The sequence below is a fragment of the Mus caroli genome, unplaced genomic scaffold (genome assembly GCF_978045245.1).
Source record: "Mus caroli unplaced genomic scaffold, Mus_caroli_1 scaffold_9, whole genome shotgun sequence".
NCBI classification, from domain to species: domain Eukaryota; kingdom Metazoa; phylum Chordata; class Mammalia; order Rodentia; family Muridae; genus Mus; species Mus caroli.
In genome coordinates this window covers 35,666,408-35,738,496 of record NW_028227264.1, presented here as the reverse complement: position 1 = coordinate 35,738,496, position 72,089 = coordinate 35,666,408, and the positions used below count along the sequence as shown (strand labels likewise).

At 38.4% G+C, this 72,089-nt stretch overlaps 1 long non-coding RNA gene and 1 other non-coding gene across 2 annotated transcripts; both read left to right on the top strand.

Moving 5' to 3' along the window:
• The first annotated feature begins 30,992 nt into the window (after nucleotides 1-30,992).
• LOC110302670 (uncharacterized) lies at nucleotides 30,993-43,324 on the top strand. Its single transcript, XR_002378833.1, has 3 exons — nucleotides 30,993-31,084; nucleotides 42,565-42,743; nucleotides 43,194-43,324. It is a non-coding gene; the product is annotated as an uncharacterized LOC110302670 (long non-coding RNA).
• Nucleotides 43,325-59,074: 15,750 nt separating this feature from the next.
• On the top strand, nucleotides 59,075-59,181 carry LOC115032274 (U6 spliceosomal RNA). The gene has a single exon (XR_003837914.1). It is a non-coding gene; the product is annotated as a U6 spliceosomal RNA (small nuclear RNA).
• The last annotated feature ends 12,908 nt before the right edge of the window (nucleotides 59,182-72,089 follow it).

Below are 72,089 nucleotides of genomic sequence, written 5' to 3'. Positions count from 1 at the left end.
TATAAAGCAAACAAAGCAAATCTAAGAAAAAAACACACATCACTGTACTGAGAATAAGAACAGGGTGAAAAATCATCAGAAACTGGAATGAGAATGCCCAGAGGAATAGAGAAAATAGAGAATACTGGAGTGCGGTAGTGTTTACCTTACTGTATAATTTGCTAAAACGTCATTACATTTTTATTTATTATGATAGGTGTGTTTGATGTTATTTAGTTAAATGTTAATAAAGCAACCCACATCAACAGCAAATGAACTTGACTTTGGCAGGTATCTGGTCAAGAACCACTGCTCATTATGAAGACAGAACAAATACCCACCCTCTCTGTAGTCCTTCATTTCATGCCAGTTCAGGAAACCAAGAGATAGCTTAGTTTCTGCTGTTTGTGAAGTAACAATCTCAAATATGGAAGGTGAAGAAAAGTGAACAATACTCTCACATGACCCAAGCTTCTAGTCCAGCTCTAAACATGAGTCACCAAGGGAACCTTTTCCTCATGAACATGTTTGAGGAAAAGCTATGTGCTTGGTTTAGCATAATTGACCACAATAATTACAGTGCACGAGGATTTATGTTGTATTTATAAGACTGCCAGGTCTGGAGGGCAAAGGGGAATTCATTGTGGAGTGGGAGCAGGGTTCATAGCTTGAAATCCACAAAAAGCCATGCACATTTTTTAAATGTTACAAACTAGCAATTATGGGCTGCAGAAGTATTTGTGCTTGTTCAGAGGTTCCATGGGGAAAATAGGAAGATGTTCATCTTCTCAATAAATTCAGCTCTAAGGAAAAGTGTTAAATTGTCAAATATACTTTTATGATTAGTCTCATCTCCAGGAATGGGGTACAGACAGGCCCACCCTTTAAGAGAACCCAAGTCATTTCTAAAGCCAGGTAGAAAGAAGGTATAATTTATATTCTTTTTTTAAAGATTTATTTATTTATTTATTATATGTAAGTACACTGCCGCTGTCTTCAGACACTCCAGAAGAGGGAGTCAGATCTCCTTACGGATGGTTGTGAGCCACCATGTGGTTGCTGGGATTTGAACTCCGGACCTTCAGAAGAGCAGTCCAGTGCTCTTACTCACTGAGCCATCTCTCCAGCCCCCATGATTTATATTCTTAAAAAGGGAATGAAATGAAGGTATGATTTAATCTGAATGCTAAATATTATTGATGGTCAGATTTATATCACACATTAGTCACTGATTTTATTTCAGACCAGTAATAATAAAACAAAAGCCTCTTTGTGTTCCTACAGAGCAAGTTTATCTCCCAGGCTACTTGTCCATACACTGTTAATTTTACCAATTATCAAAACAAGAGAATAAGAAAGTAGTTAATTCAACCCCGATTGGAGAATAGGATAGGTATAAAGACTCCCTCAGATCAGAATCATGAAGTAACTATTCTACCATCGTTGTGAGACAAAAGCTTTGTAATTTAAGCTTACTTCATAGATCATTGTAGTATTGGCAGGTAGTCCTTACAAATGAAAACTTTCTGTTTTAAAACTTTTTAGCTTCTTTCTCTCAAAGTGAATAAAAACACAAAGAAACAGGAGAGTGGGGGCATGGTGGCACATGTTTTTAATCCCCACACGTGGGAGTCAGAGGCAGGCAGTTCTTTATGCGTTTGAGGCTATTCTGGTCTACTCAACCAGCATAGGCAGGGCTGCATAGAGAGACCCTCCCCTGAGAGAGAGAGAGAGAGAGAGAGAGAGAGAGAGAGAGAGAGAGACAGAGACAGAGACAGAGACAGAGACAGAGACAGAGACACAGAGAGAGACAGAGAGAGAGAGTCATAGAGACAGAGAGATAGAGACAGAGAGAGAGACAGAGAGAGACAGAGAGAGACACAGAGAGAGACAGAGACAGAGACAGAGAGAGAGAGACAGAGAGAGAGAGACAGAGACAGAGACAGAGACACAGAGAGAGACAGAGAGAGAGAGACATAGAAAGACAGAGAGATAGAGACAGAGAGAAACAGAGAGACAGAGAGAGAGACAGAGAGACAGAGAGAGAGAGACAGAGAGAGACAGAGACAGAGACAGAGACAGAGACAGAGACAGAGACAGAGACAGAGACAGAGACAGACAGACAGACAGGCAGGGTAATTTTTTACTATGGAACTAAATCCTCTGGTAGCTGTGGGATCTTTGGGAAAGAGAGTTTCAAGAGCATTCACAAATGCTAAACATTCAGTCTCTTTCTTCCACAATTAAGCAAATAAAGAAACTAAGCTCACAGTGTGTGTGTTTGGGGGGGGGGGGTCCTATGGATGAGGTCACAGTGAGCCCTAATTGTTCATCTAAGGAGCTCTGTATGCTGTGGTTTTAGTGTCTCCATGAAACCTGAGGTACCTTGATAAGGATAGATAGGCAGGCCAGTGAGTCCTAGGAATCTGTCTCTGCCTCCTCACCAATCGGATGACAAGCACAGGAACAGCACACCATGCTTCCTTACTGAGGTACTGGGGCCTGTGCTCTGGTCTTCATGCTCATATTAAAAACACTTTGCAGACTGAGCTGTCTCTCCAATCCTCTTGCTGGTGTTTTATACTGAAAAACTTCAACAGTTATTATTTGAATCTGATTTTAACCCATCCTGTCCTTAATCAAATTATGTCAACTCTTATTAGAGCCAGGAGGATAATACCTACACATAAGCCTTAAGCAACCACTACACAAGCAATAATAAAGTAGATCAGAGGATAAGCATTGACTGAGCAAAATTTAGTTTTGTGGGATTCATATAATAACACCACCACCTACTTCCACCAGCGTCAAGATTTTATGCCTATGCTGACTTCTGGGAGATACTGAATTCTTACTCCCCAAATATTCTAAAGTGTGTAACAAAATAAAATTCACACACTTTGCTTATGTGTTTGGATCTTTGAATTGCCCAACCCTCACAGAACCCTTCCAAATAACCCAGACCTGTCATTTGTGCTGACCATACCATAGTTACTGCAACAATTAAGTTAAATTCTATTGCAACATGGCCCAACACAAAGACAACAGTAATTTAACCTGAAACTCCAAGTCTTTTAGCAAACCATTTTTTCAGTCTATCTTCTCTCTTGGGTGCTCTTTGTTCTTTTTTTTTTTTTCAATTTTTTACTTGATGTTTTCTTCATTTACATATCAAATGCTATCCTGAAAGTCCCCTATACACTCCCTCCCCTCGACCCCGTCCTGCTCCCCAACCCAAACACTCCTGCTTCCTGGCACTGGCATTTCCCTGTACTTGAGCATATAATCCTGCAAGACCAAGGGCCTATCAGTGAGTACATATCATGTGAGTTCTTTTGTGATTGAGTTACCTCACTCAGGATGATGTCCTCCAGGTCCATCCATTTGCCTAAGAATTTCACAAATTCATTGTTTTTAATAGCTGAGTAGTACTCCATTGTGTAAATGTATCACATTTTCTGTATCCATTCCTCTGTTGAAGGACATCTGGATTCTTTCCAGATTCTGGCTCTTATAAATAAGGCCGCTATGAACATAGTGGAGCATGTGTCCTTATTATTACATGTTGGAGCATCTTCTGGGTATATGCCCAGGAGAGGTATTGCCCGGTCTTCCAGTAGTACTATGACTAATTTTCCGAGGAACCACCAGACTGATTTCCAGAGTGGTTGTACAAGACTGCAATCCCACCAGCAATGAAGTGTTCCTCTTTCTCCACATCCTTGCAAGCATCTGCTGTCACCTAAATTTTTGATCTTACCCATTCTGAAGGGTGTGAGGTGGAATCTCAGGGTTGTTTTGATTTGCATTTCCCTGATGATTAAGGATGTTGAACATTTTTTCAGGTGTTTCTCATCCATTCTGTGTTCCTCAGTTGAGAATTATTTGTTTAGCTCTATACCCCATTTTTTAATGGGGTTATTTGATTTTCTGGAGTTCAGCTTCTTGAGTTCTTTGTATATATTGTATATTAGTCCCCTACCAGATTTAGGATTGTTTAAAAAAAAATCTTTCCCATTCTGTTGGTGGCCTTTTAGTCTTATTGACAGTGTCTTTTGCCTTACAGAAGCTTTGTAATTTTATGAGGTCCCATTTATCTATTCTCAATATTACAGGACAAGCCATTGCTGTCCTGTTAAGAAATTTTTCCTCTGTCCTATATCTTCAAGACTTTTCCCCTCATTCTCCTCTATAAGTTTTAGTGTCTCTGGTTTTATGTAGAGTACCACTTAGACTTGAGCTTTGTACAAGGAGATAATAATGGATCAATTCACATTCTTCTACATGTTAACTGCCAGTTGTGCCAGCACCATTTGTTGAAAATGCTGTCTTTTTTCTACTGGATGGTTTTAGCTCCCTTGTCAAAGATCAGTGATCATAGGTGCATGGGTTCATTTCTGGGTCTTCAATTCTATTCCATTGATCTACCTGTCTGTTGCTGTACCAGTACCATGCAGTTTTTATCACAATTCCTCTGTAGTACAGCTTTAGATCAGGCATGGTGATTCCCCCAGAGGTTCTTTTTTTATTGAGAATAGTTTTTGCTATCCTAGGTTTTTTGTTATTCCAGAGGAATTTGCAAATTGCCCTTTCTAACTTTGTGAAGAATTGAGTTGTAATTTTGATAGGGATTGCATTGAATCTATTGATTGCTTTTGGCAAGATAGACAGTTTTACTATATTAATCCTGCCAATCCATGAACATAGGAGATCATTCTTTGGTTTCTTTCTTCAGCGGCTTGAAGTTCTTATCATACAGATCTTTAACTTCCTTAGTTAGAGTCACGCCAAGGTATTTTATATTATTTGTGACTATTGTGAAGGGTGTTGTTTCCCTAATTTCTTTCTCAGCCTCGTATCCTTTGTGTAAAGAAAGGCCACTGATTTGTTTAATTCAATTTTATATCCAGCTACTGCACCAAAGCTATTTATCAGGTCTAGGAGTTCCTTTGTGGAATTTTTAGGGTCACTTATATACACTACAATATAATCTACAAATAGTGGTATTTTGACTTCTTCCTTTCAGATTTGTATCCCCTTGATCTCCTTCCTTTCTTTCTTTCTTTCTTTCTTTCTTTCTTTCTTTCTTTCTTTCTTTCTTTCTTTCTTTCTTTTTTTTTTTTTTTTTGTCTAATTGCTCTGGCAGGGACTTCAAGTGCTATATTGAGTAGGTACTGAGAAAATGGGCAGCCTTGTCTACTCCGATTTTAGTGGGATTGCTTCAAGTTTCTCTCCATTTACTTTGATGTTGGCTACTGGTTTGTCATATCTTGCTTTTATTATTTTTAGGTATGGTCCTTGAATTCCTGGTCTTTCCAAGACTATTATCATGAATGGGTGTTGGATTTTGTCAAATGCTTTCTTAGCATCTAATAGAATGATCTTTGAGTTTTGAGTTTGTTTATATAGTGGATTACATTGATGGATTTCTGTATATTAAACCATCCCTGCATCCCAGGAATGAAGCCTACTTGATCATGATGGACGATCGTTTTGATGTGTTCTTGGATTCAGTTAGCGAGAATTTTATTGAGTATTTTTGCATCAGGAAAATTGGTCTGAAGTTTTCTTTCTTTGTTGGATATTTGTGTGGTTTAGGTATCAGGGTAATTGTGGCTTCATAGAATGAATTGGGTAGATTACCTTCTGTTTCTATTTTGTGGACTAGTTTGAGAAGAATTGGAATTAGGTCTTCTTTGAAGGTCTGATAGAACTCTGCACTAAACCCATCTGGTCCTGGGCTTTTTTTTGGTTGGGAGACTATTGATGACTGCTTCTATTTCTTTAGGAGAAATGGGACTGCTTAGATCGCTAATCTGATCCTGATTTAACTTTGATATCTGGTATCTGTCTAGGAAGTTGTCCATTTCATCCAGGTTTTCTAGTTTTGTTGAGTATAGCCTTTTGTAGTAGGATCTGATGATGTTTTGGATTTCTTCAGGTTCTGCTGTTATGTCTCCTTTTTCATTTTTGATTTTGTTTTTGTTTTTTTTTTAACATGTTAATAGTTTATTAATCTGTATTATCTACACAAAGACATGCATTTATTTGTGAGAAAATTAAACTGTAGAACACTTTGAAAGATGCATCTTCTCTTTTTAAAGTATAAAAAATAAAATACATTTCAATAATAAGAGACCCCCTACTTGAGTTTCTTTGAGTGTCTACTTTGATCAACATATGAAAATGCTTTGTAAGTATCTTCTTAGATATCTGTGTACAATAGGGTGTTAGCCAAGTATGAGGACATGAGAAGTGATGTGCTTTCTCAAAGTTTAAACCCTTCCCTTATAATTTTCATGTACCCTACTCACTTGTTCTGCAAGTCTTTTCCATTGATATGGTAAAAGCAAACTTGTGCTTCACCACACCTTTGGAAGATCAGAAATTCTAGTCTGAGTAAGTCTGAATTAAGGAGGTTTTACTTTATTTACAACTTAATAGGCTTTGTTCCATGTATTTGCCTTGATATATGTACACAACCTCATTTATCTATATTTTTGTATGTTTACAATTATTCTATAGAACTGTTGACCTTTCAGAGGAACTAAGATTTTGTTAATTAGGGTACTGTCTCTGTGCCCTCTAGTTAGTCTGGCTAAGGGTTTATCTATCTTGTTGATTTTTTCAAAGAACCAACTTCTGGTTTGGTTGACTCTTTGAATAGTTCTTTTTGTTTCCACTTGGTTGATTTCAGCCCCAAGTTTGATTATTTCCTGCTGTGTACTCCTCTTAGGTGAATTTGCTTCCTTTAGTTCTAGAGATTCTGGGTGTGCTGTCAGGCTGCTAGTGTATGCTCTCTCTAGTTTCTTTTTGGAGGCACTCAGGGCTTTGAGTTTTCCTCTTAGGACTGCCTTCATTGTGTCCCATAAGTTTGGGTATGTTGTGGCTTCATTTTTATTAAACTCTAAAAAGACTCTCATTTCTTTCTTTATTTCATCCTTGACCAAGGAATCATTGGGTAGAATGTTGTTCAGTTTCCTCATGAATGTTTTTTTTCTATTATTTATGTTGTTATTGAAGATCAGCCTTAGTCTGTGGTGATCTGATAGGATGCATGGGATAATTTTAATATTTTTGTATCTGTTGAGGCCTGTTTTATGACCAATTATTTGGTCAGTTTTGGAAAAGGTACTATGACGTGCTGAGAGGAAGGTTCATCCTTTTGTTTTAGGATAAAATGTTCTGTAGATATCTGTTAAATCCATTTGCTTCATAATTTCTGTTAGTTTCAATATGTCTCTGTTTAGTTTCTGTTTCCATGACCTGTCCACTGATAAGAGTGGGGTGTTGAAGTCTCCCACTATTATTATGTGAGGTGCAGTGTGTGCTTTGAGCTTTACTAAAGTTTCCTTAATAAATGTGGCTGCCCTTGAATTTGGAGCATAGATATACAGAACTGAGAGTTCATCTTGGAAGATTTTACCTCTGATGACTATGAAGTGCCCTTCCTTGTCTTCTTTGATAACTTTGGGTAAGAAGTAGATTTTATTTGATATTAGAATGGCTACTCCAACTTGTTTCTTCAGACTATTTACTTGGAAAATTGTTTTCCAGCCTTTTACTCTGAGGTAATTTCTGTCTTTGTCCCTGAGGTGGATTTCCTGTCTGCAGTAAAATGTTGGGTCCTGTTTATGTAGCCATTCGATTAGTCTAGGTCTTTTTATTGGGGAATTGAATCCATTGATATTAAAAGATATTAAGGAAAATTAATTGTTGCTTCCTTTTATTTTTATTGTTAGACTTGGGATTCTTTTCTTGTGGCTGTCTCTTTTAGGTTTATTGAAGGATTACTTTCTTGCTTTTTCTGAGGCATAATTTCCCTCCCTGTGTTGGAATTTTCCCTTTATCATCCCTTGAATGGCTGGATTCATAGAAAGATATTGTGTGAATTTGATTTTGTCATGGAATACCTTGGTTTCTCCATCTATGGTAATTGAGAGTTTTGCTGGGTATAGTAGACTGAGCTGGCATTTGTGTTCTCTTAGGGTCTGCATAACATCTGCCCAGGCTCTTCTGGCTTTTATAGTCTGTGGTGAGAAATCTGGTGTAATTCTAGTAGGTCTGCCTTTATATGTTACTTAACCTTTTTCCCTTACTGCTTTTAATATTCTGTCTTTATTTAGTGCATTTGTTGTTCTGATTATTATGTGTCAGGAGGAATGTCTTTTCTGGTCCAGTCTATTTGGAGTTCTGTAGGCTTCTTGTATGTTCATGGGCATCTCTTTCTTTAAGTTAGGGAAGTTTTCTTCTATAATTTTGTTGAAGATATTTACTGCTCCTTTATGTTGGGAGTTTTTGCTCTCTTCTATACCTATTATCCTTAGGTTTGGTTTTTTCATTGTGTCCTGGATTTCCTGGATGTTTTGAGTTAGGATCTTTTTGCATTTTGCATTTTTTTTATTGTTGTGTCAATGTTTTCTATGGAATCTTCTGCACCTGAGATTCTCTCTTCCATCTCTTGTATTCTGTTGCTGATGCTCGCATCTATGGTTCCTGATTTCTTTCCTAGGGTTTCTATCTCCAGAGTTGTTTCCCTTTGGGTTTTCTTTATTGTTTCAACTTCCATTTTTAGATCTTGGATGATTTTGTTTATTTCCATCACCTGCTTGGTTGTTTTTTTCCTGTAATTCTTTAAGGGATTTTTGTGTTTCCTCTTTAAGGACTTCTTCCTGTTTAGCAGTGTTTTCCTGTAATCCTTTAAGGACTTCTACCTGTTTAGCAGTGTTCCCCTCTATTTCTTTAAGTGAGTTATCAATGCCCTTCTTAAAATCCTCTACCAGCATCATGAGATATGATTTTAAATCTGAATCTCGCTTTTTGGGTGTGTTGGTGTATCCAGGACTGGCTGTGGTGGGCGTACTTGGTTCTGATGGTGAGGAGTGGTCTTGGTTTCTGTTAGTAAGATTCTTATATTTGCCTTTTGCCATCTGGTAATCACTGGTGTTAGATGTTCTAGCAGTCTCTGGCTGGAGCTTATTCCTCCTTTGATTCTTTTCTGTTAGCACTCCTGGGAGTCCAACTCTCTCCTGAGACCCAGTGAGACCCACTCTCTGCAGGCAAGCTCTCCTCTGGCAGGGAAGGTGCACAAAAGTATGGAGCTCAGATCCACCTTCTGAGTCCCGGGGGTCAGAGGCCTTCTTGAAGGCTGACTCTCATCTGGCTGGGAAGGTACCCAGGGGTCTGTGTCTCAGCTCAGTCACTTGACAGAAAATGAAGGCCCAAAAGTACTCTGTACAAGAAGCTCTGTTGCTTCTGCCACCCATGTGCTCTCCTACGTAGACTGGTCTCTGTGATCCCAAGATCCTGTGTGTGTTAGGGCTCACCAAGTTTGTGCCCAAATAGATGTGGGGCTAGCGCCCAACAAAAGGAACCCCAGTCCCTTGTTGTTCCTGCTGGCACAAGACCCTCCAGGTTTTTGCATTCCACTCACCAGTGATCTCAAGATCCTGGGTGTGCTAGTGTGCCTGCAGCATGGACAGTTCTTTGTGGGCCTTGAGACCCTTTACTGAGTTCATTCCAAGATAGGTACTAACTGTTTAAAACTGTAGCCTGTAATGCTCCTTCATCCTATCTCAAGTTCTATTTTGTAAGTAAACACTGAGGAAGGATAACAAATGAGCCTGAACACTTTGCCCAGTAAAGCATTAACACCAAATGTTCTTTAGCTCATCACAATCAAGATGATAATCTGTTGATGTCCTTTTCCTTGGGAACCTTGGAAGAGGCATTTCTTAGTCTCCTCACAGAGGCTTGTAGAGATTAATGGTATTTTAGAGTATTTTAAAGGTTGTATAAAAGCACAACACATAGCCTAATGTCTCTTCATAGTGTTACTTCCCAAGCATCCAGAGAACACAATGAAGAAGAAGAAGAAGAAGAAGAAGAAGAAGAAGAAGAAGAAGAAGAAGAAGAAGAAGAAGAAGAAGAAGAAGAAGAAGAAGAAGAGAAGGAGGAGGAGGAAGAGGGGGAGGGGGGAGAGAGAGGGAGAGGGAGGAGAGGGAGAGGAAGAAGAAGGAATTTTGATATAGAATTTAGACTTATTGCTGATTAAAATTCACTCATGTTTAGCAAAGTAAAAAGATAAGAGTGAAATAAAGTTTCTTAACATTTATAGTTTAACCACTTATGTACAAATATTGTTTCAACTGTCTTTAAAGTCCCACATGCAGCATACACTTTATAACACATCATGGTTCAGCAAAACTACAGTGTCAGTGCTCCATGGCCACAAAAAGTGTTTAGTGACTACCACAGTGGAGGTAAGTGTTCATTTAGCAAAAGCCAATCCTATGAAACATTACTCTTATAGTAGACTGAAACTGTGTCAACCAGTTAGCTCTTGCTTTGAGTGAAGCAGGCTGCCAATCTAAAATAATGTTTCTGAATGGTTGAAGTTTACAAACTACGATAACTGATCCACCTTACCTAATGATTGCCACTGATCTCTTCTGATGTGAAAGGTTTTCCATCACAGCAAGGATGGTGGAGGAAAGGTAAGATGTCCCAGCAACTGGGTGAAGATTTTAATTCTAAACTATTCTACTTTTTTCCCACAGAGGATTCTCTTAGATCCTCAAACATGATTGTGATAAGAACTTCTATGGTATCACAAGAAAGCAAGCTGAAAACACCATTATAGTTAGGCTTCCATTACTGGCACATCTCATCCCTTGTCTGAGGTAGTGTTCTGTCCTTGCCAAAGATCATGGATGTAGACATGAAGCCTGAAGGACTGGTCTCCAATCTCCTGTTAATTAACTTTACAGACACAAAATTGCTGACCCTGGAAAGAGAAGCTTTCCACCACTGAGAAAGATTATGGAGTCCTTTCCTGTGTGAGAATGTTTTGCTTCAACATAAACAAACTGAAGAGGACAGAAATGAGGTTCAAGTAATCTCTCATCAGAGTAAACAGCCAAGCCAGTTAGGATATCATTTTCCTGGAATGTGTTGTGGATTCCAAAGGCAGGCACACACATGTCAGAGAACAGACTGTCCTCTGATGGACAGAGCCTAAGAACTCAGGTAAATACATTCATGCATTCATGTTGACATTCCTTCATAATGTTTGTTTATTTTATTTATATATTTAGATATTTTTTGGATCTTAGGAAGAATCAAAGCATACCAACTATTTGCTTCAAACAACTTAATCCTGAATGACTGTCCCAAGCAACCTTATTTGGAGGCCTCCTTGAGTATTACATCATGTTCTGGTATCACTGACACCCACTTGTTCTTGAGTTTTCCTTTTATAACAAGATTGACACAACATGATGACTAAAGAAGCAAAGCTTCCCAGGCCAATTGAGTTTGTTAGCATATTTGTAAGACTGTGTTTGTTAAACAACTGAGTATGCAATTAGGTAGGAATATATCACCTGAAATTCCAATCCGGAAGGTCTACCACTTTGGCCACCTTCTGAAGATTTTCCATGGTTTGGATTGGATGAGGTGACCACTCATCTTGGACACAAAGTATTCAATACATGTGCACTCGAGGGTGTGTGTGTGTGTGTGTGTGTGTGTGTGTGTGCACGCGCGCGTGAGAGAGAGAGAGAGAGAGAGAGAGAGAGAGAGAGAGAGAGAGTTAGTTTTTAAAATACTTGAATTTGGTTCTGTTTCATTCTGTAAATGTTACCTGGAGACAGAATTGGCCCCCTTTCACTGATCCAGCATGAATAGATGATTTGCTAAACATGCATTCTGGGACAATACCTTTCTGTATTCAAAAGCTGATCCAGAATAAATGGGGCAAATCAGAATCTGCTTCCCCTTTTTATTTTGTTAAAAACCTTCTCCTTCCCTTCTTTGCCTGAGTGTCTATTCCCTGAGATTTGCTTCTTTAAAAGACTGATCAAAGATATTGCTAGCTAGGAGTCAGGAAGTTAGTGTCACCATTCCTCAGAGGTCAGCTGGAGAGCTGTGTCCGGCACCATGGGAAGTGGCCCCTGATCAAGGAAACACGGCCATGCATTTCTCCAAGGCCATGTGACAACCAAGAATCATCCAGAGCCAGACAAGCGGAAATATTCCAGGAATGGCTTTGTGGTTAACTGTGTTTTCCCACAAACTCCTCAGGGATTTTTAAGGAACCTGTCCAATCTGCATGCTTATGTGAAGACTACTGCCTGAGTCCTTTGTTTCTCTATTTTCTACATTGATTGTTGTGAAATGAAATGTAATTGATCCATAAACAAGACTGTAAATGGAATGGACTAGAATGAAACTAGTTCATAAATAAAAAGTAATGGATAAATAGATACCTAAAATATTCTTAGGATTTTTTGGAGGGAGTGGTTGTTTATTTGATTTTATTTTAAAGGGTTTTATTGTTGTGCTATTGTTTCGGTTTTTTGTTTGTTTGTTTGGTTGGTTGGTTGTTTTTTTTTTTTTTTTTTTAGTGAGAAAGGACAATACCAGAGTTTCGAGTTAAAGCCATCTATACCTGCAGAGGTCTGGTAACAGATGACAACCTTAACCTGACCTACTTTGTTTCTAAATGGTCTTGCTCCGCATCCCATTCTCATTAGTTATTGCCTTACCTTTGGGCTGTACTGTTTTCTTTTCTTCAGTTAATGGAGCAATTTCCCTGCCTGAAATGGCACAAACAAAGGTAAATTATTTTGTGCCAGAATGTTAGCAGGAGCCCATGTAAGGGGAAAATAACTGCTGACCACATGGGTGGGAGGGCAGGGCAGGAGAAGGGTGATTTTCATGTGCCCATTTTTACACAAGCGAAAAGCCAACACAGAACAGATCTCTACTATCCATTGCCATGGCTTGATTGCTTTACCATCATTGTAAAAGCCAAGGGCTTTTGCTCCAATGGCCTAATTCCTCAACTTCTGTCCCAATCATGCCATCCTTCTTACTGTGAAAGAATTTCTTCCCAACGTGATTTCTTAGCTTTTAGGATTAGCCACGTCAACACCTCAGTCTACATGTTTTCCGTTACCCTCACCAATGGGGGTTATGTTTGAATTTAGTCTATATTATAGATTAATTACAGTACCAAGGAATGAGGTTCAATTTAAAATCAGGGCAGGTGACTTCTACCTAGCATAAAGGTTAGAGGTTAGATGTGAAATGCTGCTGTTATTATTGTTCTGAAACAGAGGCAAACGATGAAGCTTTTCCTATAGATGATTGGTATCATGTTTGTTGGTTTGTTAACCCAAGCAAAGCCATGCTTCATGAAGACACTTTACAAATAAACAACAGCAAACTCCATAGGTGAGAACAGAGAGAAAACAGCATTAAGAAGGGAATTCAAAGATAATCTGTTGCAGAATCCTTTAGTTCTGGGATTCATTATCTACTGCTGGTCACAATCCAATGGTAAATATTTTAGAGTTGGTGCAACATAAACAATCTCAGTAGCCATTTCTTTCCTTTTCGTTTGTTTGTTGTTTTTCTTAAATTTTAAAATGTAAACACCATTTCTGATTCCTTATTTGTGTACAAACCATCCACACACCAGACTGGGCTTACAAACTTTAATAGATTGTAATATCTAAAGCCAAACTTTGTCTTAGATAATCTATACAAAACTTGGCTGGGAAAAATGGCCAAGAGGCTTATCTCCCTTGATTCTCTTACAGAGCTTAACTTCCAGCAGCCATGGCATGCTGTATGCCACCATTTTTAAGACCAACTTTCAGGGCTCCAATGCTGGTTTTTGGCTTCTTCAGATACCCACACATACATGCATACACATGTTTAAAAATAAATATAAATAGATTTAGAACTTAAGACACTGAATTGTTTAAAAAGAATTTCACTGTGTTGGGACTCAAGGGTGGGAAACAAGTTTTAAAATTATAATCCAAGCTGTCAGGTCAGAGGACAGAATTGTTAGTTTTCCTTTTCTTCCTCCATTCCAGAAAAAAATAATACATTTAAGAAAATAATATTGAAAATGGGAGTTTTCTTTAAATTTTCCTAAAAAATGATAAAATAACAAAATAATTGCTGTCTAATATAGCTTTAGATGGGACAATCATGTATCCTTCATAAGTAGAATGATAATATTATCTTTTGGTTTAGTTATCTAAAGGGAGAATGGCCTTATCACATCTACGATTGGTTAAATGTATGAGAAAAAAATATCTAGTGCTAAGGAAACTAACTTAAGAGATAAACTATAAAATGTACAGTTGGGGATAACAACATTTTTTATCAGAAAAAGGAATCAATGATTTTTTGTTAAAGTTCTTTAATGTGAATGTTCTGGAATGATTAACAAACCTAAGATCATCCTTCTTGGAAGGCAAGTGCCAGCTCAACAGAGAAAGGCATGACCTAGATTCTGTCACTGCAATGACCCTACTGTCAGCAATTTTATTCTCTGGTATCTCTTCAAATACTAAGAAGAATTTAAGCCTTTATATGGCTTTTCGGATGTGGTCCAAGTAGTCAATAATCATTGATTCACAATGGAAAGGCTTAGAATTTTGTAGTTGTTCAGTCCATGGGGCTGGTTGTCTCTGCAGTTCCAACATGACACTGAAAGCCAAAAGCATGTCTAGATGACGGTAAGTCTTCAGTCCACATTGGAATCTCAAAGAAATTACTTATAATAACAGTGAAGGAGTGCTATAATAGGATAGACATATATGCCAGCAAGAGTGAGGGCAAGCAGGCAAATAGCAAGATTCTGTCCTCCATATCCAGAAGGTACAATCCATAATGAGGTGAATCTTCCTCTTCAAATAACCCTGATCAAAAAAATCCCTCCCCGAATCATCCAAATGCCTTATGTTTTAAGTGATTCCAGCTACAGTCAGATTGACAATCATGCTTAGCTCTCACACATGGATTGCAAAACTCCATCCCTGATTGCTGTCTGCTGAAACACTACAGCATCAAAAGCAAGCGAAAGCTTCAAGCTTAGAAAGTCCTCTGGACTCACATCTAAAGCAGCACTCCATTGGTTCACACTTTAAAACAAGCTATTTGGTACCTGCATATCCCCAGTTCCTTTTGTATGTTATGTATCCATGCTCACCTGCCACTCTCACTAATGTTCAGACAGGCAGTGATTTCAGATTACTTCAAAAGCTTTGTCATAACACGGCACTGTCCTTTCCCTGGGTGTAGCCATTGGAAGGCTCTTTATTTGAACTTGAAATGTCCTGTGATGACACAGATATCCCTAAATCTTGACAGTGGAAACAAAAGAGAATATTAACTTTCGACATGACAGCAAAGCCATGAGTCACTCTGAGCTCTTGTTTACTCTTCAGAGTGCCGGAGGCCTTACTGTGGCACAGGTCATGATCCCTGCCAACCCTAGGAATCATGATTTTTTTTTTACTCTGGTTGTAAAAGATGTTTGGCTATCATACTTTATACTATTCCAGAGGGATTCCCATTATATTTACCTCTTAGAGGCTGTCACCATTGCCTTCTCCTAGTCTCCTAGTTATTCTTCCTGCTTCATATGTATGATGATGTGGACATCTTGCCTTGATGGGTTGTTTTGGTATTTTCTTATCACTTGAAAGAAGTAATGTAAGACCAGAAGGGTTTATTTTGATCTCGGCATAAGAGCTTATGGGCTATCATGGTAGAGAAGGCAGGAGTGAGGTAGTAGAATCATGAAGCAGCTGGGTCAGTGGTGAAGAAGCTGAGGTCATCCTGAGGGAGGTATGCCAGGTTTTAACAACACACACCAATGGCTATTTTTTTCAAGGAGACCACATACCTCCTGAAAGCTCTGTAATCCCTCAAAGAACAAACAAACAAGAACATTTGGGAAATAAATGTTTAAATGTATCATCCTATCAGGAATCCTTCAATTAAAATTACAAAAATGATCTTCTCTAGCATTCTTAATGAAACACTCACTCTGCAATTACTAGAATGGGGTAAAAGTTCATATAAGATTTGTATTTCTACATGTTCTGCATATAGGTCTTTCATGCCAAAAGGGCAACAAAGTCAGAGATAAAGGTCCAACTCTGGCAGGCATTATTACTGACTGGATAGTAGATAATGACTTGGAAATACTAATGAGGCACATAAGGAAAGTTTAACACAAGAAGATATATGATAAATGCTTTCATTAACCCTTTTTAGAAATCTAAAACTGTCCTCTGTCATTTTTTATTGGGTTCTTCCTATGGTAATATTATTAAAATGTCTCATTTTTAAATTTCACAGCACAGTTACACACAAGTACAGAACTCAGTGTGCAGGTCAGTTACGTACGTAATACTGTAACTGACCATGCACAATTGGGATAGTTGTCCATAAAAATGAAGAAGGTTTTTTAACACCATTGCCTATATTTAACAAATGATAATGGTGTGCTATGGGTCTGCTTTTATGAATAAGTTTCTACATATACATTTAAATTACACTCATATAAACATACATTTCATATATTTATCACATAGACTGTTATGAATTGTATATTTCATAACACACACACACATTTCATAAGACTATTGAGAACTTTTTGTTGCAGACTCTTAAGCACCATCCTAACACTGCCTATTTAAACACCACCTTTACACCAACCATCCTTGGTTACCATCCCTCAGAGTGATAACATAACCTGACTTCTAAATGTCACACTAAGTGTTCCAAGGTGAATTGTGTTTCATTAAAAATTTCTATGACAAAAGCCTAATCTCTGTAATCTCAAAACTTGACCTTGAAAGAGGTGATTAAGTTACTATTGGGATATTATAGTAGGTCCTAAACCAATAGAATAGGTTATTGAACACAAATCACAAAGACACAGGGACAAACAAAGCAGATACAGTTTTGAATATGAACATCTACTCATTACAGAGCAAGATCCAAGAAGCAACCAAAGGGCCAGTTCCTTGACATTGGACTTCAATCCTTCAGAAATGTAAGGACATAACTTTCTGTATTTTCAGCCACCCAGTCAGTGACCTTTTGTTATGGAAGCCACAGCCAGCTGGCGTACTGCATAACTTACATAATTCACAAAACTTTCAACATGAAGAGGTGGCCCAGACATGTGCCCACAGACAGGGGAGCCAAAGACTAGGGTTTTCAAAATGAAGATGTTAGTGAAGTTATTTACTTCCCACTGGTAAATTGCAACCATTATGAAAGAGAGACACCAAGATCATGTTGTGAGGATTAATGAAATCACCTTGGTTAAATGCTCCTTTAGAGATTTATTCTATAATTTTGTCACCTGTGTTCATGATTTTTTTTAACTCTTCCTTAATGCATCTTGTATAAAGTGTGCAATAGCAACAGTCCTTATTAATCTTCTTTCTTTTATATCAATACTAATTGATGTTGCTAGGACAGAGAATGTTGTGAACCAAGGATAAACAAGGGTGACAGGCAAATAAGTCAGAAAGCAATGAGTTCCTTCATTTATCGCTCAACATTATACCTCTTAAACTATATTAAATCCATACTAGTCTATCAAAAAGGAAAAGAGAGACAGGGTGGGGTGGAGAGGAAGACAAGAAAAAGAGGAAGAAGATGAGGAATAGAAGAAGGAGGAGGAGGAGGAGGAGAACATGAAGAACAAGAACAAGACAAACAAGAAGAAGAACAAGAAGAAGAAGGTTGTCAGATTGAATTCATGTGTGGTTTTTTTCTGGATGGGCATGTTGTTCTGAACTTCAGATTTTGCATTTACTTCTTTCTAATAACTATAATTCAAGTAACTTACATTAAACTTCCAGTGTAAAATAAACAAAGTAAAAATAGTAGTTCTTGGTTTTAAAAAGTATCAAAGAGACAACAGGATAATGAGTAATAAATAAAGTAAAATATAGACAATATCCCAGAGAAATAAAGTCAGGGCTATAATCCTTGGAAGTCATCAGGAGCTACAAAAGAAAAGACACTTGGAAAATTGTCCTGGTGAGAATGATGGCATATTCCTTTAATCCCAGAACTCAGGGGGTAAGGCCATATACATTTCTGAGTTTGAGGTCAGCCTGGTATAGCTAGGGAGTTCCAAGCTAGCTTGGATCCTGTCGCCAAGAGAGAGGAAAAATGAAAAGAAGGAAGGAAGGAAGGAAGGAAGGAAGGAAGGAAGGAAGGAAGGAAGGAAGGAAGGAAGGAAGGAAGGAAGGAAAGAAACAAAGAAAGAAAGAAAGAAAGAAAGAAAGAAAGAAAGAAAGAAAGAAAGAAAGAAAGAAAGAAAGAAAGAAAGAAAGAGATAGATCAAGGAAGAAAGAAAGATAGATCAAGGAAGAAATGAAGAAAGAAAGAAAGAAAGAAAGAAAGAAAGAAAGAAAGAAAGAAAGAAAGAAAGAAAGAAAGAAAGAAAGAAAGAAAGAAAGAAGGGAGTAGGGAGGGAGGGAGGGAAGGAAGGAAGGAAGGAAGGAAGGAAGGAAGGAAGGAAGGAAGGAAGGAAGGAAGGAAGGAAGGAAGGAAGAAGAAACCGTTTCCAGTTTAGTCTGCACAAGCTCCCACCCCAGATACTTTAAGGTAGATGGTTTAAATCACTGAAATATACTTTCTCATAGAGCTAGAGATCAAAAATTAATGTTTCACCTTTCTCTCCCTGGAAATCTTCTTGCTTGCTGGTTGGCAGATAGACAGTTGCCTTGCTGTCTCCTCATGAAGCAGGGAGGAACAAAAGAGGAGGGGAGGAGAGAAGGAGGACATCCCAAAGCCTCATATAGACATGAATGGATTGGATCAGTGATCCACCCTTATGATCTCCTTACATCACTTACCTTCCTACTTCAAATACAGTAACAAGGGAGATTTGGAACTTCAACACATGGATCTTAAGGTGTTGGGAACTCTGTAATACTGAATCTAACTGGAGAGCTCATAGCCTTACTGTAAGGAAGCCTGGAAAATTATCTAATTCTGCCATAGGTCTATAGTGCTCATGGGAGCTGTAGAGTGTGCAGAGAACCTCAGTACAAGAACAAATTCTCTGGGGTGTCCAGGATCGCTGTGAATCTCGGTCAACAGCAGCTAAGTGAGTACTCATTCATAGTATAAACCTTGACATTTAATGAACTGTTTAAATATGTAGCAAATTTTACTTATTAAAGTTTGTTAAGTTGGAATCAGTGGGAGAAACAGGTTGATCTGGGAGGAGTTGGTGGGAAGAGTTGAGGAGATACGTGTTCAAAATTTATTGTAGAAAGTCGTCAGAGTTAACAAGAATTGTAACTGTTGTCTAAGTGAAACAAATACAGAGACCCATAGTCTGGACATAACTCAAGGAGTCGAATTAAAGAGTTGGGAAAGGACAGAGGGCTCCAAGGGAATATGAACTTTACAAGAAGATCAACAGAGTTAACTAACCTGACCGTTGGGGGCTCTCAGAGACTGAACCACCAACTAAAGAACATACAAGGGCTGGTTTGAGGCCCCTTGCACATTGCCCTATCTTCATGTAGGTCCCCCCAACAACTGGAGCAGGGGCTGTCCCTACAGTTATTACCTGTCTGTGGATCCCATTCCCATAACTGGACCGCCTTGTTTGGCCTCCATGGGAGAGGATATGCCTAATCCTGCAGAGACTTCATGTGCCAGGGTAGGAGGATACTCAGGGGGGACCTCCACACCCTCAGAGGGGAAGGCAGAGAGGAGGATCGAGTAACTGTGTGATGGGGACACTAGGAGGAGCAGAGAAGTGACACAGTGACTGGGATGTAAAGTGAATAAATAAATAAATTAATGGGAAAAACAAAGAACACTTTTAAATGTTTGTTAATGTACTACAGTATCTATATTTTGGGCTTTTTACTGGAATTTGGCACAGATCTCAAAGATTGAGCACAGGGCCTGGTATTTGCTGCAGACACCTCTCTTTTACCTCTGCATCTTTCCTTCTCCTTTTTGCCTGCTTGACCTTTGAGCACTCATCCACCATCCTTGTTTCAGCTGTTCCTCACAATGTCATGAGTCCTCAGCAGGTTTTGTCCTGCTGTGTGGGAAATGATGTAAGGAAGAGATGGAGTGTGGACAGAAACATGTCAAGGGTACTTGAGGACACGTGTTCCAGGATTTTTCTCAAAAATAGGGCACTTGAAGGCCATTTTATAATATTTAAAATTCCATCTATTTTAGTGGGTGCTGAGTGACATGTAACTAAAACGACCCAGATGTTGGAGAAAATATGAAAGAAATGCAAGGCAAATTTCTCCCCATCAAATGTTTCAATTGTAATGTCGCTAAAGACAACTAAAGAAAGCATATCAAGCAATTATGGACACAATAAGAATTTAGAGAAGACTGGAAAGAAAGTATAGGTGCAATGGGGAATTGAAAAGTAAGTTATTTGTGAGTCACTAGAAAAGTACAGAAAGGGCACTGCCCAGAGCCCGAGGGACCAAAGGCAAGGATAGGAACAGAGAGAGTGTGGGCTGAGAAATAATCATGAATACATGCAATGCATGTCTATTGTGCATAGCTTACAGATATTATTCCACTTTACAAGCAAGAGGCATTAATATCATTTGAAAAACAATAAATGGAGATTTTAAATGGCCATACACTGTGTATATATGTGTGTGTGTATGTGTGTGTGTGTGTATGTGTGTGTGTATGTGTGTGTGTATGTGTGTGTGTGTGTATATATATATATATATATATATATATATATATATATTAATTGTTGACCTAGAATTTGACATCATGTCTGTGAGGCACCAAACTCTTATGAATTATTACACTGGATCACAGTTTATTAAGATCATATTGTAAAAGATTGAGTGAGGATGACAAATTTGAGATACAGACAAGCAAGTAGGATGTGTGTGTGTGTGTGTGTGTATGTGTATGTGTTTGTGTGTGTGATATGTATATGATATATACATATATACATACATATATGGAGAGAAGGAGAGAGAGGAAATAACACGCTAAAAGCAGTTTTTAGATCAATTCGTTTAATCTTGACATCATATAATTCATGTATGGCCAAGAATACTTTAGACCAATTAAGAGATCATGGATGTCTAAGTCATGATATATTGCAGTTTGGGGCTAAGATAGTAGACACACAGAGAGCAGTGGCTGAAATCTGAAAATTAATTTTAAAAAGAAAAGAAAAAAATGAACAAAAAGTCAAGTATAATCTCAAAGATACTGAAATAAAAAGTATGTGCCACAGACCAGCAAACAATAGCGAAAGTAGGTAGCTGCTATTAGAAGAGGATGTTCTGTGATATATTCAGCTTGACGCAATGGCAGGATATCTAAGGTCAGCTTGTCTTAAGCACTCTCCATGAGGCACCACAGGAGAATTAACAGGAGGGAATGGAGCAATGTACTATCTGGGTGCTACTCACAGGAGAGAGATAGACACAAGGCACAAAATGATAAGGAATGGGAAAAGGTTGCCCTCTGCTCTTGGCCTTAACAGCTCTCCATTTCCAGCTTTCCCTCAACGTGCAGTAAGGCCTGGGCAATACAAAGCAAAGTTCATTCCTTCCCATGTCTGTTGGTTTAAATATGTTTATACTATGGAGCCTGTATTACTTCTTTGCCTTATTAATTAGTAGGAACATTAATGGCTAGAATATTCTAATTTCACCACTTGTACTGATGGTATGATATATTTGTATACCATGCTGTCTCTAGGTAAACATAAGATAAAATTCAATGACCCTAAAGATTCAATTCAGGAAATTAGCCCTTCTAATCAAGCTAACCTCATAGCTTCTTCACAAACATGAACTTTGTTAACGTTGCTTTGGGTAAAACTGAATCATCAAGGAAAATATCTTCAAAAACTGGGAGTTCAACCACATAAAATTTAAATTTTCACTCACAATAAAGCAAATAAAGCCGTTGAGGCCTGCCAGGCTGGTTCTAGTGTTTCCTCATGATTTCTGTCTTAGAGGCAAATAGAGAGGAAGAGACAGATGGGGGAAAATCAGCTTTCTTTTTATGGAAATAACAAGAATGTATGCATAACACCGCTCCTCTCATCTCATTGGTCAGGGCTTGGTGATCAAGCAAGGGTTATCAGGAAAAACATCTCCTTGTGGATTTTGCTGTAATCAGTTCAGATGGCAAGACTGAGAGACTGAAGATCCATTACAGAAAACAAAGAGAGTAGTTGCCGGAACATTTGGATTCAAATACTTCTCATTATGTGTCACTTCTCATTCAGAAAGATGTTCCTAGGGGAATTGCAGGGAGGGACTCTAAGAGGAGGGTACTGGTAAGGAGGAGGGTGCTCAGGATGTAAAATGAATACATATAAATTAATGGAAAAAAAAAGATTTTTCTCTCCAGGTGTCAAGCTGATTTTAAAGTGACAAATTTCTCCTGTACAGCCATTGTCACCCATCACATATTAGCATTTAAAGCAGAGAGAAAGTGTACCTGAGCCTCACTGTGGCACCCCACGCCTTACTTTATTTGAACCCATTGATTCTGAGAAAGAGAAAACATGATCATCTCTAAGCTGTCAGGTGCACCTAACCATCTTTTCACATGTTCATAATGAAAAGCCCTCACACCTTAATTTATCCCAATCTCTTGTTATAGAAAACTTTAACCTCAATCGAGGGTTTCTACCCTGCCTTTGACCATTTAATTCCAAGATAAAAGACACACACACAAACTTTATATTTATAATAAGCCTTTATCAGCACAAATGCTCAGCATATATCTATCCTCTATGCTATTAATATCTATTTCTTATCAATAACCCTGAGTTATTGCTTGCAATGTTTCATCTAGGCTGCTCTTAAATCCTATTGGCCAACCCTCAGGGCCATGCTTTCTTGACTTATAGCCCATGGTGTCTTTCCTCCTCCTTCTACCTTCTTCTCCCTCTTGGTGGTCTCCTGCAACCCCAAGGCCAGGAACCAAACCACACCTAACTCAATTCTCTGCAGCTATAGGATGAAGGCATTCACAAATCAGAAATAACTTGAGGGCAAGTCACATGTCACTTGGGTCTACATGTGGACTATCTGGTGCAACTAGGTCTTGGAGGCCCACAATTAGCATTAGAATATGTAGCAGCAGACCAAACTTCAACAATCCCCAGTTAAGTGAAACCCAACTAGTAAGCATGGAGCCACCCCTATCACTCACCTCCCCTCCTGTAAGAACACCCTGCCTCAAGTAAAGTCATAATCACATGGATGCACAGGTGAAGTAGAGGATATTTCTGGAACTTATTTATCAGAAATCTGATCCTGACAGGGAGAATAGTGTTCTATCTCATTAGGTAATAAGCTATCTAGATTAGAATTTCATGTAGAAGCAGAAATTAGCTCACATCATGCCAGGTTCTCCTTGACTAGTTTCTCCTACAAGAACAGAGATGAGGGGTGAAAAATCAGTCAAAAATTTAACAAAGAAGATTAGAAAGTTTTTATTCCAATGACTGATTCTGTGGTTTCATTTACTGAAAGAAAAGAAAAAGTTTCCAACACTATGTGTGGCAGTGTGGTTATTGCAAAACTTGAGGGCTGAGACCAGGCCACCAAGTTAGTCTGGGCCTTTCTGATTGTGTCATCTCACTTCTGGGGTATTACTATCTGTAGCTTTAATGTTATTCTACATGTATTACATAATGAAATTAATCACTTTAACTGCACATAGTCAAAGTCTAGGTTTCAAAATATTGAATAAATTTCTTAAGAACAATATCATGGCTCCTTATTTACTTACACATTTTCTAAGGAAGGTTTCCAGGGATCCTGTCTCCTGGAAAGCCCATGTTTTCCAGTTTAACCATTATTGCACATATCCTCAAATGGGGTAGTACACCCTGGTTAGCTACATGAGGTAGATTGTACCAGTGCCCATGTTGAATGACCTTATCATGTTCTCCCAGAGGCTAATAATTCATTAAATGGCTCATTCCAGAGAGGTATGGTACCATGCCCTGAAATTCCAGCACTCTAATAGCTGAGCCCAAAGGACTGGGATGTGAAGACCAGCCTGAGCTACATAACAAGACCCTGTCTTACAGAAACCAACAGAGAGGAGAAAAATAGTTCTCAAGAAGAAAACTAAAAGTGCTAACATAATTTCATTAGAGTTGTATAATAACTCTGCACTTCTTAAGATATCTGTCAAATAACTTCATCTCCCACTGATATTTTATTACCATCTAGTGGTTTGCCATTGAGAATTAGAGAAAACTAACATAGATAAAGCTAATTAAATGAGAAGTACCTAATGAGGCACTAAAAGTTTGTATCAGTTTCAATTAAAGCCTAGGACTTTCATACCAAAACTTATTCAAGAAAATGTTAGGGCTTCAGATATCGTATTATGTGGTTTCTATAAAGCAATATTTAAATGAGCAATATGCAGTTTTGTAAGTCATAGACTCTGAAAGCCAGGAATAACCACTTGTACTGAGAAGAGAGAATCCATGGGAAAGAATTCTGCCTGTGAAAATCCGATGTGTCATTTTATCAACAACTCATATTCTAGGCATCTGATCAAACCAGCAATTAAATCATCTAAACACTGCAGAGATAAAATCAGATTAAAATCAAATTATGATGCCTTGTCAAATATTTCCCCAAATAAAAACTACAAGGGAGCCAATAATCCCTTTTCATAGATAGCAGAGTCTTTAAGATATAAGATAGATACAACTTAACAAGTCCTAGCTTAAACAGGCGATGCTTGTTTCCTGTGTCCTATGACCTCATAGCGGTCTCACACTATGTTGTTGCTTCCCTCTACTCTTGACGTGTAGTGTGTGTGCTTTCATCCATATGCTACTCATTTAGAAGCATATCCTACATGAAATCATAACCTGTTAGTGCAGTAATGTTCTCCAACCCTGTAGGATAGGATCAATGTCTTTCCTACTTAACCTAAACTTCCCAGCATCTGTTACAAATATGTTCAGTAGTTTTAATAAATTAGTATATTAATAAGAATAATCCAAGAATTTTACTCAACACTTATAGAAATGGCTTTTGTCAAGGGCATCCATTGATAAGTCTGGCTGTCGATTTTCAATCGTTTTATTTTGTCCATCCAAACAGTGTGGATGTTGATACTGCAACTTCTTTGGTCACCAGTTTTAATCACTTTTCTGGTTTCACTTCACCAGAATCTCAAGATTCAAAGAGTATTCATCTCTGTAGCTCTAAATATCATTTTTATTAGATATTTTCTTTATTTACATTTCAAATGTTATCCTCTTTCCTGGTTTCTCCTCCCAAAATTCCCTAACCCCCAACTCCTACCCCTGCTCACCAACCCACTCACTCCTGCTTCCTGGACCTGGCATTCCCCTACACTGGGGCATAGAACTTACAGGACCAGGAGTCTCTCCCCCCTTTGATGATCAACAAGGACATCCTCTGCTACATATGCAGCTGGAGCCATGAGTTCCACCATATGTACTCTTTGGTTGGTGGTATAGTTCCTGGGAGCTCTGAGGGTACTGGTTAGTTCATGTTGTTGTTGCTTCTACGGGGCTGAAAACCCCTTCAGCTTCTTGGGTTCTTTCTCTAGCTCCTCCACTGGGGACCCTGTGCTCACTCCAATGGTTGGCTGTGAGCATCCTCATAAAATTGCAAAGTTTCTGTAAGGCAAAGGACACCGTCAATAAGATAAAACGGCAACCAACAGATTGGGAAAAGATCTTTACTAATCCTATATCCGATAGAGGGCTAATGCCCAATATATACAAAGAACTCAAGAAGTTAGACTCCAGAGAACCAAATAACCCCGTTTAAAATGGGGTACAGAACTAAACAAAGAATTTTCAACTTAGAAATACCGAATGGCTGAGAAGCACCTAAAGAAATGTTCAATATCCTTAGTCATCAGGGAAATGCAAATCAAAACAACCCTGAGATTCCACCTCACACCAGTCAGAATGGATAAGATCAAAAACTCAGGTGACAGCAGATGCTGGTAAGGATGTGGAAAAAGAGGAACACTCCTCCATTTCTGGTGGGATTGCAAGCTGGTATAACCACTCTGCAAATCAGTTTGGTGGTTCCTACCTGAAAACTGGACATGGAACTACCTGAGGACCCAGCTATACTATTTCTGGGCATATACCCAAAAGATGCTCCAACATGTAATGAGGACACATGCTCCACTATGTTCATAGCAGCCGTATTTATAAAAGCTAGGAGCTGGAAATAACCCAGATGTCCCTCAATAGAGGAATGGATAAAAAAAATGTGGTATATTTACACAATGGTATGCTACTCAGCTATTAAAAACAATGATTCATGAAATTCTTAGGTATATGTATTGAACTAGAAAATATCATCCTGAGTGATGTAATCCAATCACAAAAGAACACACATGTATGCACTCACTGATGGTTATATATTAGCCACAAAGCTCCCAATAACCAAGATACAATTCAGAGACCACATGAAGCTCAAGAAGAAGGAAGACCAAAGTGTGGGTGCTTCGGACCTTCTAAGAAGGAGAACAAAATACTCATAGGAGCAAATATGGAGATAAAGTATTGACCAGAGATTGAAGGAAAGGCCACCCAGCGACTGTCCCTCCTGAGGATTCATCCCATATACAGTTATATCCCAGACACTGTTGTGGATGCCAAGAAGTGCATGCTAAAAGAAGCCTGATATGGCTATCTTCTGAGAGACCCTGCCAGAGCCTTACAAATATAGGGATGAATATTTGAAGACAATCAGTGAACTGAGCACAGGGTCCCCAGTAGAGGAGTTAGAGAATGGACTGAAAGAGTTGAAAGGCTTTTCAACCCCACAGGAGGAACAACATTATCAACCAACCAGAACTCCCCAAAACTAAACCATAAATAAAGGAGTATACATGACTCCAGCTGCATATGTAATAGAGGATGGCTTTGTCATACATCCATGGGAGGAGAAGTCCTTGGTCCTATGAATGCTCTATAGATTCCCCAGTGTAGGGGAATCAAGAGCAGGGAGGTAGATGTGGGTGGTTGGGTAGAGGAACACCTCATAGAAGCAGGGGGAGGGAGGATGTGATAGGGTGTTTCTAGGAGGGAGGGAAACTGGGAAAGGGGATAACATTTGAAATGTAAATAAAGAAAATATCCAATAAAAATGACAAGATCATGATGTTTGCAACAGGATGAGTGAATCTGGAGAACACCATCTTAAATAAGCTAGGAACAGAGAGATTAATACTGTATAGTTCCCTTTATATGCAAATCTGAAAAACCCAAATTCATAGACACAGAGCATAGAATGATTATTATTGCTAGGACCTGAGGAGTACTATGGAGCTGGAAAATTGTTGGTCAAAGGTTTTTGGCTGAATGAATGAATATATTCTGGAATTCTACAGCATGATTAGTGTACTTTATTTTAATATGGGAAATGATTTTGTAACAAATTGATGAAGATGTATTGCTTCTTTATTCCTCATCCTAATACCAGGATCATCTTTTATACAGAAATCTGCAGATCTCAAGTCTCACATAAAATGGCACAGTATTTTCATATGACCAACTCCTCCTTCTCTAAGCTCTAAATCACCCATTGGTTACAATAAAACTTAGAAAGATACAAAAATATGTAAATAACTATCATACTATATTTTAAAGGAATAATGTCAGGAATAATCTGTATATTTTTAGCATAGGTATACATTTTTTTCAAATAGTTTTGATCAGTGCTTGGTCAAGTTCATGAATGTAGGACTTCTGCATATGAACAGTGATGAGATGTAAATTATTGAAACTGAACATAACTTTAACATTTATTCAATAGTATTAACAAAATCACAAAGAAGCCAACAGTCCACACTATCCAAATATGATATGTTTTAAGATACTCAGTAGGTACCTTTCATGCAGATATTATTGAACTTCATATATACTGTTATTTTCCTATAGAAATACATGTATGTAAAAGTTTCACTTACAAATTAGGCACAAAAAGATTAACAATAATGTAGAAGAACAAATAATTCTAACAATAGACTTACTAGTAAAAGTTATACAAATGTAGTCACTTTTAAAATACCTAACACCATATATCTTAGACATTATATCATGTGACTTCTCTCTTTTCTTATTAAGATCTTTTAACTTCATGGGGCTGGAGAGGTGGTTCAGTGGCTAAGAGCATGCACTGCTCTCTTAGAGGACCCTAGTTCAGTACCTAGCACCCATGTGAGATAGCTCACACCTCCTGTAATTTGAGCTCCAGGGAATCTAGTGCCTTCTTCTGTGTCCCCATGGGTACTTGCATTCAGATTCATATATCCCCACTCCTCCTCCCTCCACGAAACATATACATTCTCGAAAATAACAGAAATATAAAAAGAAGAAAAAACAGGAACTTTATGACTTTTTTTTTTGTGGATCACTAATCTTACATTTTGGAGCCATTATTAAGTGAAACCAAGCTTACTTGAAAACCTACACTGCAGTAGTCCTAAAGTTATGCTAATAACTATGTTTGAACTGAGCAACAGGTGGCTAGCACAGAAAGAATCAATTCACTGGAAAAACTCATGAGGCTGGGCAGAGCATCATGGCATGTGATTTTATCACACTTCCCAGAATAGTATACTTTCACTTGCTTGGTTAGAGCCACACAAAGGTATGTAATATTACTTGTGACTATTGTGAAGGTCGTTATTTCTCTAATTATTTTCTCAGCCTGTTTATGCTTTGAGTAGAGGAAGGCTACTGATGTGTTTGAGTTAATTTTATATCCAGCCACTTTTCTGGTGTTGTTTATTAGGTTGAGGAGTTCTCTGGTGGAAATTTTGGGGTCACTTAAGTGTGTGATCATATCATCTTCAAATAGTGATATTTTGACTTCATCCTTTCTAATTTGTATCCCTTTGACCTCCTTTTGTTGTCTAATTTCTAGCCTGAGCTAGAAATTCAAGTACTACGTTAAATAGATATAAAGAGAATTGGCAGCCTTATTTTAGTGGAATTGCTTCAAGTTTCTCTCCACTCAGTTTGATATTGACAAATGGTTTGCTGTATATTGCTTTTACTGTGTTTAGGTATGGGCCATGAATTCCTGATCTTTCCAAGACTTTTAACATGAAGGGATGGTGAATTTTTGGCAAATGGTTTTTCAGCTTCTAATGAAATGATCATGTGGTTTCTGTCTTTGAGTTTGTTTATGCAGTGGATTATGCTGATGGATTTCCATATATTGAACCATCCCTGCATCCCAGGGATAAAGCCTACTTGATCATGGTGAGTGATCATTTTGATGTGTTCTTTGATTAGGTTGGCAAGAGTTTTATTGAGTATTTTTGCATCAATAATCATAAGGGAGGTTGATCTGAAGTTCTCTTTCTTTGTTTGGTCTTTGTGTGGTTTAGGTATAAGTGTAACTGTGGCTTCATAGAATGAATTGGGTAGTGTTCCTTCTGTTTAAATTATGTGGAATAGTTTGAAGAGTATTGGTATTAGGTCTTCATTAAAGGTCTGATAGAACTCTGCAACAAACCCACCTGATCCTGGGTTTATTGGGAGATTTTTAATGACTGCTTCTATTTCTTTCGGGGTTATGGGACTGTTTAGATGGTTTATCTAACCCTGTTTTAACTTTGGTACCTTGTATGTGTCAAGAAAACTGTCCATTTCATCCAGATTTTCCAATTTAGTTCAGTATAAACTTTTGTAGTATGATCTGGTAATTTTTGAATTTCCGTGGTTTCCATTGTTACATCTCCCTATTCATTTCTGATTTTATTAATTTGGATACTGTCTCTATGCCCTCTGGTTTGTCTGGCTAAGGGTTTATCTATCTTATTGATTTCCTCAAAGAACCAGCTCCTCCTTTTGTTGATTCTTTGTATAGTTCTTTTTGTTTCTACTTGGTTAATTTCAACCCTGAGTTTGATTATTTCCTGCCATCTTCTCCTTTAGGATGTATTTGCTTCTTTTAGTTCTAGAGCTTTCAGGTGTGCTGTCAAGCTGCTAGTGTAAACTCTCTCCAGTTTCTTTCCGGAGGCACTCAGAGCTATGAGTGTTCCTCTTACCAATGCTTTTATTGTGTCCCATAAGTTTTGGTATGATTTGTCTTTATTTTCATTAAATTCTAAAAAGTCTTTAATTTCTTTCTTTATTTCTTCCTTGAGTAGAGTGTTGTTCAGTTTCCATGTGTATGTGTGTTTCCCATTGTTTTTGTTGTAATTTAAAACCAATTTTGGTCCGTGTTGATCTGATAGGGTGCATAGAATTATTTCAATCTTCTTGTATCTGTTGAGGCTTGTTTTATGACCAATTATATGGTCAGTTTTGGAGAAGGGACCATGAGGTGCTTAGAAGAAGGTATATTCATTTGCTTTAGGATGAAATGTTCTGTAAATATCTGTTAGATCCATTTGATTCATAACTTCTGTGAGTTTCACTGTGTCTCTGTTTAGTTTCTGTTTCCATGATCTGTCCATGGATGAGAGTGGGGTGTTGAAGTCTCCCAGTATTATTGTGGGGGGTACGATGTATGTTTTGAGCTTTAGCAAAATTTCTTTTATGAATGTGGGTGCCCTTGCATTTGGAACATAGATGTTCAGAATTGAAAGTTCATCTTGGTAGATTTTTCCTTTGACCAGTATGAAGTGTCCTTCCTTATCCTTTTTGATAACTTTTGGTTGAATGTCAATTTTATTTGATATTAGAGTGGCTACTCCAGCTTGTTTCTTGGGACCATTTGCTTGGAAAATTGTATCCCAACCTTTTACTCTCAGGTAGTGTCTGCCTTTGTCACTGAGGTGAGTTTCCTGTATACTGCAAAATTCTGGGTCCTGTTTATGTATCCAGTTTGTTAGTCTATGTCTTTTTTATTGAGGAATTGAGTCCATTGATGTTAAGAGATACTGCCATGTAACCTTGGTTTCTGTTGCTATGTTCTTATGCTTGCCTCCTGCCATCTGATTATCTCTAGTGCTCCCTGCCCTCCTTATATCTGTCTAGAGTCTTTCCTTCCTGTAATCCTGGTTGAGCCAGAAGTCTTCAGAGTCCAGCTATTTCTGTGATCCTGTGATTCTGGAATCCTGTGATCCTGAGATTCTGGGTGTGTCAGAGTTCCTGGAAGTCAATCTTCCTCTGAGACCCCAAGATTCTGGTGTGACCAAGTTCCTGTGATCCTATGATCCTGTGATCCTGGGTGTGCCAGAGAGCCTGGGAATGGAGTCTCCTCTGGGGATTGTGGGACTGGCTGCCATGTTTGGGCTCAAGGTAAACCTGGGCAGACCATAAGGAACCCAAGCCACTGGTCAGAAGGCATCCCTGGATCCTGCTGGTTTCAGTTACCCCTGGTGGTGTTGGTACAAGTGTGGTGTCCTGCTCACCCATGATCCTATGATCCTGGGTATGCTAGAGCACCTGGGAGTGAAGCCTCCTGTGGTGGCTGTGAGACTTGCTGCTGAGTTCTCACCCAAGGTAAATTGGCTGGATCTCTTCTTTTGAAGCATAGGATACCACTTTGTGAGGTATGTGTCTATGAAGCACATTTTCCCATCCATTCATCCTTCAAGGTACCTTAGGTTGATCCCATAACTTTCTATTATGAATACTGTCACAATGGATATGGAACTTAGATATTGCTTTGACATTTGGATTTCACTTATTTGGGGTCATACCCAGAAGTGTAATATGTGGTACTTTCATTCTTAGTTCTTTGAAAGAGCTTCCATACACTTTTCTGTGATGGTGTGACTAATCTACATTCCAGTCTAGAGCATACAAGGGTTCCTGTTTTCTGTATCATTGCTGGAACTTTTTATCTTTTATCTTTTCACTAATAAGCATGTATCATTGCAATGTACAGTGTTACAATGTATTACATGTAATAATACAATTATAAGCATGTACATGGTAGAATCTCACTGTGGTTTTAATTGGACCATCTGATCATTAGTGATGATATGTCTTCCTCCATAGATCTACATGTCACTCATTCCTTCTCTTAAAAATGTCATTTCAGAGCCACTGTCCATTTCTAATGATTATTTGCATTTATCTTCTTGCTAAGCCAGTTCTTCCTATTTTGTACCAAAGTCCTGCAGCCCCACATAATCATGCTTTTAATTTTTGCTTTTATTGCCTGTGTTTGATGAGGAGGGCTATTTTAAAAAACAGTACCCAAATCACTATCAATCTTACATTTAAATTTTTCATCAATTTTGAGTTTTTGTACAAAGTGTCACCTAAGAATCCATTGAATCCTTTGATGTCAGATAGACAGCCTCCCAACACAGTTTATTAAAACCCACACTTCTTCACTAGTCCTGGCACTTTTGTTAAAAATCACTTAACTGCAAGTATATTTATTTCTGAGTTTTCTACTCTGATTCATAGGAATAAACTCCTGTTTCTCATTTTGAGCACTGTTCTACATGGTTACTGCAACTCTGCTATATATTTTGAAGGTAGAGATAAAGGGGGCTCTGAATTTGTTTTTATTTAGGTCTCAGTAGTCTGGAGTCCTGTGTGGCATGAATTTTAACTTGATAAGATTTGAAAGGCATAGGGCAGTGTTTCTCAATTTGTAGGCTGTGACTCCTTTGGGGGCCGAATGACCCTTTCTCAGCAATCACCTAAGATAATCAGAAAATACAGATATTTGCATTACAATTCATAACAGTAGCAGAATTGCACTTATGAAGTAGCACCAAAAATATTATTTTGGAGATCACAACGTTAGTAAGTTGAGAACCACTGGCCTAAAGTAACAGTAGTAACAAAGTATTTTCCCTCATAATATAATAGGCAGCTTGTATTGATATCTATGTTTTTGTAAATGATGAACTCGAATAGCATATGTTTCTTATAATAAATACTATTGTGACAAGGTAGTCACTAGAGAAAAATAGCCCCAAAATGACACAGGATATGACATAGTTGATGACTTAGTTCTGCCAAGAAAGGGTAATCTAGTCATTCATAATTCTTACTTTACTTAAGGTCTATCAGAAGGTTCTGGGCCAGACAGATACCCCAATGTTATAAAAATATATCAAAGACTATCTATGCAGCCAACTGCTTCTATAAATTGTTTAAGTTTTGGAAGATATGGTTTTGTGCTTCCTATATGTATTTTATCATGGTATAGTTGAAAAAATATCCACACACATTTAAAGTTACTTGGAAAGACTATACATAATAGACAGTTCTGGAGAGGTCTGTAAGTAGAAAACCCAAGTTTCATAAAACAAATTCCAGTGATTTTTTTCCAATAAAAAATGTAGATCCACAAATCATAGTACAGGTTTTTAACACTAAGATATTGGAAGAAAAGGAAAAAAACAAATTCATTATATATTTGAGTGCTTTCTTTAGAGGAGCCGTGCTTTCTTTCACAAGAATTACAATTTTCATAACACATAAAAGATACATCCTTTTTATTCTCCCAAATTCAGATATCAAGTTCTAATTTTGAAATTATCACAAATGCCCAAGTCAGAATAAAAGTAAAAATAACATTGCTGCACCCACAAAGTAGTTCATCACTCAACCTTCATCTGAGAAACTCCTCTTACAACTGGACAGTATGTAGAGAGTGAAAGAAATTGGAGCACTCAGTCCTAAACAACATGTCTTTTTCAAACCCTTTTTGTCAATGGCTTGGAATCTATGCAGAAGGGGAGGCAGGAAGATTTTAAGAGCCAGAAGTGGTAAACCATTCCAAGAAAACAGTTTCTTCCAAACATTACAGGACTGATATTCACATAAACTCACAGAGACTATCGAACCATGCACAAGACTTACAGAGGTTCAAACTAGACTAAATTCTAGCATTGAGAAGAGAAGTGAACACAAAAATCCAACCCCTAACTGAGCTATTGCAACTATTTACAACGTATACCTGTTGGGAAAATCAGTTTTCTCCAATGGAGAGTTCCTGGGTGTTTCAAACACACTCCAGGATAGGCCGCATGTCTCGATGTAGTTGGCCAACACAAAGCAAACTCAGTATATCTGTTGTTCTTTTGGAGTGGCACGAGGGGAGTGGGGGACTGGCTCTGTGTGTGTGTGTGTGTGTGTGTGTGTGTGTGTGTGTGTGTGTGTGTGTGTGTGTGTGTAGATGGTGTTGTTGGCTTTCCTGTTTTGCTGTGTTGGGTTTTGGGGGATGGGTGGGTTTTATTTTTTAAGATATATCTGGGGGAGAGGGAGAGGAAGAAAAAGAACATGAAGTTGGATGGGTAGTGAGTTGAGAAGAATCTAGGAAGCATCAACAGAGGAAAGAAATAACAAACAATATTGTATGAAAAATTTTTAAATGAATACATATTATGTGTGTCTCTGTGTGAGTACATGCACAGGGTATGTGCACAATACTGCAGGTGCTTGTGTGTAGAGGACAGAAGGGTTGGTCTCTCCACAGCTGGATAGTTGTAAGCTGACATGAGTGCTGAGAACTGAACTCAAGTCTTCCTCTAGCAAAGTCCATGTTCTTATAACTATGAGCCATCTCTCCAGCCACAGAACCTTAAAACCTATGATGATGTTACCATCTGTTATCAACAAGTGTCAGGAATATCTAGCATGTCTGTCCCCTTCTATGATGAAATTCTTTACAGATCACTGTGTATTTTGAATGAACTCTTACATTTATGAAGAAGTAAGTGTCTTTGATCTTACATTTTCTCCAAGGTTTCATTTTGATATCTGTAATTTAATATTTTAGTAAACTCCCTAGACTCAAATGAGATCACCTTGGCCACTTGGAAAGCTTGGGCTCTGAAGAGACATTCTCTTTAGCACAGGCATACATGCCTTTAAAGGTTGGCCACTTGGGTCCCTCTCTATGTGTAGGCATGTGCCCTGGGCTTATCAGAGGACAGTTAACTTCAGTATGCTGTGGATTTCTTAATGCCTTGGGAAGGGAGTTCTGAGAAAGCTGAAGTGAAAAGCAAATGTATGCAAATAAACAACAGGTGAAAGAAATTACTTGAGTGTCAAAAAGGAAATACTCTGAAACCGCTTGGAGCACATGCTTAATTCAGATGTACTAAGAACAATCTCTCGACATAAAATAAATTTAACTATAAGCAAAAGTTGAGAAGATGAATCCTGCTTTGCATAACAGCATCATAGGGGAGGGGTGTTTTGTCATTAATAAAGGGCTCTCTTTGTTTTGCAGTTTGAAGTAGAGTAAATATTCCAAATCATTAAGTTGCTTGTTTGTTAATGTTATCAGATATTATATCACTATTTACATATGATACAGGATATGGTATTTAGATATTTAGTGTCTTTTGTAGAAAATAAGAGCAATGCTTTTAACACTGCTTCTAGGAATTCCTGTGCTTGTCAAGAAGCCAGATATGTAGGGAATCCATAGTAAGCTGTAGAAAATAGTGAATGTAAGAACAAAATGGTGGTGCATGGAAGAGGATGAATAAGTACCTCCATCCTCCAAGACAGTTTAGATATTGAGGGGGTGTGAAGCTTGATACCTGATACCTTCTATGCTCTTAACAAGGTAGAACCAGGAGTAGGGCCTGGTAGTGCTTAGACTGCCGAGAGATATGAAGAGGAGGAAGACAGGGGGTGGGGGAGAATTGATACAAGATCAAAAAAAAAAAATAAGGTAAGTTTGCATAAAACTCATGATTATTTGAGACAAAGTAAGTATGAAGAAAGAAAATAAAGAGGGAGAAAGGGAAGAACAAGAGGTTGAAAATGAGATGAAGCACATTTTTAACAGTTTCAAATGCTACCTCCAGGCAGCTGCATCTAACAGTCAGACTACAGTTTAGAGACTCCCCTCTAGCATCAGTGTGGGAGTGAATTAAAGTGAGAAAATTTGAAGTTTGTGTTTGTTTTGTTTTTTAATGAGCTAGATCATCTCCATGCTGTAGAGATATGATAAACACTAAATAAGGAATTGCCAGTGGGAATAAAAGCCAGATAGTTTTGGGGTTTGAGGTAATGCCCAATTTGAGGAACCAGAATCACAGGAAGCTGTCATAGGGTTCCACTTGGCTCAAGAAGTAAAGTATGTGGAATATGGAGGAGCATAAGATACTGGATTATTTGTTTGTTCGACGGGTTTTATTCACTGCCAAATTTAGATACTTGTGACCTCACTGGAGAAGGGCTCATTGCATAAGGGGTGAGAATACAGATTGATCAAAAGAGTAGGTACTAAAGATACCGATCTGGGAAACCCTCCACAGCGAAGTGGGAACTAAAGATGTGAGAGATTAAGATGAGTCTGGAAAAGTAATCTGTGAGAAAGAAAATAGCCTGAGAACAGAACTCATAAAAGCCAGCATCCAAGAGAGGAGAAGGAAAGCTCACCCACAGAGGATAAATTGGGACAGACTGAGAGAGAGAGAGAGAGAGAGAGAGAGACAGAGAGAGACAGAGAGAGACAGAGAGAGACAGAGAGAGACAGAGAGAGACAGAGAGAGAGACAGAGAGAGAGGAGGCCTAATCAGTGTGCTCAAGGAACAAGGCATTTTTTTAATGACTTCAGTCAGAGAAATGTCTGGGAATATATGGGCAACAGGCCATTTGGGTTCTAGAAAAATAAATAGGGCAGAATTAGGAATGGAGAGCATAGAAGCTGGGAAATGAAGTTAGATCACAATAGGGAGAAATACGTGTTTATTGGGTGTTCCGGTGAAGTACTTGGCTGACATGTGGAAAGTCAATATGTAGCAATATATGACCATGACCAGCCAGTTTTTGCACTAACTATTCCTACCTAAGGAGAAGACCATTAGCTGATGATCACTCAGAACACTGTAGAGTTCACTGCCTTCCATCAAGGATAATTCCAAAGCAAGTGTCTTTGCTGCTCATATTATTTCCATGCTCTGTGTCAAGATGCATTGTGTCAGCTGTGCCATTCATAGCAAGGTGGTCAGGAATTGAATTCCTGAAACCCAGAAGAACTGAGTACCCATGCCTTGATTTGGACTGCTGATGCTGTCCCCTCCACCTCCACCAGAGTTCATGTAAAGATCTTGCTTTATAAGAATGGAAGAAAAAAGATCTGGGTCAAATAAAATGGAAATTATACTTTAAAAAATAAAGTATTCCTTTTATTGAGGACAGTGGTGCATGCTTGTACTCTCAGAGTTTGGAAGGCTGCAGCAAGACACTCCCAAGTTTAAACTTAGCCTGAACTTTTGAAGGAATAGAGTACTAATATGTAGCAAATACTTTAAAAAGAAATGTATTCTGGCCTGAAAATGTAGCTCAGTCAGTACAGTGGGTGCATAGCATGCTTGAAGCTCATTTTGAGTTTAACACCCTAGAGATTACCATTCAAGCCTTCAGGCTGAGGCCAAAACTGAACCTTCACATGTTGGAATAGCACTGCTGAGCCGTCATTTGGAAAGCTCACATTTGGGCAAATTCATTTGCCATAGGAAAAAGCTGGGTTCAGATACAGCAGAATCCTTCCTGCTGGAAAACCATTCTTTACATAAGAAACATGTTCTTATATGGTTTCTGCTTTTACCATGACGCCTTGCTATTCAGGTGCTACATGGATATGGGCCCTTCTGTCTGCATTCTGGATGGCTTAGAAAATGGAAGGTTTCCCAACAGAAAGACTGCCTCTGTGTGGAGGTCTGTTGCTGAACTTTCATGGCTGCTGGCTGCCATGGAGATTCATGCCCTGAGCAGCTCACTGGCCTTTCCACAGGATTTTACAGAATTCTTGCAAGTTCACTTCGATTATTTTGAAAGCCTAAAAACTAAAACTTCAATTCCAAATGCTCTTATTCTGTAGCAATGAAATCGATGTGTGAAACAACCCCAGTACACATACACACACACACACACACACACACACACACACACACGTACAAATATACAGAAACTATGTTTTAGGCAATGCCCTCAGCCTCATTCATTCTTTAATTAATTAGTTATTTTTTTACTTATTCACTTTACATCTTGCTCACTGCCTCCCTCCCAGTCACTCCTTCCTCTTCTCTGAACGGGTGAGGCTGCCCTCCTGAATATTCTCCCACCCTGGCTCATCAAGTCTACAAGACTAGTCACATTCTTTCCCACTGAGGCCAGACAAGGCAGCCCCGTTAGAAGAACATGTCGCACATACAGGTAACAGCTTTTGGGATAGTTCCTGCTCCAGTTGTTCAAGACCCACATGATGACTAAGCTGCATATCTGCTACATAAGTGCTGGGAGACCTAGGTCCAGCATGTGTATGCTCTTTGGTTGGTAGTTCAACAAGAAATGCAGGGACAGGGGATGGAGCAGAGACTGAGAGAATGGCCAGCCAATAAGGTGCCCAACTTGAGACACATCTCATGGGTAAGCACCAATCCCTGACACTATTAATGATACTCTGTTATGCTTGCAGACAAGAATCTGCATGGCTGTCCTCTGAGAGGCTCCACCCAGCATCTGACTCAGATAGATGCAAACACCCATAGCCAAACAATGAATGGAGCTTGGGGATTTTTATGGAAGAATTGGGGGAAGGATTGTGGGGCCCCAAAGGAAATAGGAACTACCCAGGAAGACCAACAGTGTCAACTAACCTTGGCCTCACTCATTTTAACCACATGAAGTTAGAATAAGTTTTACACACTGTGCTTCTGTCTCATCCTATCACTTCTTTATGTATAATTTTAGCCTTTGGGTCAGCAGCAAGATTACTCAATGAATGGAGGTGCATTCATGCAGAACTGATGATTTGAGTTCAAGCCCTGTAATTCATAAGGCTTATAACTCAACAGGACTCACAATAAACAAACAAATAAACAGTTCTCATTAAAATAAAATGCCTGTGGTAAGGACGTACAGGGGGAATCTCATCAACCTAGGTCTAAGATACCTTCTAGAATGAATCCTAGCCTGCTGAGTATCGTATAACTTGTCCTGAACATCTGTCCTTCTCATGAGCACATTCTATGGACATAGTCTTGATAAAAGCCCTATATCCCTATATATTGAAATCAAATAATCTTTAAGGTGGTAGAATAGAGCTGCATTCATATCCTCTCTAATAAATGCAGGGAGCTCAATGGATATATCACCATCAACAGTCTTTATTTCTATGTTCTTAGAAATAATCCAGCAATTCTTTCCCTGTCAACCAAAAATAAATATGTAATTAAATGTACATTAAATATGGATTCCCCACCTCTATTCTTTCTTCAGATTATCTTCAGTAAGTATTTACACTAACTTCCCTTTTAAAGCTTATTCCCCGGCTACAACTAATGAAGCTTTAAATTTTCTATGCTTATACTATTATATAGTTTGTATATAGTAAAAGAAATATCTTTGTTATCCATTTTGATAACTTACTCTGCAGTCAGCGATACTTTCACCTGTGTATTGGTACTGCCATTCTGATTGTATCACATAGATGAGTCTGACCCATTCCTGCCCTTTATGTAAATCAAATCATATGTCTCTGTTTTTACTTCTGATTTTCTTCTCAACCCCATTTTCATTGTTTTGGGAGTTAATTCTATTTACTGTTGACTAATAATTATACATAGCTACTTGACAACAAAGATATGTTCTACAAAATGCATCATTTTTCTTACTTGAACATGCAATGGTACTTATGAACATATGATGAGCATAGTATGTACATACATAAGTGAAGATGGCTCCAGCATCATTAAACAATAGTCTTAGGGTGTTACTATCACACATGTGGTCTATTGTTGACCTAATAACATTATTCATTCATGACTTTATCTGTCTGATGTAACAGAGTTGGCTAATCTTTTCTTGATGACATTTTCTATTATTAATAATGTTGTTTTATTCTAATGACAAACTTTTCTTGGATGCACATGGAATGGCTTAGTCATAAAATCTTTTTTTCTGGAAATAATCAGCTTTTCATAGTGAAGTGGCATTTTTATATTTTCACCAATAAGCTATGAACTTTCCAGCTACTCTAAACACAGTAAGGTGTACAATTTTGTTTCATTATCTTTCTCATGAATACAGGAATGTCAGTTAACCAATTTAATCTAGTCTTATGGCATAAAGCATAGTTTCTGTGTTCAAGTTGAACAATGATGATTCTTATGTTTATAGGTTTCTTATGTTTATGTGTTTACTAGAAACACATGGTAGGTTTTCCTTTCTGAGGTTAAAATAAAAGAATATCAATGGAAACCTGGTATCTCTCACCCAAATGAAATTTCTCAATGAATGTAATTTCACACTCCTGAAATGAAAAGTCATTAATTTTTTTCTTGACATCTTTATTATCTGATTGCTCATTTATAGAGTCTCTCACCCTTCAAGGGCACATTGGGAACTCAAGCATCCTTTGGCTTTCACTTTGAGGTCTGTAAGTTTAGGAGCTAAAAAATGTTATAATATTGCTAGGTAGACATTGGGTGCTTAGCAAAAATAGCAGCCATGATAAAGAGGTTTCTCAGGAGGAGATGCCTAGATATGAGGCTCAAAGTTTTGCCTAAACTGAAACAGTGTTCCAAGTGGCCCTAGAATTTGAATTAAAGAGATTCTACACCTGGAGATGAAATCACTTGAACTCTCTCTACTCCCTCAAAACACCTCAAGTATGCATTGATACTGACTGAGATCTCAGCTGTCATGAGCTATTTGCTCCTGGCCTAAGGCAAAATGAGGTGTTTCCTAACCAGCTCCATTGAGGCAGGACCCAACAGATGCAAGATGGTCAGACTTGAGACTAATCCCATCAGAATCTGATTTAAATCTGAGTGTCAGAGAACTCAATCTGGGTTTCTTTTGCTATGTTCTTTTTATAATGGTTACATTCAAAGTTAATTACTGTATCATTTGAACAATATTTACTCTGAACTAACTTACCGTAATAAAATGTTTTAAATATTTTGAACAAAGCTGATTATATACTGTACTAGTTAGTTTTTTGTCAACTTGACACAAGTTGGAGCCATTTGGAAGAGAGAACTTCAACTGAAAGGGAAAATGTCTCTATCAAATTGGTGTGCAGTCAAGTGTTGGAACATTTTAGGCAAAATTCATTGTTCAAAATTCACTTAGCTAGTAAACCACATGTATACATGAAAGCAAACTGAATAAATCATAGGAATCATGACAGTAAACAAGGAGTCCACAATTAAGATACTTGGGATTTCTAGAGATTTTAGGTATCCTAAAGAGACTGAATTTTTGAAGAGTATAGGTAATTTAAAAGTTAGAATAAATTTTATATTGTTATTAATATTAAAATGATACTTTTTATATTGGTTGGACTCAAAGTCAATTAAATGTGCCATTTGATCAATATTTATTCTGACTAGTCTACCATAATAATAAATTTTATTTTTTAAAAAAACAAGGATTTTTATATGTGTGTGGTTATTATTACATATCTCTGCCTAATGTATTTCAAATAACTAATCTCAGTCCTAATGTTTATCTTTATTAAATTGAATTACTTATCTCTATAAGAATATATGCATGTGTGTTTATATTTATGTATACACAATTGCCAGCTTCATAACTAATAACATTTGAAAACTTAAAGCCACAAAATCATGTAAGCCAGTCACATCATCTTTCAAATGTCTACAAGGAATCAGGTATGTATTACCTTTTCTGGACCCTTTAAAAGGAACCTTTTATAATGAACAAGAAGTGGTTGAAAGCTGGAGTCTACAATGCTCTTAAATCAACAGATGCCTTATTCAGAGGTCTGAGCAGTAGCCAACAACAGTAATACTGAGTATAAAATGTTTTTTTTTTATTCTTTCTTGGTCACACATTTTTTCAAATCCCATCTCAATTTATAAAAATATATTATTTGGAGTTGCAGGAACATCTAGGATATCAGTCTCCTTTAAGAAAATAAAGTGTATAAAATTCCTCTTAGGAAGCTATGAAAATGTATAAGGTAGCAAACAAGAAAGTCACTTATTAATATTAAGGGCAGAATATTTCTTATTCTTTAGAATCAGAAAAACTCAATGTGAATACATCAGTCACATATTGCCAAAAGTCTGTATCTAAGTAAGTAATATGTATGGTGTTTCTCTCTGACAGCTTTATGATTTACATGAGTGGGTAAATAAGATAAAGTATAGATAGAAAAATGATACCAATATCAAAGATAAAACCTCAGAGGAGAAGCCTAATTTATCAAAACTGAAAAAAATTCACAAAATTTTGGAATATCCAATTTCACTAAAATACCCATTAAAAGTGATACTTGGAGTCTGTAGAAATCAATCATTGTTCTTTTCAAGTATATCTGACATTTGCAGTCTGTCACTATTTGCCATTCAGCCACTCAGTGCTCTAGATCACTTCCAGCCCCAACCCAGAAACCCTCTTTTTTTTTCTTCTGATGTTTTATAGGAGACACATAAAAATAGACAACACTATTGGGAAGTTAAGGTCCAGAATGATTGTAAGTCAGATACTGTGAGTATAGCATTTAAAACTTAGGCAAATTTGACCAGTTAGGAAAAACAATCACTAGTTGGTGTGTTCACATCAATAGCTGGTTACAGAACACATTTGAAGCCAAACAAAATAATAAGGTGAAAGCTTTGGATGTTCCTGAGAAAAAAAGGTGTGTTTTGTGACTTTGATGGGGGTAAGTGTACTTATTTTTTCTAAAAAAAAAAAAAAAATCCCCTTACTTGCTGTATTTCAATATATTTTATGTATACCAAATAATATTTTTATTTCTGTGAAAGTATATGGAAATATTGATGATTTTTCTCTCTCTTCTTATTTGCTGGTAGTTGATTTCTTAAGAACAGCTTACAGAGAAACTGGACAAAACAGCTACATTTAGAAGAAATGCAAAAGAGACAAATGATATCAATACAGTTAGGATACAGATGAAGAATAGAGTCATGGAAGGGAGCCTCCAGAAGGACAGCAGGTGTTAGACTGATCAGTTAGCAAGTCAGTTGTAAAGGTAAGAGAAAGTAAGCTGTAAGGGTAAGTCTTCTGAGAGAGCTAGTGAAAGGACAGGACTTCAAACTTAGCAGAGATGAAGCAGGGGACAGTACACTGTCCCTCTTCTGAATGTTCCTTATGTCAACATGTGTGTTGTAGGCACTTTTCATCTGTACCTGGCTATTTGCCAGAATTTCAGCTCACCATGCAAATACCTTATGGCTCTGTGCCTTCCTTGAATGACAACCTCACCTGATCATCAGAATCTATTACTGCTTATCAGAGATGACCCCCCCCCACATCACCCCTGAGCTTTAGAGGAAGCTGCTCCTTTTATTTTAGTGTTTGCGGAGGCTAATGGGTCACCTACTAACTGATGACCTGTCTTCTGCTTACCTGTAGTTGAAACTGGACTGTATCCAGAATTGTGACCTTTGTTTAACGTAAAATTTGTTTCTTTATGAAACAGGTAAAAGGGAGAGTGTCCAGAGAGAGTCACAAGGCTGAGCATCTGGTCTGAAAGCTGACTGCAGCAGAAAGAAACTCACAGTCCCCACGTTAACAAGGAGCAAGGCTGGCTTGTTAATTCAAAACCTTGTATCTTAGGCAACATGTTCACTATGTAAATTAACTGAATCATGACATATGGTGCTTTCTTTTTTGTTTCTCACAATGCCTTTTCCCCTTCTTCGATCTCCACCTTAATTTCCTAAGACCCCCCATCATCAGTTCTATAAATATGAAGAAGCTAGCCCTTATATCTTTTCAACTAATCTACTTAATTACCCAGTTTAGCCCCAAGCCATATAGGAACTAGAAAGACAGCATGTTTGTCTAGTGAGTGGCTGTGGATGGCAAAACTTGATCAACCAGCTCCTGGTACCTGTGAATCTGCTCTTTTGAAGCCGGCACCACAGGGTAGAGTGCTGTGTTGCAAAGACTGAAAAATTAAAGATTTGTATTTTCTCCTCTGTGTTTTGTCTTCCCAATAATCTTTAATATAAACAAAAGTTATACATATTAAATTTGTGTATAAATATAAAATACATATGTATTTATAAATATAGGTATTTGCACACACACACATATTTCCCAAGAAGTAGTTTTTAGTTCCCGTTCATCTCAGTTTCTCTTCTGGTCTGTCATCTATATTTCTTGTTCCTTCTCCAGTTTCTCAGAAGTATAGCCTACCCTCCCATTTGACTGAGAATCTGGTGAAATGTGACCTTTCCTCTATTATTTATCTAAAGCTATTCATTCTTTTCTCCTAAGTTGCTGAGTGCAGAGAACATTTCTTAGTAGACCCTGAAAGTTAATTTGATCTTTGTACTGATGACCTTTCCTGTTTCTTAAAGTTACACTGACCTGGTTCCGATGTCTCCTGAAGTTATATGGACCTCATCCCTACGACTCTCACAGTGATACTGGCATGGTCCCTCTGTTCGCCTATGCCACTTGTTTTCTCATAGGTTTCTATATTTATACTAGCCAGGCACCATCTTTAAATCATTATTCTCCATCTGTGTTGTACTCTCTTCCTAACTGATTTATCTGTGACTGTGATTCAAACTCCATTTATGGCCTAATGTTCCCTATGAAACACTAAGACCAAAGAAAAATGTTTATTTGGCTTATACTTCCACATCATAGTCCATCGCTGAAGAAAGTCAGGGCAGAAACTCAAACCAAATAGGAATTGCAGGTAGTAGATGATAAAGAGGCCATGGAAAGATGATGCATGCTGGCTTGTTCCACATGGCTTGTTCAGCCTGCTTTGTTATAGAACCAAACACTACCAGCCCAAGGATGGTACCACCTGCAATAAACTAGATCCTGTCATATCAATCACTAATTAAGAAAATTCCCTACAGGCTTGCCACAGCCTGATCTTATGGGGGCATTTTCTCAATTGAGGCTCTGTCATCTCCTGTTGACATAAAACCAGCCACCATATTCCCCCAAGTTCAAATCCTCAGTTCAGTTCTCACTGGAGAGTCTCACGCATATGCTAAACTAAGGTGGCCATATAATCTGCATAACTACACTCAATTAAGTGGCAAAACCAGACTCAACATGCCAAAAGCTACAATCATTCATTTCTTCTTTAATTTTTCTTGTTCCTATGTTCTCTAGGTCATGATACCGCCACTCAAACAAATAGCTTAACAAAAATCTGAGTCTCCTTCTTGATGTTGGCACCCACCCTCATCCCTGTAGGCAGTCAATGAAAGCATACTTGAGATTAATTTCCTTCTAAAATCAAATTTTTCTATTACCCCCTCCATTGCAAATACAAGGTTCTGGACTCTTTTTAAACACTGTGGCAACCATCATGATAATCTCATGTATATCATTTTATTATCTCTTAGCCACTAATGTTATATCAGAAGTATGCATCTCTTTAATGGCTCCCTGTCTTCAAAAATATCAAGCTCCTTAGCATGAATAAAATATCTCACCCATCTCTACAGCTGTCATTCTTGCCCCTTACCATCACCTCTTGTTCCCTAGTAAGGCTCACAACTTACATTTTAGAACCCTTTAAATGCTGCGGTTTCCCACACAGTGTTTAGTTTCTTGCTTTCGTCCATTATCTAGACTCCCTCCCTTCCCATTTTTTCTTAAGCATTCTTTTGGCTCTGCCAACAGGCTTTAGCTGCATAACTCCTACTAGTTCCTTAAGAATAAGGTACATATAATCCCCTTTCGCTTTGGTTGTGTGTCTTTTTTAATATGCAATACGCCCCAGCACATAACCTGGAGCTGGGTTGAGTATCTTTCCCACCACCATCCAACCCAACCTACTTCAGATTAAGCTGTCTATCTCTTCTGTGATCTCACAGTACCTTGCATTTGTCTTTCCTGAAAACTCATCCCTTAGCCTTCAGCATAGTGCTCCAATGCAGATTTGGCACTCAGGCCTATTTGCTGAGTGACTGAGTGTGGAATAACATGTTGGCTTCCTGCTGACTCGGTTTTTAGCTGAGTATGGGTTTGATATATGATGTCATTTCTCTTCACTGAGCAGGAAAGCATGACAAATCACTTCTCACCATTTCTGACAGAGTTGCCTCTTAGCAGGTCTGCCTCATGACTTTATTCAAAGTATTATGGGTTTGCAGAATTTCAAACACATCTAGTTTCTAAATGTGGATATAAAATTATATTCTCTTGTTGTGGAAAATTGTGACGCACTTCCTCCAATACAGGAGACAATGAAAGGTTGACATATTTCCATGTCCTTCCACTCCACATTTCCTCATTGGAGATGCATAGCAGGGGTCCAAGTTTAGCCTATATATCTGTTCTTTACATGTTCTCTGGTAGGAGAAATACAAATAGAGTAAATGAGTGGAAAGTTTGTTTCCAAAGGAGGAGGGGAATCTAAAAGAATACAAGTCATCATCCCAATAATCTAAAGATAATGTGGTGCATTTTATACTAAGCATTTTAAACTCTAGACAGAAAGAGCAATGCTTCCTGTAACTTTCAAGCGAGTGCCTGGGGGTCTGTCCCACAGGAAGCATCTGGGATCCAGCAGGTCAGGTCAGAGGCAATGGGAGTTACAATGGCAATGTTTCACAGGGAGTGATTAAATGTGCGGAAACTGGAAGTTTGAGAGAATAGGATGTGGACACTTTTTAGGACAAAGGCAATGAAGGATGGACCACAGAAATGCTGAAGGAAGAGATCTTAAAACAACATTCAAGAGACAAAGACATAAACATAAAATAACTATGGCCAGCACTAGAACAATGACACAAAAGGAATAATTGAAAGATTTATATTTAACTCAAAAAGTAGCAGAAGAAACAACTATCTGTGAATAACCATATCCAACATGCTTTGCTAGGAAAATGGCCAAAGCAGGTCTATGTGGCAAGATGAAAAACAAAAGGCTTCATTTAATTTTAGTTTTTAAATGTTTTACTGCATTTAATCTATTATCTATTTATCTATCTATTGTGTGTACAGAGAGGCACACCTGTGGAGGCCAAAGTACCATGTGAGCTCTGGAGATTTAGTTAGGTCCTCAGGCTTGGCAGCAGGCACCTTTTCCTCACTGCACCATCTCACCAGCCCTTATCCTGGCTTTTTGAGACAGGGTCTAACTATGTAGCCCTAGTTTCCTTGAAACTCCCTATACAGAGTAGGCCAGCCCTCTTCTCCCTGCCTCTTCTGTGCTAGGATTATAAGTGTGTGATATCCTACCTGGCCAGAAACAGACTTTTGGTTTTGTGGTCTGAAAGCTTTACAGCTGTATTTACAACAAAGTTTTAGGGAATTTTTAAGAGTATAAACATTCCTTTGTTAATTCTTATGTTATATGTAAATATTTTCATTAAAATTTTTAAGGATGATTCTACAAGTCAGACATGGTAGTGTAATCCCAGTTTGGGGGATGCTGAAGCAGGAGGGTCACTTGAGCTTGAGAGTTTGAAACCAGTGTAGGCAATATAAAGACCCCATGTTAAAGGCTAACAACTTTTCAGAGCCTATTTAAATTCATATTAAAAGAATACTGCAGGCAAAAAATGAGTCAGAGAATAAAAATACTTATTATTAAACCTGACCACTTGAGTTTAATCTCTGAGACCCACACAGTACAAGAAAAAACAGACTTCACAAAGCTGTCCTCTGACTTCTACACATGCCCCAAGATATATATATATATATATATATATATCATCATACATAGACATAATTATGTCTATATAACATAATAAAAAGTAAATATTTTTATATTTTTTAACTCAACAAGCAGTTACCAGCACAGGTGCATGCTAACAAATTATTCCCCGTAGATATGCACATGAGAAATTAGGCCCCCTCAAAAAAGGTTAACTAGGATAGATGTCATTTAGTTGATCCAAGCTGCTATAACAAAAATGTCACTACTGAATCATTTATAAACAATAGAAAAGTCTTGCTAAAAGATTGAGAGGTTGAAATATAGGATCAGGGTAGCAGCAGATTTGAAGTCTCTCTTTATCTCTGTTGCTAGATCACACTTTTTGCCACAACCTTGTGGGAAAAAAAGGGTAAATAAGCCACTTACAGCATTTTTATGGGGATATCAATTTAAGTCATGAGGTTCCCACCTTCATGACGTACTTATTTTCTATACCACTACACTAGAGACTGGGTTTTGATGTTTTGTTTTGGTTTTATGGTGTTAGGTATCTTGTCTACATGTGTGTCTGTGTATTTCATGCATGCATGGTGCCTGCAGAAGCAAAGAGAATCTGAATCTGCCAGAACTGGAGTTACAGATGTGTGTCATGGGAATCAAACTGGGGTCCTTTGGAAGAGCAGCCAGTACTCTTAACCACAGGGCCATCTCTTCAGCCCAAAGCATCAAGTTTTAACATATGAGTTTAAGGGGGACATGAACATTCAGTGCCCAGTGGTCAACTAAAGAGATCAAATTGTTCCATAGTGTAAGGCAATGTGATACATGGTTATGACAGTTTCATGGATCTATTACTTTGACAATTTTTCGACACACACAAAATAACTACGCAAAGCAACTTAAAGGAAGATTTATTTAGGCTAAAGCATTTAGGGGCATCAGTCCATGGTCAGCTGCTTCTACTTCTTAGGTCTAAATCCAATCAGACTGTCATGGCAGCAGCAGTGTTTGGCAGACACGGCTACTCTATGGCAACATGTGAACAGAGAAAAGGGAGGTGTGATACAAAATATATCCTTCGAAGGTTTCCTCCTTGTCCCTGCTTTGTCCAACTGTATCTCATATCCGAAAAGTTATTCTGCTATGGAGTCATCAGTGAGTTAGTTTCATGGAAGAAGTTAGAATCTCATAAACTAATAGTGTCTCAAAAGCTTCAAACAATAAAAGAGCCTTCCTTTAGGAGATTTCAAGATGTAATCCAGTGGACTCCAGAGGCAGATTGTCTGTGTTCAAATGCAAGCTTTGTCATATCACATCTGTATGATCTTGGTCCATTTATACCCATAAAATATGGATGCTAATATCTACTTCATTGGATGGCTGATGTGGTTAAAAAGAAAAGAAAAAGAAAGAAAGAAAGAAAGAAAGAAAGAAAGAAAGAAAGAAAGAAAGAAAGAAAGAAAGAAAGAAAGAAAGAAAGAAAGAAAGAAAGAGAAAGAAAGGAGAGAGAGAGGAGGGAGGGAGGGAGGGAGGGAGGAAGGGAGGGAGGGAGGGAGGGAGGGAGGGAGGGAGGGAGGGAGGGAGGGAGGGAGGGAGGGAGGGAGGGAGAAAAAAACGTTAAAAAATGGCCTAAATCCTGACTGCAGTGCCATGCTCCATCAGGGACTTGGTGCCCCACCCTTGATTCTAAACCACTGTATAATGAAATACTCTCTCATTTGCCTCTCCCTACTTATAGAATCCTGGCCTCAAACAACTTTATTTCTATGGTTTACACAGGAAATGTAGCACAAATTAAAAGTCCATTCAGATTCTCTACTATGAGCTCCAAATATCAGCTGGACCCAAAACCAATAGTGAATCTACAACTAAGACTATATCCTTCCTTCTCTGCCTGGGATCCTCTATTTTCTTTTCCCAATAAGTGCCGTCGCTGTTGCAATAGTTACATAAGCCAGAGTCCCAGCTAAGAAACACAAGATCCATTCTTCATGCATTCAACATTCTGTCACGTGTTCCATTTCCCCTCCTAAAACCCTCTCACTCTGTCTCTGTCATACTGCCTCCAATTTGAAATGCCTCACGGAATACTCCCCTGCCTCCAGAAGGGTTGACAACATAGGAAAGGAACATGCAGTTCAAATTCTAGCATTGTTGCTCATTAATTATATGTCTTCACTAACACTCTGAAAAGAATAATGGGTCCCACATTTCCATCTATTGTAGATTGTTCAAGATATCTCTGCCCACTTAACTGGGAGATCCTCATGAACAATATAGCCATAATGATGCTGGACGTGCAGTACCATGTGATGCCTGGCAGAGAACCGAAGAAATAAAGCTGAAATGAGTTGAGTTGAGGTAGACTTCAACCTTTCTAGTATTCACTATCAGAATAACTACTGTTCCATTATTAATTGTATCCCAAAGGACCTGCACAAGGGCATGTACCACAAACTCCTAATTTGACCAACAGAAAAAATTTAACTATTTGTCATCTATTAAAGGGAATGTGATGGCTGGTTTTATGTCAGTTTGACACAAACTAGACTCTTCTAAAAGGAGGGAACTACAACTGAGAAAATGCTATAAGATCAGGCTGTAGGCAAGCCGGTGGGGCATTTTCTTAATTAATAGTTTATATGGCAAAGCTATCCCTGGGATGGTAGTCCTGGGCTCTATTAAAAGCAAACAAACAAACAAACAAAAACAAAACAAAAAAATCAGACTGAGCAAACCATAGGTAGCAAACCAGTAAGTCAAACCCCTCCTTGGCCTCTGCATTAACTTCTACCTCGTTTTCAGCCCTACCTGAGTTTCTATATTGACTTCCATCAGTGATATCTACAGTGTGGAAGAATAACCCAAATAAACCCTTCCCTTTTCTCCTTAATTGCTTTTGGTTATGGTGTTTCATCGTAGCAATAGTAACCCTAACTTGGAATGGGAGACTTCAATATCCTGCTTTATTTTTCATTCACATTAAAGTTTTGCATTTCAAAGTAAAAGTACATTCCATCACTCTTTCATGCATATGCATAAAATGGGATACATTTTCTCTTTTTATTACATTGACTAGCCAAATCTTTGAGAAAAATCACTATGAATTGATGAGAATAATACTCTTTGAAAAGAGTTTTTCTTCAAAGACAGAATATGGTAGAAGAAAAGAGAATTTGTTACACTTTGCTTTTGTTTCCAAAAGTATATTATGTAAATAGTTTCTCACTTATATGCTTTCTCACACAGAACACCTATGAAAATAATTTGAATAAATTTTGAAGAAGAAATAATTTTTGCTTGTATAAACCCTTGAAAAATAATTGGGTTTCAAACTGAGAAAAAATATAAGGTGCTCCCAGGTCTCAAAAAGTATGAGACATTGCCTGGTTTCTGGTTTGGTTCTGGTTTGGTTCTCCAGTATGATGAATGGATAGAAACATCTCTGCTCTTAGAAACACCATGACTGATGGAGACATTTTCTCCCCTACTGTCAAGACATACATGTCCTTTGCTGCATCTTGACATTCTGAACAGGGTGAGACCCAGCACAAGATTAGTTTCTGAATACACATGTTTCCTCTCATGAACTCCCAGACATGGAAATCAGCGTTAGCCACCACTCACAGAATGGACACCCTAGCAGTGTTCACATTAACCTAGAAAACCAGCCATCGTGAGGGTCTCTAGGCCAAGAAGAGAAGGAAAGGCGACGGAAGCAACGCTGTAAAGCCCCTCATCCTATGGGAGCAGGGAGTTGGGATGCAGTCCCCTGGGATACAAGAGTAGTCAAGGATTTCTTATTATATTGGTTGTTATCCCACATAAGCTATTCATTTGACACCATTTTAATGATCTTTATTCCAACATTTCAAACTTTATTCTTTGTCCTTGTTTTTTTTGTTTTGTTTTGTTTTGTTTTGTTTTTAAATTGATGCTGTGGTGGGATGTATATATTGATAGATGTGGCGAACAAGGAGACTCAAGATCTGATTCATGAGATGAATTCAGGTTCTCCAACCATATTAATTCAAGAAAATATATGGCAAACAACTCTAGTGAAATATTCTTTAACATGGGCTCTGTTTCTTATCCCACCCTCTGTCCTTCAGACACATGGCGATGAACTAGTGATTGCTGAGCATCACCACCACCACCATCACAATAACTACCTTCGGTTTTCGAAAGTTTAATGAAAAGTGTTCTTTTTCTTATCGCCAAAGTAAAGTTATTGAAAATGTAAATTAGTACAGAGGATGATATACAAAACACACAATCTGTATAGAACATTCCTGTTGACATTTAGAAGTAAGCTTGTTTCTTCTCATTCTCTTTTTCTGTCTACTGGCAACTCATTTAGGATGCTGTAGCCATTAACTCATGAACTCAAGTGATTCTCCCCTCTCAGCCTCTCTGTTTAGCTGGGACTATAAATACATGTCACTACTATGCTCATTCACTTTTTATATAAAACTTCTAAAAATTAAAAGTAAGGTATTATGCTGTTCCTACATTTGTATAGGTATCTAAAAATTTCAGGCTACTGTTTTGCCTGATAAATCATTATGACAAAGGTTTATGTAACAAATAAAAACATTACTGCTATTCTCAAATGCCTATATGTGCTAACACAAGCCTTCACTAAAGATAAATGAATGAATGAATGAATGAATGAATGAGTCTTTTTATGGACAGTCAGATGATTATTTTATTGAAGGGGTTTTGGCAGTATATGATATCAACTCACGAGTATTTTGTAAGCCCCATGCAAACATCACAAAATAAAGAAGGCAGCCTTGGTCACCACTCTCCACCTTGTTAACAGTATCTGAGATGGGGATAAGCCAAGTTTCAAAGCCAGGATTCAGACCTAGGCTGAACTGAATCCGAAAGCCCTTATGTCTTCCTGCCATAGCACACTGCCTGTCAAATACACTGATACTGAAGAAGAGCCTTCTGAAAGGACAGCCCACCTACCATAAAAAGACTCGCATAAAAAATGACATCTTCCACATTCTACACAGAGTCCAGTCAGTGCCCATCCCAGCGTGGCAGGACAGCTGTTCCTGACCATCTGTGTGGTGCCTGCTTCACTGGTACCGTCAGGGCCATTGAAATGGCAGACACATTCACTCAGAGGAAAATCAGAATGGATTTTCTTTTCTTTTTCAAGAAAGCTTTTTACACTAATCCACTTAATCCCAGGGTTGATTTGCCATTGAACTCTGAAGCAAAGCATCTTTTATGGGGACTTTCCTACCTTTGAACAAAATTTAAATTAGCCAATGAGCTCTTTCTATTATCCCTTCTTCAGCTAAAAAAGAATATATCTGTGTACAGAGTGAAGGAGGGAGAGATGCAGTGGGGCAGATGGGTCCTTTCAGTGAGATGAATATTATTTTACTACGAAGGCAAACTGTGCGCTTCAAAGAAAAACACAAAACTTGGATTATTTAGTAGCAATTAATTTAATTTTGAGTAGGATTTTTGGATACATGCCATGATGCATTTATTCAAAGCCGAACATTGCACAACATAAAGGAAGACCATGCTGTGAATTACAGTCTCTGTGACACTGAGGTGTCAATGGAAGTTATAGACTTAAACAAATGTAGCTCCTGGCAAGGATCCTTGATGCTGGAGGGGAAAGGGTATATGGAAACTATGTACTTTTTATTCACTTTTCCTACGTCTCAAAAAAAAAAAAAAAACCTCTTCCAAAGCAGAACCAGAATGACAGAAAAAAATATAGAAAATGTTGCTTTAATTCAAGTCCAATAATCAGAATTGTGTGTTTGTGTGGGTAAAGTTGGAATTGTATAGAATTTTTAAAAAGAGAGAGAGAGAGATTGTATTTTCATAGGTGTCTGCCTTGGGTGTTCCTGAGTCCTAACGGAACATAGAGTCTCCCAGGTCTGAGTTCAGCCCTGCAAGGCTGATCATCTGGGAAAAAGGTAGAGATGTGAACTCCCAGGCACCACCTAGAACCGCTATCTTAGTTGCTCTTTGATTGCTGTCACAGAAAACAACTGGAGAAAAGGCACATTTGCATTGGCTCACAAATCAGAGTGCAATCCACAGTGGTGGAAAAGTCTAGCCAGTAGGTAAGGGCAGATGCTCATATCACATCCCATCAGCAGAGAGCCAGTAACACTGAGAGCCAGTTTTATATGGGTCAATGTCTCATGCCAAGCACAGTGTTGTCCACCTGGGTGGACTGTCCCACCTCAATTAACTTCGTCAAGATGTCCCCCACACAGACAGTGCTAGAAGCCCATCTTCTAAGTATTTGTAGATCTCATCAAACTAACAAGTGAGATTAAACACTAATCCAGAAATTCCTCAAACAGAGCTAAATCATGTGTTTTTTGTTTTGTTTTGTTTTGTTTTATTTTGTTTCATTTTTTTTTTTTCAGAAACTCTCAGGGTTATTTAAGCACAGGCCAAGGTCCAACATCACTATTTCCACTATAGAACTAATGGGTTTCAGAGATGGGTCTTTCTTAGCCTTAGAGTTAAGCTGCCTTGGGTGGTTGGTAGAGAATCTGCTTAGCATGGATCAGTGCCATTCCCAGAATCCAGAACTTTTTTTTTTCATTATTAACACATAAGTTATTGAAAGCTAAATCTCCCATTTCACCAGCATGGATCTAAATTCAGGAATCCTATAGTGAAATCATCTGTGGAAACATAGAAAGAATATCTACTTCCCAAGATTGCTAAGATAATTAATGAGTTCAGGCCCATAAAATGAGTTCATCCAGAGACTGGCATATAAATACTCAGTGAACATTAACTGTTATAATTAACATGTAGCTGGAAAGTTCAAATAGTTTATTAACATAATTTATAAGTGATGCTGGAGAAACTGAACTTTGAGTCTGCTCACTGCTCTTGGAGTCTTTATTGCAGAAAGTGCACCAGTTGCATTATATATTGCTTTTCACTCCAAGGCATGTCCCATACACAGGTTCCCTTGCTCACCAGTGCAACAAGCCATGACTAACAATCTCTTCTCTGAAAGTGCATGAAGCAAGAGTGATGCTGATGTTGTACCAGGCCCACTGGACAAGATAAAGAGAACAATGGAGTGATGTTATAGTTGTTAGACAAACATGACATTATTGGGTAAAAGACTGGTGAATGGAGCCAAGCCAAGAGAAACATAAAGACACACTGAAGAAATAAACTGTTCAGAAAAATAAATAGCAGCTATATAGGCAGTAGACACAAATACAGGATGTTTTCTACAGCTGAAGAAATGATGCAGAAATGGTGAAGTCAAGGTCAAGGGTGGCTGAATGACAGAATAAAAATAATAAACGAAAAGGGTCTCTTAATATCCGCATACTTTTAAAAGGGGAAAGTTAAATATGTCTCATCTGTGATAAAAAAAACAAACTTATCCAGTTGACCAAAGCAGCCATGCTAAACACTATGCATTTAAGTCAGTTCTCAGACTAAGCAAAAATCCAACATAGAATAAGCATAGTGTACAGTGTACTAGCTTGAACTCTGTGTGTACTTGTGTTTGTCTGTATGAATGTGTGTGTGTAAATATATGTGTGTATATACATAACGGTGTATGTGTGTATTATATATGTGTATTTGTGTGTGTATGTATGTGTATATATATGTATATATATATACACATGTATATATATACACATACATACATTCATATATATCTGGGGTGTGTGTGTGTGTGTGTGTGTGTGTGTGTGTGTGTGTGTGTGTGTGTGCACATATTCTATGTGACCTTCAATCTTTGTCTGATAGCCAGCATAATTCCTACTAAATGGTCAGGAAAGAAAGTTAAATCCTCCAGAAGATACCAAGTCAAAGAGCATCTTAGCTTAACTGGCACTAACTCAAGTCTAACTTTAAATTACACCAGGGTTCTTAGAGCCATTCTCCTCAAGCCATGCTCCTCTGGGGTGGTGGAAGACAGTAAAGCTCATTCATAAACCGCCGCCAGCCCACAGGGCAGAAACAGAAGCTGCTGCTGCGTTCTCAGAAGCCTCTCAGCAGGTGGCATCACAATAACAACACAGAATCAATTCCTGGCCATATATTCTTATCGATTACTATAGGAATCTAGATTGGTAACAGACAGAAACTATGAGAAACACTAGGGCCTTCTGCACAGATATTTTTCCTTTGGTGAAATAACCAACCAGAATACTTTTTCTACCTACGAATCTGAAACAAGTCAGAGTAAAGTCCTTGATATCCTAAGGCACATATGAAACGCCAGATCAGAGTGTTATTGGGTACCCTGTGGATCCAGTCTCTGATAAGCAGCACTATGCTTTACTTTCTATGAACTCTTGACCATTTGAATTCTATAACATTTCAAAATCAACAAAGTATCTAAAATGTATTAAGGATACTGCCACAGAAAACACAGATCTTGGAAAATCTCCTCCATGTTATTAAATTAAGATTATACTCTTTGGACTAAAATTTAAAGCCACAATAGTTTTATCTTTTGTACTATTTCCCAGGCCAGAGTTACACATTAGTAAGCAGTTGGCTGCAGGCCTGACCCAGCCTTTCCATGCCTTCTGATGGCTTCCCTGCACTCAAGGAATTGCTGAGTCTCCTGGTGTGGTGGTACTGATTAAAGACAGCACTGAAAACAGACTGCCATGAATTATTTTTTCTGGAACAGAGTTAATTTTATGGACTGTGCTTGCTTCCTCTCTCAGTGGGATATGGCCCTTGGCTAACATTTAATATAAGCTGTATGCATGTGGATCTAAGTGTTTGCCTGTGTTCAAAATAAGATGCCAAAATTATTTGCTGTCATTTTCTTCCCCCCCCCCAAGCTTTTTAAGAAGATTTCTTTCTAACAGGTAAGCAAAAACAGAGTAGAGGCTCATCAAATCATTGCTGACTTAGCCTTAGCAAATATCATCTGCTATATGTCAAGGGTTGCTCTATAAAACCTCATGGAATACATGCTTATGTCCGCTAAGATGTGATGGTTGGGTTTGCTTTTCATAATGTTCTATTCTGGGGAAAAATTCCTGTCCACCCATCTTACAAGCAGTAGTAATGGTTTTCCTGTCTAATTAAAGGTGTTCTCTCTCTCTCTCTCTCTCTCTCTCTCTCTCTCTCTCTCTCTCTCTCTCTCTCTCTCTCTCTCTCTCTCTCTCTCCCCCTTCTCTCTGTAAGTTGTATAAGTGATCAAACACTTCCTCTTTCATCCTGGCTTGCCAATTACTGCCAAATTCCCAGTCCCTTTGAAGCACCTCCATTAGCATCTGTGGAAGATTTGTATGTTCTCTTTTATTCTTAACTCTATGTTACACCCCACTCTACTTTGCATACCATTTCCTCACCTAGCTATAATTTGTTATACCTTAGAAGAGATTTCTACTGCTGCCTAAAGAAAATATCCAGTTAAAAGATAATGGACTGAGAAGATAAGGAGTATGCAAAAGAAGGCAAAATGAGAAGACTTCTCAAAAGAAGGCAGGTAAGGAGGTGAATCTGGAGAGAGGGAAGAAAGGAAGGAGGGGGAGTGGAAAGGAAGGAGGAAAAGGAAAAGGAGAATAATAATAAAAATATTATTATTTTATGATAAGAAGCTAGACTAACAAACAAGTCTCACAGAATTCAGTTAGAATTTTATAAATAATGAAACAGACTGCTGTGGACCAGAATTAATATAAAAATAATCAGAAAGCCAATATCCAAAGACTGTTCTCCAACCTTGTTATTCATTATCTATCTATTGCTATGTAATAAGGTCCACTTTGAAATGCAGTGAGGTGTGAAATGAACCTTTCCTTTTTGTTTTTGAAACATAAAAACATAGCTAAAGCTTCACGTTCTTTGGCTAACAAGTCTATCCAACAATACTGAGGTGAGAAAAGAGATGATGCTGTGGGCGTTTTCATGACCATTGGTAGTAAGAATGGAGAAGAGCATGGCGCTCTGTATCACACACCATACTATACCTCAAGCCAAGAGAGGAACGGCATGGAAGAATTTCTTGTAGAAACCAGTGTTGTTTTCTGTAGGAAGACACTGGTTTCTGTCTGCCTACTAAGCACCTGGGGAGCTATCCGATCTCAGATTCCTGCCCCTTCAGAGAAGGCTTAGGAAAATATGACATGTGGACCTCTCTCTCTAGCTTATGAACTACACTAAGGTAGACATGATGGTTGTCTCCCCTCAGAGAGCTCCAAGAGACTGAAGGTACCTAACAGAAAATGTCATGGAGCTAAAGTACAGTGGCCACAGTAGGGATGACCTGCAATCCACACAGTTTTGAAAATGTAGCAGAACTGCAGATGATAGCAAGGTTTCAATTACACTGACAGACTGCTGAGGACCTCTGCAACAGAAGGAAGAAGGTTCAGAAAGGGTAATAAGTATGCATCACCACCCAGTTGTATGGAGGGATGGTGTTGTGGACATCCTTGGAGGGTCCGTCAGGGGCCCCACTAACATACCAGGCCAAAGACGAACACTAGGATTCTGCCACAAAACAATAGTTGGATGCTGCAGAGTGAACATAGAGGAAGTTTTGATCCTTCTCCTCTGGAGCCAAGGGAGAGGGGGTTGAAAATAGCAGAAGTCTAATTATAAGCTTTAATTAAACTTCGTGTAGTTCGAATAACTAGATATAGCCACAGAAAACAACAGGATTTCTAGGTCCAGAATGGAAATCTTAGGAAAACATCTTTGTTTCATACTTGGCTTCTCAACCTAGCTTTTCCCATGAATCATTGACATTATTTTGGAAGTTTGACTCAAAATGGAAGAGCACAACATATGAAGCATTGCTAAAAACAAAATGAAACCAGGCTAAAAACTTTGTAAAGTATGTGTATTTGTCCCAGAATGTGGTCATTTTTAATTAAATGGGAGTTTTAATTAAAACTAAATTGCTAAAGTCCCGGCAGTAAAGCATTGCTTTCCCTAACTCAGGTAAATAGCTGGGTTTCCTTGATGCCTTTCTTTTCTCCTTTCCCCAGATTCCCCTCATTTTTAATTTGCATTTCTCTAATTAGTTTAATTGGAGTGACGGGGAAAGTGGGCAGATAAAGGCAGCATTTGTGGGTTTCAGGGAATGAGATCAATTCTCGCCCTCTTGGAGGACAGTGTCATATAGTATAGGAACCTGCAGCCATACAACATTTTCATGTGCAGCGAACTGGATTTTATATGTAACACGACACCACGTCTTGTTTGGAGGGAGATGGGTTTTTAAGATGGCAGTGCAGTGCATACTCTGCATGAACCCAGCAAGTCTGACTACCTCATCCTTAGTGGATGCAGGCACTCCCTTCTCACCGAGCTTCCTTCCCAGAACGACCTCATTTGCTTTCTCCATGCAGCAGTGCCAAATGGTCTCCCATTTGGATATCAAATTGTGCACTCAGATATCCTAAATCATTTGCAAATTGCCTTCTTAACTGTACTCTAAATTGGACCTTCAATTTTTTCTCCCCATAAAAATCAAGTTTTCAAAAATGCATATAGTTTATTTTCTTTCCCACTGACTGCTTCTGCAAACTCTCCATACACAGACTATGTCAGCTCACTGGAAACAGCGGCTGGAAACAGAAAAACCGGGCCTTAGTCTCCAGTCCACTGCAACTCACTCCCTCTTCAGCAGCTGGCACCTTGATGAGCATAATCAAAGTGACTGCACCTAGGTAAAGGTATATAAAATCTAGAAGACAATTAAGATTACATCAGTGCTCGCTTCGGCAGCACATATACTAAAATTGGAACGATACAGAGAAGATTAGCATGGCCCCTGCGCAAGGATGACACGCAAATTCGTGAAGCGTTCCATATTTTTACAAACTGGCTACACAAACAAGACCCAACATTTTGCTGCTTACAGGAAACTCATCTCAGAGAAAAGGATAGACACTACCTCAGAATGAAAGGCTGGAAAACAATTTTCCAAGCAAATGGCATGAAGAAACAAGCTGGAGTAGCCATTCTAATATCTGATAAGATTGACTTCCAACCCAAAGTCATTAAAAAAGACAGGGAGGGACACTTCATACTCATCAAAGGTAAAATCCTCCAAGAGGAACTATCAATCCTGAATATCTATGCTCCAAATACAAAGGCAGCCACATTCATTAAAGAAACTTTAGTAAATCTCAAAGCACACATTGCACCTCATACAATAATAGTGGGAGACTTCAACACACCACTTTCACCAATGGACAGATCATGGAAACAGAAACTAAACAGGGACACAGTGAAACTAAGAGAAATTATGAATCAAATGGATCTGGCAGATATCTACAGAACATTCTATCCTAAAACAAAAGGATATACCTTCTTCTCAGCACCTCATGGTACCTTCTCCAAAATTGACCACATAATTGGTCACAAAGCAGGCCTCAACAGATATAAAAATATTGAAATTGTCCCATGCATCCTATCAGATTACCATGGCCTAAGGCTGATCTTCAATAACAAAATAAATAATAGAAAGCCAACCTTCACGTGGAAACTGAACAACACTCTTCTCAATGATACCTTGGTCAAGGAAGGAATAAAGAAAGAAATTAAGGACTTTTTAGAGTTCAATGAAAATGAAGCCACAACATACCCAAACTTATGGGACGCAATGAAAGCATTTCTAAGAGGAAAACTCATAGCTCTGAGTGCCTCCAAAAGGAAACTAGAGAGAGCACACATTAGCAGCTTGACAACACACCTAAAAGCACTAGAACAAAAGGAAGCAAATTCACCCAAGAGGAGTAGACGGCAGGAAATAATCAAACTCAGGGGTGAAATCAACCAAGTGGAAACAAGAAAAACTATTCAAAGAATCAACCAATCAAGGAGCTGGTTCTTTGAGAAAATCAACAAGATAGATAAACCCTTAGCCAGACTCACTAGAGGGCACAGGGAAAGCATCCTAATTAACAAAATCAGAAATGAAAAAGGAGACATAACAACAGATCCTGAAGACATCCAAAACACCATCAGATCCTTCTACCAAAGGCTATACTCAACAAAACTGGAGAATCTGGATGAAATGGAGAAGTTCCTAGACAGATACCAGGTACCAAAGTTGAATCAAGATCAGGTTAATGATCTAAACAGCCCTATATCCCCCAAAGAAATAGAAGCAGTCAATAATAGTCTCCCAACTAAAAAAAGCCCAGGACCAGATGGGTTTAGTGCAGAGTTCTATCAGACCTTCAAAGAAGATCTAATCCCAGTTCTTCACAAACTATTCCACAAAATAGAAACAGAAGGTACTCTACCCAACTCATTCTATGAAGCCACAATTACTCTGATACCTAAACCACAAAAAGACCCAACAAAGATAGAAAACTTCAGACCAATATCCCTTATGAATATTGATGCAAAAATACTCAATAAAGTTCTTGCTAACCGAATCCAAGAACACATCAAAACAATCATCCATCCTGACCAAGTAGGTTTCATCCCAGGGATGCAGGGATGGTTCAATATACGGAAATCCATCAACGTAATCCAGTATATAAACAAACTCAAAGACAAAAACCACATGGTCATCTCCTTAGATGCGGAAAAAGCATTTGACAAGATCCAACACCCATTCATGATAAAAGTCTTGGAAAGATCAGGAATTCAAGGCCCATACCTAAACATGATAAAAGCAATCTACAGCAAACCAGTAGCCAACATCAAAGTAAATGGTCAGAAGCTTGAAGCAATCCCTCTAAAATCAGGGACTAGACAAGGCTGTCCACTTTCTCCATACCTATTCAACATTGTACTTGAAGTCCTAGCCAGAGCAATTCGACAACAAAAGGAGATCAAAGGGATACAAATTGGAAAAGATGAAGTCAAAATATCACTTTTTGCAGATGATATGATAGTATATATAAGTGACCCTAAAAATTCCACCAGAGAACTCCTAAGCCTGATAAACAGCTTCAGTGAAGTAGCTGGATATAAAATTAACTCAAACAAATCAATGGCCTTTCTCTACACAAAGAATAAACAGGCTGAGAAAGAAATTAGGGAAACAACACCCTTCTCAATAGTCACAAATAATATAAAATATCTTGGCGTGACTCTAACTAAGGAAGTGAAAGATCTATATAATAAAAACTTCAAGTCTCTGAAGAAAGAAATTATAGAAGATCTCAGAAGATGGAAAGATCTCCCATGCTCATGGATTGGCAGGATCAACATTGTAAAAATGGCTATCTTGCCAAAAGGAATCTACAGATTCAATGCAATCCCCATCAAAATTCCAAATCAATTCTTCAACGAATTAGAAAGTGCAATCTGCAAATTCATCTGGAATAACAAAAAACCTAGGATAGCAAAAACTCTTCTCAAGGATAAAAGAACCTCTGGTGGAATCACCATGCTGGACCTAAAGCTCTACTACAGAGCAATTGTGATAAAAACTGCATGGTACTGGTATAGTGACAGACAAATAGACCAATGGAATAGAATTGAAGACCCAGAAATGAACCCACACACCTATGGTCACTTGATCTTCGACAAGGGAGCTAAAAACATCCAGTGGAAGAAAGACAGCATTTTCAACAAATGGTGCTGGCACAACTGGTTGTTAACATGTAGAAGAATGCGAATCGATCCATTCCTATCTCCTTGTACTAAGGTCAAGTCTAAGTGGATCAAGGAACTTCACATAAAACCAGAGACACTGAAACTTATAGAGGAGAAAGTGGGGAAAAGCCTTGAAGATATGGGCACAGGGGAAAAATTCCTGAATAGAACAGTAATGGCTTGTGCTGTAAGATCGAGAATTGACAAGTGGGACCTCATGAAACTACAAAGCTTCTGCAAGGCTAAAGACACCATCAATAAGACAAAAAAACCACCAACAGATTGGGAAAGGATCTTCACCTATCCTAAATCAGATAAGGGACTAATATCCAATATATATAAAGAACTCAAGAAGGTGGACTCCAGAAAGTCAAATAACCCCATTAAAAAATGGGGCTCAGAACTGAACAAAGAATTCTCACCTGCGGAATACCGAATGGCAGAGAAGCACCTGAAAAAATGTTCAACATCCTTAATCATCAGGGAAATGCAAATCAAAACAACCCTGAGATTCCACCTCACACCAGTCAGAATGGTTAAGATCAAAAATTCAGGTGACAGCAGATGCTGGCGAGGATGTGGAGAAAGAGGAACACTCCTCCATTGTTGGTGGGATTGCAAGCTTGTACAACCACTCTGGAAATCAGTCTGGCGGTTCCTCAGAAAATTGGACATAGTACTACCGGAGGATCCAGCAATACCTCTCCTGGGCATATATCCAGAAGATGTCCCAACCGGTAAAAAGGACACATGCTCCACTATGTTCATAGCAGCCCTATTTATAATAGCCAGAAGCTGGAAAGAACCCAGATGTCCCTCAACAGAGGAATGGATACAGAAATTATGGTACATTTACACAATGGAGTACTACTCAGCTATTAAAAAGAATGTATTTATGAAATTCCTAGCCAAATGGATGGACCTGGAGGGCATCATCTTGAGTGAAGTAACACAATCACAAAAGAACTCACACAATATGTATTCATTGATAAGTGGATATTAGCCCAAAACTTAGGATACCCGAGATATAAGATACAATTTGATAAACGCATGAAACTCAAGAAGAATGAAGACCAAAGTGTGGACACTGTGCACCTTCTTAGAATTGGGAACAAAACACCCAGGGAAGGAGTTACAGAGACAAAGTTCGTAGCTGTGATGAAAGGATGGACCATTTAGAAACTGCTGTATCCAGGGATCCGTCCCATAATCAGCTTCTAAACGCTGACACCATTGCATACACTAGCAAGATTTTGCTGAAAGGACCCAAATATAGCTGTCTCTTGTGAGACGATGCCGGGGCCTAGCAAACACAGGAGTGGATGTTCACAGTCAGCTATTGGATGTATCACAGGGCTCCCAATGGAGAAGCTAGAGAAAGTACCCAAGGAGCTAAAGGGATCTGCAACCCTATTGTTGGAACAACATGATGTACTAACCAGAACCCTGGAGCTCTTGTCTCTAGCTGCATATGTATCGAAAGATGGCCTAGTCGGCCATCAATGGAAAGAGAGGCCCATTGGACTTGCAAACTTTATATGCCCCAATATAGGGGAATGCCAGGGCCAAAAGAATGGGAATGGGTGGGTAGGGAAGTGGGGGGCGCTATGGGGGACTTTTGGGATAGTATTGGAAATGTAATTGAGGAAAATATGTAATAAAAATATTAAAAAAAAAAAGATTACATCAGTTGGCTAGTAAATTAATTTTTATGGACTTTCAGAGAGGAAGACTTTCAAACCTACAACTGCTTAGTGACTGTTTCAGAGGTATTTTTGACTTTTCTGCTTACACTTCATTAAAGTAGTCACCAGGTACAGTACCTTTTCTCCCCATTAATGTTTAAGTTTTGAGATTATAATATCATCATATTTCCTCTTTCCTTTCCTCTCTCCAAATCCTCCCATGGACCTATCCTAGTTGGGGGTTTCTATTGCTGTGAAGAGGCACCAGGACCACATTTATTTGGTTTAGGTCATTATTTTCATAGCAGGAAAACATGACAACATGCAGAAAGACATAGTACTGGAGAAGGAGCTGAGAGTTTTACATCTTGATCCATAGCCAGCAGAAAGAGACTTCTACACTAGGTCTAACTGAGAATAGTAGACCTCAAAGCCCACCCCCAAAGTGACACACTTCAACAAGGCCACACCCACTCAAACAAGGCAATACCTCCTAGTAGTGCCACTTCCCATGAGCCAACATTCAAATGCAGGAGTCTATGGCACCATTCCTATTCAAATCACCATAATACCCCTCCCCATCTCTCTATATGTGTGAATGTATGTATAATATATATGCATATGCATATATACATATATGTGGGATTTATTAAAATTACTTACAGTTTGTGGTCCAGCTAATCCAACAATGGCTGCCTATGAACAGATGGTCCAAGAATTCAGTATTCAGTCCACAAAGCTAGATGTCTCAGCTGATCTTCAGTTCACACCAGAATCCTGAAGAAATGGGCTTTAATGCCAGTGAAGGAAACATTTGCTAGTGAGGCAAGAGCAAACAGACAAATAACACAGAGCTTCTGTCTTTCATGTCCTTATACATGTTTCTAGCAGAAAGTATGGCACAAATTAGAGGTGGGTTATTCACTCAAAAGATCTGGAATAAAGGTGTATTTTTCTACCACAAATATCCAGATTAGAAGTGAATCTTCCCACTTCAAATAATTGCTCAAAAATGCCTCACAGGTGTGCCACTTCAACTTTGAGTTTAGTTAATTCCAGATGTAGTGGAGTTGACAAAGAATAGTTATCATATACATACATACATTTTCATATATTTCAAAATATCACACACACACCACACACACACACACACATGTATGTATGTGTGTGTGTGTATATATATATATACATACATACACTTTCATATATTCCAAAATATCACACACACACCACACAAACACACGTATGTATGTGTATATATATATATATATGTGTGTGTGTGTATATATATATATATATATATATATATATATATATATCCCATATAATGTTACTTGTATGTATGTTTTCAAGATTGAACATTGGCACTGGACCACCAGTCAGTGTGCTCTTTCCTAGAGAAGAGCATATCTCCTACTCCCAGGTTCCTTCAGTTGACTATAGTTCTTTGTGTATTGTTGAGACATCGTGGACTTTTCCCCAATCCAGTTTAACATGTCCATTGTTTCCATCCTTGTTCAGCTTACATTTGATAAGTGATGTTAATGAGATGTTACAGGTACAGCATCTGATGTTGCTAGGAGACACAATTTCACCAAAGACTCCATGATCCTCTGGGTCTTATAATCTTTCTGCCCCCTCTTCTGCAGTGTTCCCTGAGCCTTAGGTCTGGGAATGTTTTGAAAATGTATCCATTTAGGAGTACACACATCTGCATTTTACTTCCACACATCTGCATTTTACTTGGTTATGGTTTTTTTGTGTAATGGTCTCTGTTTGTTGCAAATGGAAGTTTCCCTGCTGAGGGAAAACAACAATTATCTATGTGTATAAAAACAAATGTTTATACATTGTTTTTAGCAAGTATGTTGGTTTAATACATTAGAGGTGGTAGAATCTCCTCCAGTAACTATGACTTCACTAGCACCAAGTTTCTAGTGCCAGATATAATTTCCCTCTAATTGAGCCAGTCTTCAATATAGTTAGGGAATTGGTGGTTATCACCAAAATATGAGTGCCACCACCCTTAGGGTAAGGGCAATATCTTTTAATGACATTTTACCCCCTCATGTGTCTGAACCTGAAGTTGGAGAAGTGATTGCTGAGAATTTATTACTTGGGATTACTCAAAATACTACAGTGAGATATGCACACTGGCCATTGCGAACTAAAGGCCTTACTGGATTAAGTGGCTGGGCTTTCATCTGAGGTAGACTGGAGCAGCCCCACTCATGGATACACCACTGTGTGGTGGTCTTGCTGCAGGTTTATTTGATAGATGCTTTCTTTCTAAATGGCAATCCAAGAAAAGCTGGAGGAAGTAACATGGTTTGTTTTTGAACTACCCTCAGATACAGGGCCTATTCATATTTTGCTGGTTCTGAGCTATTAGGCTGTACTGGCTAGTTTTGTGTCAACTTGACACAGCTGGAGTTATCACAGCAAAAGGAGCTTCAGTTGAGGAAATGCCTCCATGAGATCCAACTGTAAGGCATTTTTCTCAACTAGTGATCAAGGGGGAAAGACCTCTTGTGGGTGGGACCATCTCTGGGCTGGTAGTCTTGGGTTCCATAAGAGAGCAGGCTGAGCAATCCAGGGGAAGTAAGCCAGTAAAGAACATTTCTCCATGGCCTCTGCATCAGCTCCTGCTTCCTGACCTGCTTGATTTCCAGGCCTGACTTCTTTTGGTGATGAGCAGCAGTATGGAAGTGTAAGCCGAATAAACCCTTTCCTCCCCAACTTGCTTCTAGGTCATGATGTTTGTGCAGGAATAGAAACCCTAACTAAGACAAATTGGTACCAGAAGTGGGGTATTCCTGTGACAACCTGGCCATGTTTTGGGGAGGACTGTGGAAGAACTTTGGAACTTTGGGCTTGAATATCCATTCATTGTTAAGAGCTCTGTCATATGTTGTGTAGGAGCTTGGAAGATAATGTTGAAAACTGTGCAGAATATAGAGGCCTGACTTGTGAAATTTCAGAGGGAAAATTAAAGACTCCTTTCAGCACCATTGCTGTTTTGATTGTGAAGACTCTGTGGTTCTGGTTGCTGGGGCTGAAGAATCAGCTGTTATTAACAAGATACCAGAACTACTAAAGCAAAACCTTTGGATTACTGGGACTATTGATGCTGGTTAGCTGGAGCTAAGACATTAGTGGTGATTAAGAAGAGACCAGCATCATCGAGGTGACATCTTCTGGGAAGTGTTTTCTGACAGCACAGAGGCTGTGTTCCAGAGATAGCCAAGGTTGTATCTTGTGCTGCAGTGGGACTAGGTAATGTGTAAGAGTCACCCAGGTGGTACTAGGTTTGAAGGCATGAATGGGTCATGCAGAGCAGCTGAGGCTCAGCACTGTGAGAGGCCATGGAAGGCCATTGGTGAAGGTGCAGCCTCAGTTGAAGTTGATGGCCCAGGACTGAAGGGGTCATGCATTGTTTTGGAGATTCCAGTACCATGAGATGACCACCAAGAACAGCAGCAGCAGTGGAGTACAGACAGCTGTAGTAATAACACATACTACAAAGATCAGGGACACTGTATTAGCAGGCAAAATAGGTTAATCATACTTGAGGCTTACTGATCACCTATGAGTGTGTTTCAACCCTCAGTATTAATTAGAATTATTGGATAAATGCAAATTTTAACCCCTATGCTTTTTCTGGTTGTATGTCAGAACTAATTTGTGTTGTGATAAATGTAGTTTTGTGAAGTGTTACCATTAGTGGAAGCTGGATGAACAATATGCAGAAAATGTCCATATCTGTAGCTTGTCTAAAGGTCTAAATTTATTTCAAGATGAAAATCTCTCAATGATTAGAATGTTTGAGCAACTAGATTAGATTTTAGGAGGTTAGGGCTTGGAGTTTTATTACATTTTTTGATATAGAGAACTTCTGGTTTTGCTTACTCAGATAGCAATGCATGGAAGCACCCAATCCTTTTAAATGAGCAACACATGCTTATATATTTTCGAAGACTCCAAGCACAATGTGTTCATGAAGACAAACAATGGTGTAATCAAATTTGTATTGAGAGTCTTGTAGGACCTAGTATTTTAAGATGTAAAGAAAATAGAAGTTCCATTTCTTCTTCTATTGGGTTTAGAATTCAGAGGAAAAGGGTGAGCAGACAGAAGTTTGCAGCATAGTATTATTTGAGCTACATGAGGAATAAATGGGCCAAGAGGGATGGTGTGAGGATCATTCTGAGTAGAAATGAGGTTCTGCAATACCCCAAATATTAGTAGCTGCAGTAAAATATTTTATTCAATCCTTCCTTAGCATATGTGTGAGATAGGTTCCAGAATTTTGCCTATGGTTGAAGCTCAGGTCTCCTAAAGAAAATGACATAGATTTTATAGGTAACCTCAACACATCCTTTGACATGGTACACTTTGCAACATCTTAGGTTATTTGTAATAACTAACAGAATAAATCTTATGAAAATAGCTGTTATATACTGTAGTTTAAGAAAGAATTGCAAGAGAACTTCAGTTATACATGGGACCTCCTTCTTTTCCAAGCACATTTAGTCTGCAGTTGGGTGAAACTGCTGCTGTGGAACCCACAGGTGTGAGAGAACAATTGTGTCCACCTTGTTAATAATAGCTTAGGTGTCTTACTTACATGGAGAAAAAGCTGTGATTAGCTAGTTTCTTCACTTAAGCTCCCATGATCAAATGACATGACTTTATCTACCGTAAAAAGGATGGAGATGTCTTTAAATAACGCTAGGTCTTCAGCAGTTTAAAGGCTCATTATTGTGCAGTTCATCAAATGAGAATCTTTTTTGGAGATTTGTACAATGGGAGATGTCAGCATCTCGATTGCAGCACAGCTTAGACACAAGTTCATTAGTTGAATTATTCATAGAAAATTTTCAACCTCTGTGGAACATGTTGAATTCCAAAATCTTCAAAATTTGATTTTTATGCCATTTAGGTGAAAATATTCAAAAGATCTTTAGGTAGCACCTTTGATAACTCAAAGTGTTTGCTTTAAACTAAATTAAATAACTTAATTTTATATATTTCTAAATAAAATACCTTACATTTCACTCTGGAGTCTTAAAGAATGATGTTATTTCTGAAGGTTCCTTCATTGTGTGAGAATGCATGTGCTGAGTGTGGAGGAATTGCTTTATTAGGGCAAGTGAATCACAGTTTGACATAAGTTCCTGGGTTCTTTGACTTTCTGCAGTAAGATGGTTATGTGTCTTTTCCTATGGAGTATGGGCCAATGTCTTAGTTAGGGTTTCTATTCCTGCACAAACATCATGACCAAGAGGCAAGTTGGGGAGGAAAGGGTTTATTCGGCTTACACTTCCATACTGCTGTTCATCACCAAATGAAGTCAGGACTGGAATTCGAACAGGTCAGGAAGCAGGAGCTGTTGCAGAGGTCATGGAGGAAAGTTCTTTACTGGCTTGCTTCCCCTGGCTTGCTCAACCTGCTCTCTTTTTTTTTTTTTAATTTTTAATATTTTTATTACATATTTTCCTCAATTACATTTCCAATGTTATCCCAAAAGTCCCCCATAACGCCCCCCACTTCCCTACCCACCCATTCCCATTCTTTTGGCCCTGGCATTCCCCTATATTGGGGCATATAAAGTTTGCAAGTCAAATGGGCCTCTCTTTCCATTGATGGCCGACTAGACCATCTTTCGATACATATGCAGCTAGAGACAAGAGCTCCGGGGTTCTGGTTAGTACATCATGTTGTTCCAACAATAGGGTTGCAGATCCCTTTAGCTCCTTGGGTACTTTCTCTAGCTTCTCCATAGGGAGCCCTGTGATACATCCAATAGCTGACTGTGAACAACCACTCCTGTATTTGCTAGGCCCCGGCATCGTCTCACAAGAGACAGCTATATTTGGGTCCTTTCAGCAAAATCTTGCTAGTGTATGCAATGGTGTCAGCGTTTAGAAGCAACCTGCTCTCTTATAGAACCCAAGACTACCAGCCCAGAGATGGTCCCACCCACAAGAGGCCTTTCCCCCTTAATCACTAATTGAGAAAATGCCTTACAGTTGGATCTCATGGAGGCATTTCCTCAACTGAAGCTCCTTTCTCTGTGATAACTCCAGCTGTGTCAAGTTGACACAAAACTAGCCAGTAAAATTAACCCCTTGTCAACTTGACACACAAACACATCACTAGTAAGCCTCAACCCTTAATTTCTTATTCATCCCCAAGATCTAAACAACTTTAAAAGCCCCACAGTCTTTACATATTAAAAGTCAATCCATTTAAAATGTCCAATATTCTTCAAAATCCAAAGTCTTAGTCCCATATTTCTATAAATCCCTCATGTCCAACTGAAGACACATTTCTCCCCTGCCAAAGATGAACTTGACCCATCTTGAAGTATCACAACTCACAGCTGAGTCTAACCTCAATCTTGTTGCTGTTTATCTAGACTCCTTCACATCTACTAAGGTACATTTTATTTCAGCATGAACTTGAGTCCTATAATCTACTCAAACATACTGCATCACTTCCTTTTTTGTAGTTGCTAGCTTAAACTTTGGTTTGTTTCTCTGTCACAGTTTCAATGATACTAATATCCTTCTAATTTTTCCCAGGGATTTTGCATAATTGTTCCTCTTATCTTGTCTTTATTGAGCTGTAATTAACAGATGGACCAATCCCTTGCTACTTGTGGTATAGGTAAAGACTAACACAGTGTTGGCACAACCTTGATTCTTGATAATAATGAAGAATTTTGGATAACCCCTAATCTACTGAAACAAAGTGTAAATCACTACTTGATGTGGCTTGAACATGAAGTGCCCTCCGTGGGCTTGTGTGTTTGAACCTTTGGTCTCCAAATGACATCATTGGTCTGAGAAGTTTTGGAACATTGATAAGGCTTTGTAGATTAGATCCACTTCCAGTTTTCTGGTCAGCCACAGTCTGAGAAGCAGTAATCATGTTTCCATTGATGTAGACTGCATGTTCTGCCCCTGACCGTGCCCTTCCCCATGATGTTCCTACCACACTTCCTCACCAAGACAAAATGAAGTCATAAATGAAAATAAACCCTTCTTTCATTTTGATGTTGCTTCTGTCAGTTATTTTCTCACATTTAAAAAGAAAAGTAGCTCAGAAAATTGGTATTCAAGAAATGGGATTGTTGCTGGATGGTAGTTTTAAGCCCAATTGTATATAATCTAGGAAGCATAGCATTAGTATGAAAATAGGCAACTATGTATGTAATAATATAACAAGTAATATCCAAGTATTTAGTCACATGCATTTGATCAATTATTTTTTAATGAAGTTGCAAGGATACATCTGTGGAAGAAAATGACATCTTTTCTTCAAGTTATCTTGGGACAACTAGAAACCCATAAGGAAAAAGATAAAGGTAATCTCTTTCCCCTACAATTCAAAAGAGGTAATCAGTCAAAACATAAGAGCTTCTATTTAAAAATAGGGGAAAGTTTAAAGACTGAGTTTTTCAAAAACAAAGCCACAAAAAGTAATGATGATAAATTATATTTTCACCAAAATTTATTCTCATTAGGACTCTTGTAAGAAAATCTCACTAGCTACAGAGGGAGAGAAACTACTTACAAGGCACTTATTAGACAAAAGATATCTATACAGAATTATAATTTAAAAAAACTTTTACTGCTCAACAATAAATGACTCAATTAAAAATTAAATTGAGTATTGTATAAATAACAAATAAGCACATAGAAATTTGCTCAACATAGTCATTAGATAAATACAAATTAAAACCACAATGGAATACTACTCTGTATTTACTGGAAATGGCAAATATGGGCCAGCAAGATGACTCCAGGACCTAAAAATACAATTCTTCTACAAACCTGACCACTGGAGTTCCCACCCCTGAAATGCAGGTAAAAACTGGCTGTGTTAGCATCTGATTGTAGTGTAGAAAGCACTCCTATGGTATGACAGTAGGCAGAGACAGAAGACTCTTTCCAAAAGCTCACAGGCCAGTTATCCTGTAGTACAAAGGATAGGGTCAGACAGGAAGAGAGGCCCTACCTCAAATATGGAAGGCGAAGACCAACTGTCTTAGTCAGGGTTTCTATTCCTGCACAAACATCATGACCAAGAAGCAAGTTGGGGAGGAAAGGGTTTATTCAGCTTACACTTCCATACTGCTGTTCATCACCAAAGGAAGTCAGGACTGGAACTCAAGCAGGTCAGGAAGCAGGGACTGATGCAGAAGCCATGGAGGGATGTTCTTTACTGGCTTGCTTCCCCTGGCTTGCTCAGTCTGCTCTCTTATAGAACCCAAGACTACCAGCCCAGATATGGTCCCACCCTCAAGGGGCCTTTCCCCTTTGATCACTAATTGAGAAAATGCCTTACAGTTGGCTCTCATGGAAGTTACTTCCCCAAATGAAGCTCCTTTCTCTGTGATAACTCCAGCTGTGTCAAGTTGACACAAAACTAGCCAGTACACCAACCCCGCAGCACACATGTACTTCATACACAG